Source organism: Meriones unguiculatus, chromosome 18 (genome assembly GCF_030254825.1).
Source record: "Meriones unguiculatus strain TT.TT164.6M chromosome 18, Bangor_MerUng_6.1, whole genome shotgun sequence".
Classification (NCBI taxonomy): domain Eukaryota; kingdom Metazoa; phylum Chordata; class Mammalia; order Rodentia; family Muridae; genus Meriones; species Meriones unguiculatus.
Genome location: NC_083365.1, coordinates 52,828,782 through 52,900,870, shown reverse-complemented (window position 1 = coordinate 52,900,870; position 72,089 = coordinate 52,828,782). Strand labels below are relative to the sequence as shown.

Sequence of the window (72,089 nt, the reverse complement as noted above, 5' to 3'; positions counted from 1 at the left end):
TCAATAATCTTACTATCTTTTGTTTCAATTATTTAACAATTTTATGGATATTATCTATTACCAACTTTATATTTAATCACATTTTCATTTAAAATAAAAATAAATAGCAGGAGAAGAGAGTAGGAAATAAATTAATTAAGCAATTCAGATACTGATTGTATTATTTACATCAAATTATTAAAATATTTTCATAATTAAAGCATATTATATGAGTTTAATTTCAGAAAACGTTTTGAAATAGTTTTAGTCATAATATCATTAAATAAAATGTCGTAAACTATTGTGAATTAAAGAATACTCATAAAAATAATTTGACATATATTTAATGAACAGAATGTGCATTCACATAAGAGAGAGATTGTATAGTCACAATGGTTTTAGAACAGTCTTTTTCTTAGGCTGATACTATGATTGTTTGACTGGAATATTTTGCCTAGTTTTAAGTTTTGGACAAGTTTCAGTATTATCTCTTGCAACCAATTTTATGGGTGCCAATGACATAATTAATGAGATTTTGAAAATACCCACTTCTGTCATTGGAAGGAATGACTAATAAATTCTTTTGTTTCTGATTGGCATGCTATTCAGTCCAAGGGGAAAAGGGAATAAAATAAAAATTTCATGTGTCTCAGTAAATTTATGTTAAAATGCTTTATTTAACTCTAGAATTTAGAAATTAATGGGCACTTTTCAAAGTTTCACGATACATCCTTTTTTTTTTTTTTTTTTGGTCTTGTTTTATTAGTTAATTCAATTTACATCTCTCTCATAGGCCCCTTCCTCTTCTCCTCTCAGTCCCACCCTTCTTTCAGCATTCCCTCCCCCAAAACCTAATAACAGGGGAGTACCCACTCCCAGACACCCCAGCTTATCTATTCACCTGAGCACTTAGATCTCTCCCCCACCCCCCACCCATGGCCTAGTAAAAGACCTCATCAGGAGAAAGTGACCAAAAAGCAGGCAACAGAGTCTGTGTCAGAGATAACCTCCACTCCTCTAACCAGTGGGCCAACATGAAGCCTAAGATGTCCATCAGACTTATCTTCTTGTGGTATGTGCATTGCAGTATGTCAATCCTGTACTATATGACTAAAATCCCCTTACAAGTGAATATATACCATGTGTCTTTCTGGTTCTGTATTACCTCATACAAGAGGACCTTTTCTAGTTCTAACCATTTCCTTACAAATTTCATGATTTCCTTGTTTTTAATGGCTGAGAAGTATTTCATTTTGTAAATATACCACAGTTTCTTTATCCATTCTTTGGTTGAGAGACATCTAGGTTGTTTCCAGTTTCTGGCGATTTAAATAAAGCTGCTATAAATCTGGTTGAGCAAATGTTCTTGTTGTATGGTCGAGCACCTTTGGGGTGTATGCCCCAAGAGTGGTATATATACGCTAGGTCTTGAGGTAGAGCTGTTCTTAGTTTTCTGAGAAAGCTACAGATTGATTTTCTTTTTTTTTTTTTTTTTGTCTCATTTTACTTTTAAGTATTTTTTTATTGTTTTTTTGTTTATTTTGATTTTCATTTTTGAGGTTTTGTTTCGGGGGAGGGATAATTGTGTGTGTTCCTTGTTTCTTGTTTTGTCCGTTTTTTTTTTACCTTTTATTTATTTGTTTATTTTTTATTTTTTTTATCAGTTACATTTTATTAACTCTGTATCCCAGCCATGTCCCGATCCCTCATTCCCTCCCAGTCCCTCCCTCCCTCCCTCATCTCCACCGTGCCCCTTTCCAAGTCCACTGATAGGGGGGACCTCCTCCCCATTCATCTGATCCTGTTTTATCAGGTATCTTCAGGACTGGCTGCAAAGTTATGGTGGGATCTAGAAAAGATCATTCTGAGTGAAATATCCCAGAAGGAGAAAGACAAACATGGGATATACTCACTTATATAGACCTATAAGATATGATAAACATAATGAAATCTATACACCTAAAAAAGATAATCAATTGAGCGGACATGGGGTAAGATGATCAATCCTCATTTAGAAAGACAGAGGGGATGTGCATTGAATGTATGACAGGAGTCTACTGAGCGCATCTGAAAGACTCTAACTAGCAGTGTTTTCAAAGCAAAGACTCATGACTAAACCTTTGGCAGAGTACAGGGAATCATAAGAAAGAAGGGGAGTTAGTCTGATGGGGAAAGGATAGGAGCTCCACAAGGACCAAATATATCTGGGCAGAGGGTCTTTTCTGAGACTGACATTCAACCAAGGACCATGTATGGATATAACCTAGAACCTCCACTCAGATGTAGCCTGTGGTAGCTCAGTAACCAATTGGTTTCCCAAAGTGAGGGGAACAGGGACTATTTCTAACAGGAACTCAATGACTGGCTCTTTGGTCTCCCCATCCCCGAAGGGAGGAACAGTCCTGTTAGGCCACAGATTGATTTTCAAATGGGGTTGTACAAGTTTGCACTCCCACCAGCAATGGAGGAGTATTCCTCTTTCTCAATATCATTTATCATGATTTGTTACTTGAGTGTGGGTCTTATTCATCGTGTCAGGTGAAATCTCAGGGTTGTCTTGATTTGCATTTCTTTGATGACTAAGGACACAGAGCTTTTCTTAGTGTTTCTCTGCCATTCTATATTTCTCTACAGAAAATTCTCTGTTTAGCTATGTACCCCCATTTTTAAATCACATTATTTGGTTTGTTGGTGTTCAACTTCTTGAGTTCTTTATATCTTCTGGATATTAGCCCTTTGTCAGATGTAGGATTGGTGAAGAACTTTTCCCACCCTGAAAACTGCTTTGCCTTACAGAAGCTTTTCAGTTTCAAGAGGTCCCATATATTAACTGATGATCTTAGTGCCTGAGCTGTTGGTGTTCTGTTCAGAACATCTTCTCCCAGGCCAATGAGTTCAAGGCTTTTACCCACTTTCTCCTCTAGTAGATTTAGCGGATCTGGTTTTATGTTGAGGTTTTTTATTCACTTAAAATTGAGTTTTGTGCAGTGTGATAAATATGAATCTATTTGCATTTTTTATGTATAGACATCCAGTTAGACCAGCACCATTTGTTGAAGATGCCTTCTTTTTTCCATTCTACAGTTTTGGCTTCCTTGTCAAAAATCAAGTGTACATAGGTATGTGTATTTATTTCTGGGTCTTTGATTAGATTCCATAGATCAACCAGCCTATTTTTATGCCAGTACCATGCAGTTTTTATTGTTATCTTCTTAATTTACAATTTAAATGATGAATTAGTTACTTCCAAACATACCAGGCATTACTAACTGGTGAAATTTAAACATTTTCAACATAGTTTAGAATATATTGGATTGTGCATATCTGAGCTTTTAAATTCTTCTATCTAACTGGAATTTTTGGTGATAAACTAGAACTCAAGTTATTATTATTTCTTATTTTTCTTTCAGAGACAGTGTGATAAATAATTTAGTAGCTATTAAGACATCATATAATTATTTTTTATTATTTTTATTAATTACACTTTACTTTGTATCCTCCTGTAGTTCCCTCCCCCCTCTTCTCCCAACCCCTCCCATCCTCCCCCTTCTCCACACATGCCCCTCCCCAAGTCTGCTGGTCGGGGAGGGCTTCTTTTCCTACCTTCTGATCCTATTCTGTCAGGTCTCATCAGGAGTGGCTGCATTGCCTTCCTCAGTGGCCTGGTAAGGCTATTTCTCCCTCAGGGGGAGGTGATCAAAGAGCAGGCCACTGAGTTCATGTCAGTGTTCATGTCCCTATTGCCATTACTAGGGGGCCAACTTGGACACTGAACTGCCATGGGCTATGTCTGTACAGGGGTTCTAGTTTATCTTCATGCATGCTACTTGGTTGGAGTATCAGTCTCAGGGAAGACCTTTGTGCTCAGATTTTTTGGTTCTGATACTCTCCTTGTGGGGTTCCTGTCCTCTTCAGATCTTACTATTTCCCACTTCTTTCATAAGATTCCCTGCATTCTGCCCAAAGTTTGGCCATAAGTCTCAGCATCTGCTTTGATAGTCTGCAGGAAGAGCCTTTCAGAGGCCCTCTGTGGCAGGCTCCTAACTTGTTCATTATTTCTTATTTTTCTTTCAGAGACAGTGTGATAAGTAATTTAGTAGCTCTTAAGACATCACATAATTCTTGACTTGGCTTAAATAGTTCTCCTTTCTAAGAGTCATTACTTTCTACTCTCAGCTGTAGTTCTATCTAAAATGAATTTCAAGGAATTAAATTCTTCCAAACCCTCATGTTATCATTTTCCCTTTGATCCTCCCTTCTACCCTGTCTCTGACTCCTAAACAAATCTATTAGATAACCTGAAAGGCAAAATCTATTTTATCCAACTCCCTTATATGACAGCTACTTTTGCCTGATGGGTCGATGACAATTCCAACTGATTGACGTCTGCAAACATTTTTGTTTTAAATACAAGAAAGTCGATAAAAGTAATGAACTAAAAATTATTCATCATTGATATAGTTTGCATGCTTCTTTGAACCTTTATATTACATGTTTTTATGAACTGGTATATGTCAGTGTATTTATGGGTTACATAGACAGGCAACTCAGAGAGCCACCACATGTCAAAACAGGGATTTTTTTTCTTTTCAGAAGTACAAAATTAACTAAGGTCATGTGCTCCCATACTCTGATCATAATAAGAATTAAACTTCTGAGGCAGAAGAAGATGGCGGCGACTAGTGCGCACCTTAGCTGAAGGGCAAAGGACCTGCAATGCCGAAATTGTCCCAGCTAGAGCTGCAGCTTCCAACAAAAGAATCCCGAGATCTAGGGCTGAGAAAAACCAATCCTTTCGGGCACTCTCTGGAGAACACCACCATAACCCTGTCCTGGTGCACAGCTGTGTCACAGCACCTGGACTCCAGTGCTCCCAGCTTCTCCTAGCAAACAAACTTCAGCTCGGGATCTGGGACTGTGGTCATTCAACACGTCCTGAAACTCTCCTGGGTCCAGTGCAATAAGGTCTAGAACCAAGTCCTAGCACCAGTGGCCCTCAGGCCCTGGCAGAGAAACCCCTGCTTAGGATCGGGGACTGAGAATTCCCAACCCCTCCTGGCACTCCTCTGAGAGCACAGCCATAAGTTTGCCATAGAGGAAGGGAAGGTCAGAGAGGTGGCCTACCACAGGCCACAACACCCCCTCTCCAGTGCACCCAGCAGCCTCTGGCAGAGAAACCCAAGTTCTGGATCTGAGGACACTCAACCCTACCTGGTACTCTTCTGGAACAACTGACATATGCTCTAGCACCAGGCTGCTTCTGGCAGAGAGATCTGGGCCCAGGATCTGGGACTGAGGGCACTCAAACCAACTTTTTCCAGTGCTTTCCCGGGACCAGCCACCATATAAGCCTTCCCTGGTGGAGGGGAAGGTCAAAGAGGCAGGACACAGTGCAGGTGGACACCGAGTCCTGCTGCTACAGTGCCACAGAGCTGACTGCTAGCCTACATCCACATTAGCCCCAGCAGGATCAAATAGGAGAGTAGAGAGCAAGGGGAACCCCTGTGCAATCCAAATAGTCCTGCAAGGGAGTGAGTGTGCCATCTAGGGAGTGTTTGCCCCAGACTCAGGGCCTCTCTGGCAAGCAACCAGACAAGAGATCCCTGTCACACACACCTTTAGTGTGGACACCATAGGGATTCTTGGGATAGCCACCCCAACGTTGAAGCCTCTGCCTGCGGGACTACCAGTGAAATCCAGGCAAATAATCCCTGGATCTCAGACAGAGCTGCATAATAGTGGCCTGCAGGCCACTGCAATAGTCAGGGAATCGGCAAATGCACACTGCGCCTACTAAAAGCACATGCAAATAGCGCCAGCGTCACATTCCTTACTTAGGTAAAACTGATACCACAACACACACTCCCAAACCAGTGAACCTCTCTCAGCTTCCTGCATAAACAGTCCGGAAAACAGAAAGAGACAGTCTTAGCCTGAACTACAAACTCCAGGAGCAAACAGTGAGGGTTATAGATAACCAGATGGCCAGAGGCAGACATAAGAACACACCCAACAAAAATCAGGGCATTATGGCTTCACCAGCAACCCCACAAATCACTGGACACTTCAGTTCACTAGATACACAAGAAAACGACTTTAGAACTATGTTTTTTCAAGCTATTAGAGGCCCATAAAGATGAAATGAACAAAGCCCTCAAAGAAATAGCCGCAGGAATAGACAAAAACAAAGAGGAAATAAATAAAACTCTCAGAGAAATGACCATGAAAATTAAGGCAAACAAAGAGGAGATGAACAAAGTTCTCAAAGAAATATCTACACAAATGAAGGCAAATAAAGAACAAATGAACAAAGCTCTGAATTTCTTATAGGCAAATACAGCCAAACAAGTAAAGACACAATTAGCAATTTATAGAGAGGAAACAGAAAAAAAAAAAAAGTCATCGTGGAAAGACAAGAATCCACATACACACAGATGAAGGAAATGGTGCAAGACATGAATTAGAATCAATACAGAAAACACAAATAGAGAAAAACCTGGAGCTGAAGAACATAGAGAAAAGATCAGGAACTACAAAAGTAAGCATCACCAACAGAATACAAGAGATGGAAGAGAGACTCTCAGGTGCCTAAGATACACTTGCAGAAATAGACACATCTCTCAAAGAAAAAATAAAATCAGAAAAGTTCTGAACACAAAACATCCAAGAAATCAAGGACATCATGAAAAAACAAAATCTAAGAATAATAGGAGTAGATGAAAAAGAAGACATCAGGTTCCAAGATTTGGAAAATATTTTCAAGAAATTTATAGAAGAAAGTTTTCCCAACTTGAAGAAAGAGATGTACATAAACATAAAAGAGGCCTACAGAACACCAAATAGACTAGACCAGAAAAGAAATTCTTCATGTCACATCATAGTCAAAACACTAAATCTGCAAAACAAAGAAAAAATTTTAAAAGCACGAAGGGAAAAAGGCCAAGTAACAAATGAAGGTAGACCTATCAGAATCACAGCAGCTTTCTCAACAGAAACTATGAAAGACAGAAGGGACTGGACAGAAATCATACAGTCCTTAAGGGACCACAGATGCCAACTCAGACTACTATACCCAGCAAAACTTTCAATCAACATAGACAGAGAAGTCAAAATATTCCATGACAAAACCAAATTTAAACAATACCTACACAGTAACCCATGTCTACAGAAGTTACTAGAAAGGAAATTCCAACCCAAAGAAAACAACTACATCTAAGGAAACAGAAGAAATAGATAACTACACAACAACAACAACAACAACAAAAACCCAAAAGAATGCAGGCAATGAAACTCAGAAACACCACCAACCCCACATCAAAAGAAAGTAACAATTGTTGTTCACTAGTATCAATGGATTCAACTACACAGGAAAAAGAAACAGACTAACAATGGTTGCAGAAACAAGATCCAACATTCTGTTGCATCCAAGAAACACACCTATGTAACAAAGATAAACACTACCTCAGAAAAGGGGTTAGAAAAAAAGTTTTCCAATCAAATGGTTCCAGAAAACAAGCTGGAGTAGCCATCCTAATACTTAATAAAATAAGCTTTCAATCAAAATTAATCAAAAAAGATAAGGAGGGCAACTATATTCTCATCAAAGGAAAAATCCACCAAGAGGACATCACAATCTTGAGTATCAATGTCCCAAATACAAGAGTGCCTACATTCTTAAATGAAACATTATTAAAGCTTAAATCACACATTGATCCTAATAACTTAATAGTGGGAAATTTCAACATGACACTCTCACCAAGGGACAGATCAACTAGACAGACACCAAATAGGAAAATAAAGGCACTTACAAAGTCCCTAAATCAAATGGACCTAATAGAGGTCTACAGATCTTTTCACCCAAACTCAAAAGAGTATAACTTCTTTTCAGCACCGCATGGAACCTTCTCCAAAATAGACCATATAGTTGGTCACAAAGCAAGCCTCAAGAGATACAAAAAGACTGAAATAATCCCTTGTATTCTATCTGACCACCATGGACTAAAGATGGACCTCAACAACAACGGAAATAACAAAAAGCCTACACGCACATGGAAACTGAACAACTTGCTACTCAATGACAGCTGGGTAAAGGAAGAAATAAAGAAAGAAATTAAAGACTTCCTAAAATTCAATGAAAAGGAAGGCACAACATACTCAAATTTATGGGACACATTGAAAGCAGTGCTCAGAGGAAAAATTATAGCTCTAAGTGCCTTCAAGAAGAAATTTGTAACATCACATACAGGCAACTTAATGGCCCAACTGAAAACCCTAGAAAAAAAAAGAAGCAGACACACCCAAGAGGAGCAGACAGATGAGAATAATCAAACTCAGGGATGAAAACAATCAAATAGAAACAAATAAAACTACTCAAAGAATCAATGAAACAAAAAGCTGGTTCTTTGAGAAAAATTAACATGATAGACAAACCCTTAGCCAAACTAACTAAAAAGCAGAGAGAATCTATCCAAATCAGCAAAATCAGAAATGAAAAGGGTGACATAACTACAGACACTGAGGAAATCCAAATATTCATTAGGTCATAGTACAAAAGTCTATATGCCGCAGAATTTGAAAATCTAAATGAAATGGACAATTTTCTTGATAGATTCCATTAACCAACATTAAGTCAAGATCAGGTAGAAAGACTGAATAGCCATATATCGCCCAAGGAAATTGAGGCAGTCATTAAGTCTCCCCTCCAAAAGCCCTGGGCCAGATGGTTTCAGTTCAGAATCCTACCAGACCTTCAAAGAAGTACTAATACCAATATTCCTCAAACTATTCCACAAAATAGAAACAGAAGGTACATTACCAAATCCATTCTATGAAGCCACAGTCACCTTGATACCTAAACCACACAAAGACACAACAAAAAATAGAACTTCAGACCTATCTCTCTTATGAACATTGATGCAAAAATACTCAAGAAAATACTTGCAAATGGAATCCAAGAACACATCAAAGATATCATCCACCATGACCAAGTAGGCTTCATCCCAGGCATACAAGGGTGGTTCAGTATACAGAAATCTATCAATGTGATCCACCATATAAACAAACTGAAGGAGAAAAACCACATGATCATCTCCTTGGATGCCGAAAATGCATTTGACAAAATCCAACACCCATTCACATTTAAAGTCTTGGAGAGATCAGGGATTCAAGGAAAGTACCTAAACATAGTAAAAGCAATATACAGCAAGCCTTTAGCCAACATCAAACTCATTGGAGAGAAACTCAAACCAATCCCACTGAAATCAGTGATAAGGCATGGCTGCCCACTCTCTCCATATCTCTTCAACATAGTACTTGAAGTTCTAGCTAGAGCAATAAGACAACTAAAGGAGATCAAGGGAATACAAATTGGAAGAGGTCAAAGTTTCACTATTTGCAGATGATCTCATAGTATACATGAGCGACCCCAAAAATTCAACCAGAGAACTCCTTCAGCTGATAAACATCTTCAGCAAAGTGGCTGGATGCAAAATTAACTAAAAAAAAAAAAAAAAAAAATCAGAAGCCCTCCTGTATACCCAAGACAAAAGGGCTGAGAAAGATATTAGGGAAACAAGGCCCTTCACAATAGCCACTAATAACATAAAGTACCTTGGATTGACTCTAACCAAGCAAATGAAAGACCTCTATGAGCAAAACTTCAAGTCTCTGAAGAAAGAAATTGAAGAAGATATCGATATCAGAAGATGGAAAGATCTCCGGTGCTCATGGATCAGTGGGATTAACATAGTGAAAATGGCTATTCTGCCAAAAGCAATCTACAGATTCAATGCTATTTCTATCAAAATACCAACACAATTCTTCATAGATCTTGAGAGAAAAATTATCAACTTCATATGGAGAAACAAAAAACCCAGAATTTCCAAATCTATCGTGTGCAACAACAGATCAATTGGAGGAATCTCCATCCCTAATCTCAAGCTGTACTACAACTACAGAGCAATAGTAATAAAAACGTCATGGTATTGGCATAGAAATAGAATAATGGATCAATGGAACCAAATAGAAGACCCAAAATTAAACCCACATACCTATGGATATTTGATTTTTGACAAAGAAGCCAAAACCATTCAGTGGGGGAAAAAAAAAAAAAAACAGCATCTTCAACAAATGGTGCTGGTCCTACTGGATGTTTACATGCAGAAAAATGAAAATAGATCCATATTTATCACTCTGCACGAAAGTCCAAGTGAATCAAAGATATCAACATAAAACCAGATACGCTAAATCGGTTAGAAGAAAAAGTGGGTAAGACAGTGAAACTCATTGGCAAAGGAGACAACACCAACAGCACAGGCTCTAAGAGCAACAATCAATAAATGGGACCTTATGTATCTGAAAAGCTTCAGTAAAGCAAAGGAAATAATCATCAAAACAAAACCACAGCATACAGACTGGGAAAGGATCTTCACCAACGCTGATATCCAGAATATATAAAGAACTAAAGAAGTTAAAAAGCAGCAAATCAAGCAATCCGATTAAAAAATGGGAACAGAGCTAAACAGAGAATTCTCTGTAGAGGAATACAGAATGGCAGAGAAACACTTAAAGAAATGCTCAACGTCCTTAGCCATCAGAGAGATGCAAATCAAAACGACCCTGAGATTTTACCTGACACCCACCGGAATGAATGACTAAGATCAAAAACTCAAGTGACAACACATGCTGGAGAAAGTGTGGAGAAAAGGGAACCCTCCTCCATTGCTGGTGGGAATGCAAACTTGTACAACCACTTTGGAATTCAATCTAGCAATTTCTCAGACGATTAGGAATAGTGCTTCCTCAAGATCCAGCTATACCACTCCTAGGCATATATCCAAAAGAGGCTCAAGCACACAACAAGGACATTTGCTCAACCATGTTTGTAGCAGCTTTATTCATAATAGCCAGAACCTGGAAACAACACAGATGTCCCTCAGTTGAAATGGATACAGAATTTGCGGTACTTTTACACAATGGAATACAACTCAGCAATTAGAAATGAGGAAATCATGAAATTTGCAGGCAAATGGTGGGACCTAGAAAAGATCATCCTGAGTGAGGTATCCCAAAAGCAGAAAGACACACATGGTATATACTCACTTATATAGTCCTATAAGATAGGATAAAAATACTAAAATCTTGGCTGCATCACACTGTTGTGAGACTCTAATCTTGCATATATACCACAGGCAAACCAAGGAGACCAACACCAGAAGGCCTGCTAACGCTCCCATGCCCGCCCATTCCTTCAGATGATTCATGGCTGCAGCAATCCATGATGATAATCCTGTGGCTAGTCCTGCGTCCACTCTGGTAGAATTTACCATGGCAATGGCCACTCTCAGCTGCTCCATCGTAGTATCGAATTCTCCAGTCCAATTACCTAAAATATAGCTCGACAATTGTTTTAGACAGATTTGCAGCACAGGAAAAATTCTCATGTTATATGCTAGTGACTCAAAGTCCACCATATTTTCATTGACAGCCAGGTTGAGCGATTTGCCATAGGGTATCAATTTGCTCCTGCAAGAGGTCAATCCTCTGATTGAACACCATCAAGCTTCCTTTTAGTTGAGCATTAATTCCTTTATGTACAACTAAGGCATGAGCTACATTGGCTAAATGATTATTCAGGGTCTGAGCAGTCTGCCCAGTATGACTCATGGCTACAGCCATGATCATTCAGGCCTTTACAGCCATTGAAGCAGGACATTCGCCCCAAGCATGGTTGGATACCATAAAAAGCTAAAATGTTACGCTCAGGATGCGAGGCTAAGCACTGCACTCAGGGTCAGCCGCTTTGGACCCAGAGAAGAGCATGTCTGATTGCATGCGGGTTGATATCCCAGGTCCCGCCTCTAAGAAAAAGGTATCGGACAGGTCTGATGCTCTTTGGGTGGATGACACCTAAATGAACATCGGTACAAAGTCCCAATTTATTTCTAATATCAGAGATCAGACCTCTACTCTTGCCTGATGCGTCTAAAACAAAAAGGGGGAACCGTAGAGAGCTGCGGAATGCTGTGCCTTAAAGATGGAGCTGGTTTCTGCCTTCCACCTTCCCGATGGTGAGTGCTCTCTGTCACGAACAATTCCACATTTGGCTAAGGCTGAGGATCTGGCTTGCTTCCATGTATGTGGACCTATCTGCATTGCCCACGTGGCATGCCTGGGTTGGCTAACCAAAGGCTATTTAAGCTGTGGGCTGGCTTTCCCCAGGGTCAGATGATGATTCAAGGTTCCTGAATAAACTGCATTGAAAAAAAAAAAATTAAAAACATAAAAATATATATATATATACTAAAATCTATCCACCTAAAGAAGATAAACAAGAAAGAGGACCCAGGTTAAGATAATCAGTCCTCACTTAGAAAAACAAATGAGATGGACATTGGATGTAGGAGCAAACAAGTAACAGGACAAGAGCCTACCACAGAAGGCATCAGAAAGACTCAACTAGCTGTGTATCAAAACAGATATAAAGAGTTATAACCAAACCTCTGGCAGAATGCAGGGAACCAAAAAAAAAAAAAGGGGGGGGGGGTGGGCGTGGGGGTGGAGTTAATATGACCTGGAGAGGACAGGATTTCCACAAGGACCAAATATATCTGGGCACAGGGGTCTTTTATGAGACTGTTTCTCCAAACAAGGACCACGTATGGATGCAACCTAGAGCCCCTGCTCAGATGTAGCCCTTGGTAGCTCAGTATCCAAGTGGGTACCCTAATAAGGGGAACAAGGACTATTTCTTACATGAACTTGATGGCGGGCTCTTTGACCCATCCCCCTCCTAGGAGAAGCAGAGAAGCAGCCTTGCTAGGCCACAGAGGAGGACTTTGCAGCCAGTCCTGAAGACACCCTATAAACCAGTATAAGATGGAAGCAGAGGAGGTTCTCCCATATCAGTGGACTTGGAAAGGGGCAGGGAAGAGATGAGGGTGGGAAGGTGGGATTGGGAGGGAAAGAGGGAGTGGGAAACAGCAGGGATACAAAGTTAACAAACTGTAACTAATATTAAAAAAAATAAAAATTTAAAAAAAGAAAAAAAAGAATTAAACTTCTGTTTCTGAAGACCTCTGACACTGGAAAAACTTTCCCACTCTGTGTATATTCTCATCTAATTAAGTTAAATCCATAGATTGTCACCATTTAACATTAAAATATTACTCACTGCTTCTCTCCACGCTTTAACAGCTACAACATTAGATATGTCTAGACCTCCTCCCAATGGTCTTTAATTCCAAGTGCTGCTTGATTCACAGAAGAAGACTTCCCACACTTAAACTTTCCCTATACAGGAAACCTATGAAAAAATGATAGAATAACTATACTGTGGATGAATCAAAATTAAAATATTGACTCCTGACTAATATTGATGTGGACACAGATCGTTTTTTTCTACGTCAACGTATAAAGAGAAAAAGTGCACAGTGACTCTATTCCCTGCACACCCAGGGCTATATGTTATCTAAACTCAGCAATCAGAAGCTCTTTATTTTCCCAGTAATGTCTTCTGAGGACATTGCTGATAATAAACAGACTCCACTTATCTTTGCTTATTAATTCTCCTCTTCCTATGGGAGCTGAACCACATGCTATCTATATTGCATAAGCAGTACATTATTTGCAAACCGCTCTGAGATTTTCACTTAATAAACCTTGGCATTTTTGCAGTTGGTGATATTAATAGCCACATAGGAGCTGCTTCTATGGGCTGTGCTTGAAAGAACATTGACTCCCACTGCAGGTTTGGTGACACCCTTGGGTGTCTCTAATCACCACACAGGTTCACACAAAATTCTAAAACGACTCTCAGAAGAAAATTAATTTTAATTAGCTTTAATTTTGAAAAATACATCTCATACAACAATTTTCATAGCCCAAATGTGACATTCAAATGCAGATTGCTGCGAGGTTGAAACCATAACTTTTTGATGTCATTTGATTTTGGAAGCATGGTTAAAACACCTATTCATGGTGAGGTCTTGAATCTGGCCCATGAGTTTCAAGGAATCAAGAGCAGTAGTCAGTGCTACTGAGAAATCAGGGTCTTATGGGGGAAAACATGAGCATATAAACATCTAAGGAAACCATTTGAAAATTAATTTGCTAAGTATGTTTTACCTTGGGAACTATGAGAAACAAATAACACTGAAGGAATGTAATCATGCTGTCTTGATATAGGGGTTAAATAGCATCAAGGTTCCTCTTATTAGGTTTGGTTTGAAGTCTATTTTGTCAGATATTAAAATGGCTACATCTCCTTGCTTTTTAATTCCAATTGCTTGGAATATCTTTCTCCATCTTTTCTCTTTCAAGTGGTACACACTCACATACACACACATTTGAGATGGATTTTTATGCAATTATGTCATGAACATAAAAGTATATTTCCCTTAATTGAGGATTTAATACAATTAATAGTAATATTAATTATTTCATAGTTGTATATACTTTCCTATCATTATTGTCCTACTGTGTCATTTTATACATGTTTTTATTCAATGTTCTAAATTATTTACTTTTTCTGAGAATAACTTGGTCATGTTTAATCTTCTCTTTAGTTTTAGTATTCCTTGCAGGATCCACTCTAGAACCATCATAGTATTAACACATTTCTTACAACTAATTTCATCATATACATTTTACCTTATTTCCTTTAGATAGGGCTGATATTGTTACCTAGTATAGTAGTGAGGGATGACATCTGTGGTTTCTTATAACTTGTAAACCATAACTCAGCTATAACAGCAGGACCATATATAGCCAAAGGACCCTATATCTTACTATAGAGATACTTGGTTATCCACATTCACTGCTGCCCAATTCAAAATAAACAAAAAATGTAAACAATCTAGATGTCTATTAATATCAGTGAATAATAAAATATGATATATTTATGCAATGGGATATTACATATGTATTAGAAAAAAATGAAATTATGAAACACAGGTAAATGAATATATTTGTTAACAATTATTTTGAGTGATATAGCACAGGTCCATAAAGGCAAACATCCCATGTTTTTTTTTTTTTAATTTATGGATGTTAGTTTTGAATTCTTAGAAAGATTTGTTCCATTTAGAATACCATCAGGAGTCAGGAAAATACTAAATACTTTCTGGAGATGAACCTTCAAAGAAGGGGCAATAGATTGAACTGATTTAAATGATTAATAGGGATATGTGGAACAGGATGGGATAAACTGATGTGGGGAAATGAATGGCAGGTTACAGGAGAGAATATGTAAAGAGATAAATATCCTTAATAGTCCTGGTTATCAGGACACTGCGGAGCACACTTGTAATCCCAGCACTCACATAGGCAGAGGCAAGTGGATCTCGTGAGTTTGAGATCAGCCTGCTCTACAATCAGAGTTCTAGGACAGTAAAGGCTACACAGAGAAACCCTATCGAAGAAGAAGAACAACAAGAAGGACAAGAACAAGAAGTCTGGTTGATCAGTAGAATCAAATCAAAGACACAGAAATAAATAGACATACTTATGGACATCTGATATTTGATAAAGAAGCCCAAAATATACAATAAAAAAGGAAAAGATCTTCAACAAGTGATGCTGGTATAGCTGATATTATGAATGTAGAAGAATGCAATAGCTCTGTCTCTTGTACCCTGCACAAAACTCACGAACTCTATATGTGACAAAGGGCTAATTTCCAAAATATATAAAGAGCTCAAGAAACTAGACATCAACAAATAAAACCATCAATTTTTAAATATGAGGTACAGATCTAAACAGAATTCTCAACAGAGGAATCTCAAATGGCAAAAAGGCACATAAAAACACTCAATATCTTTAGTCTTCAGTGAATTGCAAATCAAAAGGACTCTGAGATTCTATCTTACACCCGTCAGAATGGCTAAGATCAAAAGTACAAGTAACAACTCATGCTGGAAAGAATGTGGAACAAGGGGAACTTTCCTTCATTGCTGATGGGAATGCAAACTTGTACAACCACTTTAAAAATCATTACTGTAGTTTCACAGATAAGTGGAAATAGTTCTACCTCAATACACAGCTATATGACTCCTGGGCATATACCCAAAAGACATTTCTTCCAACCATATAAGCACTTGCTCAACTATGTTCACAGAACTTTTATTTGTAAGACCCAGAAACAGGAAATAACCTAGATGTCCCTCAACCAAAGAATGGATACAGAAAATGTGGTAATTTTACACAATGCAGTATTATTCAACTGTTTAAAAAAATCATGACATATGCAGGTAAATGGATGGAACTAGAGAAAAATCATCCTGAGTGAGGTAACCTGACCCAGAAAGACAATTGGGTTTATAATTACTTATGAATCGATATTAACTGTAAAAGAAAGACAACCGTGCCCAATAACCAAAGAGCCAGAGAGGCTACATAAAATGGAGGCCTCAAGTAGAGATGCATGAATCACTCTGTGAAGAGAAAACAGAACAGACATCACAGGTGGTTTGGGGACAGGTAGGATGTCACCAAAGAGAGGATGGAAGGAGAAAGTACTCGGAGAGATAACTAAACCTGTGTGTAATTACAAGGGTGAAGCAAAAACTAGTGAGATGAAAATTCCCAGGAATCTATTATGGCAACCTTAATATGAAGTCAGAAACGGCCATTTGTTGGAACCAAGCAAGACTTAAAGTGGCAGGATTAGGGCACCAACCTAGTCACAAAACCTTTGACCTACAATTTGTCCTGCTTACAAGATGTGCTATGGTAAAGATGGTACAGCAATTGTAGGAGGGGTTAACCAGGGACAGGTCAGCATGGGACCCCTGTGAAGAGAGGGAACCCACCCTTGACCCTGATTGGAAGGCCAGTATCCAAAGGCTGAATAACCCAGAGACCGTAGGTATAACCAAATAACCAAACCTGACACATCCACACCCCAAAAAAGCCAACAAATTGTTACAACAGCCTTCGGCTATACTCATATACAGGAACATAGCATAATCTTCATCAGAGAAGCTTCATCCAGCAACTGATGAAGCGAAGAACATAGAATTTTGAGGAAGGACAGTAAGGATTGTAGGAACCAAGGAGTCAAGGACACCACAAGAAAAAGACAAACAAACAAACAAAAAACAGGACCAAATAATTTGGTCACATGGGGGCTCATAGAAACAGAACTGATAAGCAGAGAGTCCTCATGGGTCTGACCTAGGCCCTCTGAATAGGTGTCCTGTTGTATAGCTTGTTCTACTTGTGGGAGGAAAAGATGGATGTCTCTGACACTTTTGCCTGATTTGGGGACTTTGGTTGATATCAATCAGAGGCCTGGCTTGTTTTTTTTTTTTTTTTTTTTTTTTTTTGAAGGAAAACTGCAGAGGAGTGGATTGGGAAGAAGGGAAGCGTTGGAAAGGGACTACGAGTGAAGAGGATGCAGGGTAACCTTTTATTTGAATGTAACATATATGAGAAATAGAGATTAATAATAAGAGTGCAGAGAATCTTATGAAAGAAGGGAGGATAGGAAGACATGGAGGGGTCAGGAGCTCCACAAGGAGAGCAACAGAACAAAAAATTTCTGGGCACAGGGGTCTTTCTGAGACTAGTACTCCAACCAAGGACCATGCATGGAGATAACCTAGAACCCCTAGAACCCCTGCACAGATGTAGCCCATGGCAGCTAAGTCTACAATTGGGTTCCCTAGTAATGGGAACAGGAAGTATCTCTGACATGAACTTAGTGGCTGGCTTTTTGATCACCTCCCCCTGATGGGAGAGTAGCCTTACCAGGCCACAGAGAAAAACAATACAACCAGTCCTGACTAACATAATCTATAATAAATATATAAAAGTAGTTTTAAGTAAAGAAAAAAAAAAGAACTCAACTTTGAATCTACACAATAAGACTTTAAATAAGTTACAATGAGCATTTAAAGATAAAAAACATGCTCTTTGATCACCTCCCCCTGCAGGGTGTAATCTTGCCGGGCCACAGAAGATGATGTAGCCAGCCTTGATGAGACCTTATAAGCTAGGGTCAGATGGAAGGGGAGGAGGTCCTCCCCTATAAGGGGACTAGGGAAAGGGCATAGGGGGAGAAGAGGAAGGATAGGTGGGACTGGGAGGATATTACAGAGGGGGCTGCAGAGGGGATACAAAGTGAATAAATTGTAATTAAGTAATTAATTAATTAAATTTAATTTAAAAATCTGAATTCTTTCTTCGGAGTCTTGAAGTTATTTTTCATACAAGTCTTTCACTTGCTTGGTTAGATTTATACCAAAAGACTTTATGTTATTTGTAGATATTATGAAAGGTGCTATTTCCCTAATGTCTTTCTGAGCCCTTTTGCCTTTTGTATATAAGAAGTCTAGCAATGTCTTTGAGTTAATTTTGTGTTCAGCAACCTTACTGATGGTCTTTACCAGCTGTAGGAGTTCCTTGGTAGAATTTTAGGGGTCACTTATGTATACTATCATATATTTCTGAACAGTGATACTTTGATGTCTTCCTTTCCAATTTGTATACCCCTTGATCTCTTTTAGTTTTCTTATTGCACTAGCTAGGACTTCAAGTACTATGTTGAAGAGATACGGAGAGAGTGGGCATCATTGCCTTGTCCCTGATTTCAGTGGGATTGTTTTAAGTTTTAGTTTTATTTTAGCTATCGGCTTGTTGTATATTGTCTTTACTATGTTTAGGTATGTGCCTTGTATTCCTGATCGCTCCAAGACTTTAAACATGAATGGGTGTTGGAGTTTGTTAAATGCTTTTTCGACATCAAAGGGAATAATTATGTTTTTTTTTCTCAGTTTATATGGTAAATTAAATTGTTGAATTTCCATAACTGAAACACCCCTGCATGAGTGGGATGAACCCTACTTGGTCATGGTGCACAATATCTTTAATGTGTTCTTGAATTCGGGTTGAGTATTTTTGCACAAGTGCATAGAAGGGAAATTAGTCTGAAATTATCTTTATTCCTTGTGTCTTTGTATGGTTTAGATATCAAGATAACTGGCATCAAGTCTCTGAAGAAAGAAATTGATGAAGATATCAGATGATAAAAAGATCTGCGGAGTTCATGGACCGGTACAATTAACATAGTGAAAATATCCATTCTACCAAAAGCAATCTACAGATTCAATGCAGTTCCCATCAAAGTACCAAAACAATTACTTACACACCTTGAAAGGAAAATTCTTAAATTCATATGAACAAAACAAAAAATAACTAAAACAATCCTCTACAAAAATAGAACATCTGGATCTATCACCATTCCTGATCTCTAGCTGTGCTATAGAGCAACAGTAATGGTAAATGCATGCATGGTACTGGCATACAACTGGTGGATCAATGGAATCCAACTGAAGACCCAGAAAGAAACCCGCTATCCAAAGAACAGTTGATTGTTGACAAAGAAGCCAAAACCATCCAATGAAAAAAAAAAGACAGCATCTTCAGCAAATGGTGCAGGTTAAATGGCTGTCCACATGTAGAAAAATGCAAATAGCTCCATATTAATCACCCTACACTAAACTAAAGTTCAAGTGGATCAAAGACCACTAAAAATAAGACACACTTATAATCTACTAGAAGAAAGTGTGGAAGGGCCTTGACCTCATTGGCACAGGAGACAACTTCCTGCATAAAACACCAACAGCAAAACCTCTAAGATCAACAATTAATAAATGGGACCTTATGAAACTGAACTTCTATAAAGCAAAGGACACCGTCAACAGAACAAAACAACAGCCTTTAAACTGGGAAAATGTCTTCACCAACTCTACATCCAACAGAGGGCTCATATCTAATATATATAAAGAATTCAAGAAATTAAACTCCAAGAAATCAAATAATTCAATTAAAAAATGAAGTTACAGAACTAAACAGAATCCTCAAAGAAGAATATCAAATGGTCAGGAAACATCTAAGGAAATACATGATATCCTTTGTCATTCAGGCAAATGCAAATTAAAATAACTCTGAGATTCCATCTTATACCCATCAGAATGGCTAAGATCGAAAACTCAAGTGACAGCACATGCTCTCAAGGAAGTGGGAAAAGGGGAACTCTCCTCGATGCTGGTGCTAGTACAAACTTTCCAATCATGTTGGAAATCAATCTGGCACCTTATTAGAAAATCTGGAATAGGTCTACCTCAGTATGAAGCTATACCACTCCTGGGCATAAACCTGAAAAATTTTACACCATACAACGACATTTGCTCAACTATATTCTTAGCAGCTTTATTTGTAATAGCCAGAATCTGGAAACAACCTAGATATCCCTCAGCTGAAGAATGGATACAGAAACTGTAACACATTTACACAGTGGAATACTACTCAGCTATTACAAAAGAAAAAAAAAATCATGAAATTTGCAGGCAAACGGATTAATTTGGAAAAGGTAATCATCCTGAGTGAGGCAACCCAGAACCATAAATACACATATGGCATATACTCATTTATAAGCGGACATTAGGCATATACTACAGGATAACCATACTGAAATCCACAGACCTAAAGAACCTGAATAACAAGGAGGACCCTAGGGAGAATGCTCAATTCTCATTCAAAAAACAATAGACACCTGAAGCATTTGAAGAGAGGGAGCAGGACAGGAGCTTATTAATTTTGTCCTATGAAAGACTCCAAGAATATCAAATGGTCGGGATACATTTAAGGAAATACTCAATATACTTTGTCATCAGGCAAATGCAAATTAAAACAACTCTGAGATTCCATTTATACCTATCAGAATGGCTAAGACTGAAGCAAATGCTGAGACTCACAGACCAACTTTGGGCAGAGCACAGGGAGTCTTATGGAAGAATAGAGGCAGGGGGTTGGTGTAAGGACATGGAGGGACAGGATCTCCACAAGGAGACCTACAAAACCAAAATTCTGGGCCCAGGGGTTCCTGCAGAGACTGAAGCACCAACCAAGGACCATGCATGGAGAAGACCTAGACCCCTTATGTGGAAGTAATCCATAGGCAACTCAGTCTCCCTGTGGGTTCCCTAGTAAGGGCAGCAGGGGTTATCTCTAACAAGTACTCAGATGCAGGCTCTTTGGTCACTTCCCAGGTGGGTGACCTTGCCAGAGGAAGAGGATGCAGGAAGTCCTGCTGAGACTTGATTGGCTGACTTCAGATTGTAGGGAAGGAGGGTTCCCCTTTTTTGAGAAATAGGGGAGGAGAATAGGGGGAAGAGAAAGAGAGGGTGGGACTGGGAGGAGACAAGAAAGGGAGCCACAGTTGGGATTCAAAGTGAATAAAATATAAAAAAAATTAAATTACAGAAAGAAAAACCAGAACTCTTATTAAAGACAGATTATTAATACAATTATGTGAAACACCACACAGACATGCATACACACACACACACACACACACACACACACACACACACTGAATTGTTCATATTTGGGTGCTTTGCTAACTCAGTCAGTATATTATCAAGCTAATAACGTTTAGCCTGAGTGGTGAAAGGGCTCATCCTACATGACTGTATCATCTGCTAAGAGAGGTATATTTGTAAATATGATCACCAAACATTTTTTAATTAATGTAATCATATTTAGTATTTAATTTTCTTATTTCACTAAGGTTAAACTTTTCTGAAGCAGAGGTTAATGGAATGTATTAATGGATAGTATACTTTCCTCTGTAGTTAGTAGGAATATTGCTTGCTTTGTATATCTAAAAAAAAAAAAAAAAAAAAAAACAAAAAACAAAAACCTGCTCTCACTCTATTGATACAAATATCCTATGACTATCACCTCTCCAGTACTCAACATTTGATTTCTGATATTGCTGTTAGGGAGTGATTACAAAATGTCAGAGTTCTTCTGCAATTTTATGCTAACCTGCTTTATTTCTTCATGTTTCATCTAACAAATTTTCTTATACAGCTTATGAAAAATAGTCAATTTAATAGATCATGATGTTTCTAGATAAAAAATTAACTTGAAAATTGAGAAGTATTGCTTCAATATGATTCTGTGCTCCCTCTCCCTATTATAAAGTGTTTGATGCACTGAACTTTCTCTGGCGTTTTATGTTGACCTTGGAGTACCATGTACAACTAGGTCAGTGTTCTAAGTATAGATACCTTTGAGGATTTAAAAGTAGGTCATGCAAGACATTCCACAGGGGAAGAAGATGTGCTCAGCCTTGATACAACTTGATGAGCTGGAGTGTATTGAAAGGGGCTCCACTTTTCTGAAGAATATTGGAGGCAGATAGGGGAGAGGGAAGGATAGCAAGACTGGGAGGTGAGGAAGGATTGGGTTATGACCTGGATGTAAAGTAAATTAATTAATTAATTAATTAAACATAGTAGGACAGTACATTGTTAGTGATACTTGAATTCTTTTCCACATAATAATGAGATGATAGAGCTCAGGACCCTTTCTTCTGCAAGTCATCTTTCTATAATGGGGAACCTACTCTATAAGAGGAGAGGAATCTCTTTTGACAATGGATGAGTGGAGGTTCCAGTCACAGATTCTAGACTGTAACTGGACTAGAGAGACACTAGCCTGATGAGGTTCAAATGAGATTCAAATTCGAGCAAGTTTTCTCTTGTCTCTGTACACTGGCTTGTGATATAGATGAGGAGAAATAATGAACCTGTGTGCTCATTCAGTGCTACACATTTAGAACTATTATTATCTTTGTTGCTATCGTTGTTCCTTGTCATGAGACTCTTACACAACACTGAATCTCTTGACTCTCAGGATTTCATTTCTAGCAAGTAGTCCACTGTCCACACTTTAATGTCATTTTGAATAATTAATTGTATATTGAATGTTGTCTTCTGGATGTAAATTATCAATCAACATGTGTAAATAAGCAATTCCATACTTCTGAAAATAACATATAAGAAGTGTTTAGAGAGAATTGTATGCGTCCTGATAAAGATAGAAAACCACATTACATGTTTTCATTCATTAGAAATAGAAGCATTACACTTCTTTATAAAATATTTTTCATTTTCTCTTCTTAATAACATCAAATGTGGCTCATTCATGCAAAAACTGAAAAGATTTGCTTTGTATTTTTCATGTAAGTAAGGGTCGAGGTAATTATATATATATGGTATTTTAAAAAATAACATTATTAATATGAAATTATTGTTTGTTTACTTGAAAATGGAAAGAAGCCCTAACATGTAAAACCTTTCTTAAGGGTTGGTAATAAATATTATAAATATTATTTGGTGATAAGAGATGTCCAGCTGGGGCTCTGTCTCTCCTCCATTATTTGGCATTTTCAATTAGATCATCTTCATATGTGTATAGATTTCAGGAGTCTATAGTGTTTGCTTCCCATACTACCCCCCAAACAGCCCTTAGTTTTAGCTGTTTGTCCATCTACTCCCTTCTATACCCTGTTCCCCCTCATCTCTTCTCCTTACCCTTTCTCTGTCAGTCCAGCCCCACCATCCATCCATATCTATCTATTGTATTTTCCTTTCCAAGGTAGATCCCTCACTCTATACCTAATCTCTGTACTTCTAGAGATTGTGACTTTCTTATTATTGACTTAATAGATAATATCCATATATGGGTGAATGCATACCACTCAGGATGGATATTTTTCTAGTTCCATCCATTTACCTGTGTATTTCATGACTTCATTTCTTTAACAGTTGAATAATGTTCCATTGTGTAAAGGTGTCACATGTACCTTATCTAGCCATTTGTTCTTGTGTGTCTAGGTTGATTCCAACTCTTGCCTATAGTGAAAAGAGCAAGAATGATCACGGTTTAGCAGGTGTCTTTTTTGGTATGATGAAACATCCTTTGGGTATATGTTCAAAAGTGGAATAACAAGATATTGAGGTAGATTTATTCCCATATTTCTGAGGAAGCCCTACATTGATTTCCATATGTCATGTAAAAATTAGAACTCCCACAGGCAACGGACAAGTGTTCTTCTAATTCCACAGTCTTACTAGAATGAGCTGTCACTTTTTTAGTGATCTTAACTTGGCTGAAGGCTGAGAAATGAAATTTCAAAGTAATTTTGATTTGTACTTCTCTGATGACTAGAAATAATTGTACATTTCTTTAAGTGTTTCTCAGCCATATGAGTTTCCTTTTGTGAGAATTTTACGTTTTAGATCAGAACCCCATTTTTGAAAGTTGCATTGTATTATTGATGTCTAGGTTTGTAAGTTATTCACATATTTAGATATTAACCCTCTCTTGGATATGCAGTTGATAAAAATTTTCTCACATTCAGTAGGCTGTTGAATTGTCCAAATGATGGTTTCCTCTGCTGTACAGAAGCTTCTGAATCTCATGTCTTATAGTTCTTATTGCCTGGGCTTTTGGAGTCTGTTCAGAAAGTCTGTTCTGTGTCAGTGAGTTGATCCTGTTCTCCATTGTCTTCTTCATCAGTTTCAGTGTATCTGCTTTTACCTTGAGGTCGTTCAGGTGAGAGTTGAGTTATTTGAAGGATGAGGACTACAGATCTACTTAAATTCTCTACATGGAGCCAGGCCGTTTGACCAGTGTCATTTGTTTAAAATGCTGTCTTTCCTGCTGGCTGTATTTTTTGAGTCTTCATCAAAAACGGTTACATATCTGTATGCGATTATTTCTGGCTCTTCAATTCTATGTCATTGATCAAGGTGTATATTTTAATTATTTCTGGCTCTTCCATTCTATTTCATGGATCAAGGTGTATATTTTTATGATAATATTGACAGTTTTTATTACATGGGTCTGAAGCACAAGTCAAGGTTGGGGATGGTGACTCTCCCAGCAGTTCTTTTCTTATTAAGGATTGTTTTAAGCTGGTCTGTGTGTGGGGGGGGGAGACTGGGAGTAGTGGGAAGAAGGGAAATTGCAATAAGTATATAATGTATGAAAGAATAACAACAAAAACTTGCATACCAAATGCTGGAATATTTTAAAGATATCCTCCACCAATATTTCCAATTTGGCTCTATTACAGAAATGTGGAGATGTAAAGTCAGTAATCTATAATACATGTGTTTATGTACAAAAACTCTGTTACCACCTTAATAGATTAAGAAAATGCCTTTAATGGAAAAAAATACATATATATATATCTCCATAAAAAGGCTATTTCTGATGAACATAAAACAAACATTATCTTAGAAAAAAAAAGATAATTCAAAGCAATATTGCAAATATGAGTAATTAAGCAAGATTATCCACTATACTCTCTATGAATTAATATAGTGGCTCAAAAATTTATGATAGAAATAAGACAAGAGAAGATATTAAAGAGATACAAAAATTGGAAAAATATCAACTTGTTCCTACTTGTAGATGATACGAGCTACATAACAGATCCCAAGAATTCCACCGGACAATTGTAGAAGTTATTAACTCATTAAAAGTTGCTGAATACAAAATTCACTTACAAAAATTCACCAACTTTGACACACATAAAAACAAACATTTTTCAAAAGACATTGCTGACACTTCTATTCACAATGGCCTAAAAATAACGGCATGATGTAGGAATAAAAACAGGCATATCTACAGGTTAAAGACCATCCTATCTTTGTGGCCCGATTTGTCAAAGGAGCTTCTATGCAGCACAAGGAATTTTTAATACCCACAGAGGTCAGAAAATGATTAAGGGGCTATATAGATAAGATTTAAAGGAGGAAGATAGAAAAAAAAGTGGTAAAAGAAGCAAAGGAGAAAAAAAAGATTAGGCTTTCCTCTTGTTTTGCAGGCACTACATCGAATTCAAGAGCTGGGGCTACTGGCAAGGTACACAAGCCTTTATTGCATTCTTAAGGTTGTCATGCCATGCTGGCCATTGTGGTGGTTCATAGCCATTTTACATGCGTAAAACTGTTGATTTTTCCTCTCATTTGGTTGCTTAGATGATTTCTTCTGGTATCATTAAAGCTGGTCCTTGAGAAGGAGTCATGTAGGTCATTGAAACCCAGCAGCCTCTGGGACCAGATTCTGAAATACACAGTGTTTGTAGCAATATCAGTTTAATTTCCACCTCTGGAAGATAAATAAAGATATTAGGGGAATCGATAGTCTTACAAAACAGCATAATTCTCTGATACATTCTTTTTTTTATTCTTTTTTTAATTACATTTTTAATTTTTTTACATTAATTATATTTTATTTTATTTTTTGTATCCCAGGTATAGACCCCTTCCTCATTCCCTCCTAATACTGCCCTCCCTCCCTCATCTCCTCTCATGCCCCTCTTTAGCTCCTCCCCCCCTTCCATCTGACCCTAGCTAAGCAGGTCTCCTTAGGACTGGCTGCAATGTCATCCTCTGTGGCCTGGCAAGTAGGCTTCTCCCTTGGGTGGTGGTGGAGGGAGTCAATAAATTCCTATGTTATAAATAAGTGTATCCCTTTCCCCTCACCAAGGAAATGTCTCTTTGCAACAAACAGCACTCATTAGAGAAAACAACTAACATGAAATGAAGAATGGTGGGGTCCTGTCTGAGTGGATACATCTACAAAACACCCCTGCACCCTAGGGAATATTGACAAAAAGGAGGCAGAAAGATTGAAAGAGCCTGAGTATCAAAGAATTTCCTATAAGGCAGTGTCAAATGATAATTTCAGAAAGTATATCTGCAAAGTCTAACATTTTAGGCATGAATACCTAAAAAAATGAAATAAACAAATCAACATGTATATCATAAAGTGGAGAGGGAAAAGACCATGAGAATGAAGCCTAAGCAAAAAAAGAAAAGAAAAATGACTGGCAGCTAAAAATTACTGAGAGTAGAAAAAATAGTTTCCACCTGAAAAGAGCACATCAATGGGTTATATAACACCAGATCGTCTCTGAAAACAAATAAGTACAAGAAACATTATATAAACTGATCAAGGTTCATTTATGTATTTAGGAAGACATGTATATACATGTAAGCACTTAACATTACCTCATTAAAAAATCCATGTTTTTGAAAATGAGTGAGGAGAGATGGGAGGCTTGGAGGGAGGAATGGGTAAGGGGTATAATAAGAATATATTATCATCTCAAAATATAAAAGCAGAAAAACTAAAAGAAGAAGAAAATTAGAGTTATAACAGAATTGGAAACACTACATGGGGTAGGGGATGGGAGAACAGATAGAGGAAAGAATTTGAGGAAGGGTAGCAATAAAGACTTTTGAAAAACATTCTATTGAAACCTCCAAATCTAGAAGCTTCTCACTTTCTTTTAAAATATATTATAAAGAGAAATAACGAAAGAGTTGAATTTTGAGATTCGCTAGACGCCAAGATGAAAAGAATATGTCCAGGATTTTGGTGGTAACTTACGTTAAGTACTTAACTGGAACCATGGGGCTTGTTTTTTGAGAGACAGTTCTGTATCTAGTGCTTTTGCAAATCCTTTTCTACTGACGGATCTTGACTCAGTCACTCACACCTGGTGCATACATTTTAAATGTTGGGAATCCATAATCTACTTCATTTTAATTCAGAGGAGACTGTATGAATATAAATTGAAAATGACAGACATAACAGACATGTTGACACACCTAATCTCAGCACTTGGGAGGCAGAGTTCTCTGTGAGTTCTCTGTTTGTGATGAGCCTGGTCTACAAAGTGTTCCAGGACAAAAAAGTTCCAGGACAGCCAGGGATGTTACACAGAGAAAACTTGTCTCAACACACACACACACACACACACACACACACACACACACAAATTAAACAAAAACAAAAACAGAAAGAAGGTATGAAGGAAGAGAGATTATAAGAAACATGAAGCCTGACCCAATAACTCTTGATTATATAGAACTGAATACAGAAAAAAATAATTAATTTTTTATTTTTTAATATTAGTTACAGTTTATTAACTTTGCATCCTAGCTGTATCCTGCTCCCTCATTCCCTCCCAATCCCAACCTCCCTCCCTCATCTCCTCCCTGCCCCTTTCCAAGTCTACTAATAGGGAAGGTCCTCCTCGCCTTCCATCTGACCTTAGGTTATCAGTTATCTTCAGGCCTGGCTGCAAAATCCTCCTTTGTGGCCTAGCAGGGCTGCTCCTCCCTCGGGTGAAGCAGGGAGTTGGAGGAAGGTCAAAGAGCCAGCCATTGAATTCATGTCAGAAACAGTCCCTGTTCCCCTTACTAAGGATACCCACTTGGATACTGAGCTACCATGGGCTACATCTGAACATTGGTTCTAGGTTATATCTATACATGGTCCTTGGTTTGAGGTACAGTCTCACAAAAGACCCTTGTGGCCAGATATTTTTAGTCCTTGTGGAGCTCCTGTCCTCTCCAGGTCATACTAACTCACCATTCTTTCTTATGATTCCCTGCACTCTGCCAAAGGTTTAGTTATGAGTCTCAGTATCTGCTTTGATATACTGCTAGGTAGAGGCTTTCAGAGGCCCTCAGTGGTAGGCTCCTTTCCTGTTACTTGTTTTCTCCTAAGTCCAATGTCCATCCCATTTGTCTTTCTAAGTGAGGGTTGATCATCTTACTCAGGGTCCTCCTTCTTATTTAGCTTCTTTAAGTGTACAGATTTCAGTATGTTTATTCTATCTTATAGGTCTAGTACCCACTTATAAGTGAGTATATACCGTGTGTGTCTTTCACCTTTCTTTGTAATGTTTTATGTTTTGTTAGAATAACTATTTTTGTTTTTGTTGTTTGTTTTTATATTTAAATCTTTTTATTTAAATTTATTTTTTAATAATTTATTCACTTTACATCTTTATTGTACCCCCTTCCTCCCCTCCTCCTGGTTCTACCCTCCTTCCCTCTTCTCATTTATCACCTCCTAGCAAGTCTCATTAGAACTGCCTGTATCCTCCTCCTCTATGGCCTGACAAGGCCCCACCACCAGGGAGAAGTGATCAAGGAGTAGGCAACAGAGTCCATATTATAGACTGCTCCTGCATCCTTTCCTAGGGAAAACACATGGAGACTGAGCTGTCTATGGACTACATCTGAGCAGGGATCTAGGTCTTCTCCATGCATGGTCCTTGATTGGTTCATCAGTAATTGCAAGGGCCCATTGGGCCAGATTTGTTGGCTCAGTTGGCTCCCCTCCTTCCCTCCCGATCCCACTCTCCCTACCCATTCCTCATGCATGCCCCTCCCCAAGTCCACTGATAGGGAAGGTCCTCTTCTCCTTCCTTCTGATCTTAGTCTAACAGATCACATCAGGAATGGCTGCATTATCATCTTCTGTGGCCTGGTAAGGCTGCTCCCCCCTCAGGGGGAGGTGATCAAAGAGCAGGCCAATCAGATTATGTCAGAGGCAGTCCCTCTTCCCATCACTATGTAGTCCACTTGGACACTGAACTATCATTTGCTACATCTGTGCAGGGATTATAGATTATCTTCATGAATAGTCCTTGGTTGGAGTATGAGTCTCTGTGAAGTTCCCTGTGTTCAAATGTTTTGGTTCTGTTGCTCTCCTAGCATTTCTGATGGGTATAAGATGGAATTTCAGAGTCATTTTAATATGCATGTACCTGATGACTAATGATTTTGAGCATTTCTCTAAATATTTATCCACCATTCAATATTCCTCAGTAAAGAATTCTTTGTTTAGTTCAGTACCACAAATTTTAAATGAGTTATTTGTTTGTTGGATTTTAATTTGAGTTCTTTATAAATTTTGGATATTAGCCCTCTGTCAAATGTAGGGTTAGTGAAGACTTTTTCCCAGTCTGTAGACTGTCATATTTATTCTGTCTACAGTGTTCTTTGCTTTACAGAAGCTTTTCAGTTTCATGAGGTCCCAAAAATTAATTGCTGATCTTAGAGGCTAGGTTGTTGGTGTTCTGTTCAGGAAGTTGTCTTCTGTGCCAATGAGTACAAGGGACTTCCTCACTTTTTCTTCTAGTCAATTTAGTATGTCTAGTTTTATGTTGAGGTCTTTGATACATTTAAATTTTTGTTTAATGCACTGTGATGAATGTGGATCTACTTATAATTTTCTACATATAGACACTCAGTTAGACCAACACCATTTGATGGAGATGCTGTTTTTTTTCCATTGTATGATTTTGGCTTCTTTGTAAAATATCAGGCATCCTTAGGTGTGTGGGTTCATTTCTGGGTCTTGGATTCAATTCCATTGATCCTCCAGTCTGTTTCTACTTCACTCGATGCAGTTTTTATTACTGTTACTCTGTGGTACAGCCTGAGATCAGAGATGGCGATACATTTCAGAAGATCTTTTATTGTACAGAATTGTTTAACTAGTCTGGTTTTGTTGTTGTTGTTTTCATATGAAGAGAATTGTTATTTCAGGTTCTGTAAAGAATTGTGTTGATATTTTAATGGTGAATTGCACTGAATCTATAGATTGCTTTTGGTTAGAATGGGCACTTTTACTATGTTGATCCTATGAGTCCATGAGCATGGAAGATTTTTCCATCTTCTGATATCGCCTTAAATTTCTTTCTTCAGAGACTTGAAGTTAGTCTTCTTTAGAGTTACACCAAAATATTTTTTTATTTGCGAGTTTGTGAAGAGTGTTGCTTGTTTCCCTAATTTCTTCCTCAGCTGGGTTGTCTTTTGTATACAGAAGGGACCCTGTTTTTTTTTTTTTTTATTAGTTAATTTTTTTATTCAAGAACTTTACTGAAGGTGTTTAACCGCTGCCAGAGTGTTATGGTAGAATTTTGGGGTTCACTTATGCATAGTAGCATATCACTTGAGAATAGTGATACCTTGACTTCTTACTTTCTAATTTGTACCTCTTTGATCTCCTTGAGTTGTCTTATCGCTCTGGCTAGGATTTCCAGTACTATATTTAAGAGATATAAAGAGAGTTGGCATCCTTGTCTTGTCTCCAATATCAGTGGTATTGATTTATGTTTCTTTCCATTTAGTTTGACGTTGGCAATAAACTTGATGTATGTTGCCTTTACTATGTTTAAGTATGTGCCTTGTATCCCTGCTCTCTCCAGGACTGTACACATGAATGAGTGTTGGTTATGTCAAATGCTTTTTGGGCATTTAAGGAGATGATCATGGCTTTTTTTTTTTCAGTTTGTTTGCATGATGTATTACATTGATGGGTTTCCATATATTGAACTATCCATGCATGCCTAGGGTGAAGCCTGCTTGGTTATGGTGGCTGACAACTTTGATGAGTTTTTGGATTCAATTTGTGAGTATTGGATATGTTTGCATCAATGTTCACAAGAGAGATCTGAAATTTTCTTTATTTGTTGGGCCTTTGTGTATCAGGGTGACTATGGCTTCAAAATGAGATTGGTAATGGTCCTTCTGTTTCTATTTTGTGGAATAGTTTGTAGAGTATTATTATTAGCTCTCCTTTGAAGGTCTGGCAGAATTCTGCACTGAAACCATCTGGCTTTGTGCTTTTATTTGTTGGGAAAATTTTGATGACTGCTTCTATTTCCTCAGGGCATATTAGACTATTTAACGTGTTTACCTGATCTTGATTCAACTTTGGTAAGTGGAATCTACAAAAAAAATATCCATTTCATTTAACTTTTTATATTTTGTCGCATATAGGATGTTGAAATAAAACTTAATGATTTTTTTTTATTTCCTCAGTGTTTGTTGTTGTTTGTTGTTATGTCTCACTTCTCATTTTTCATTTTATTGAATTTGTTAATGTCTCTCTGTCTTTTAGTTATTTTGGCTTAGGGTTTGTCTGTCTTATTGATTTTCTCAAAGAACCATCTCTTGGTTTCTTTGATTATTTGAATTGTTCTCTTTGTTTCTAATTCATTGATTTCAGCCATAAGTTTACTTACTTCCAATTTTCTACTCCTCTTGAGTGTATCTTCTTTTTTATTTTAGTGCTTTCAGGTGTGCCAATAAGCTGCTTGTATGGGATTTCTCTAATCGATTCATAAAGGCACTTATTACTGTTTATGTTCCCCTTAGCACTGCTCTCACTGTTTCCATAAATTTGTTTCATCATGCCTTTAATTTCATTGAAGTTCTTAATTTCTTTCTTTATTTCTTGCCTGGCCCAAGTGTCATTGAGTAGGGAGTTGCTCAGTGTCCGTGTGTGTGTGTGTGTGTGTGTGTCTGTGTGTCTGTGTGTCTGTGTGTAGGCTTTTAGTTATTTCTGTTGTTGTTGAGGTCCAGCTTTAGTCCATTGTGGTCTGCTAGAATAAATACAAGGTGTTATTTCAATCTTCTTGTATCTCTTGAGGCTTGCTTGTGACCTAATTTGTGGTCAATTTTGAAGAAGGTTACAAAAGGTGCTGAGAAGAAATTACATTATTTACTGTTTGGGTGAAAAGTTCTATAGATTTCTGTTAAGTCCATTTGATTTATAAATAACATCTTTTAGTGTCATTATTTGTCAGTGTAGCTTCTGTTTAATTGATTAGTGTTTTGGTGAGTGTAGGGTGTTGAAATCTCCAACTATTAGTATGTGGGGATCACTGTGTTATTTAAGCTTTATTAATGTTTCTTTTACAAATGCAGGTGCCATTTCATTTGGAACATAGATGTTTAGAAAAGAGATGCCGATGCCGTATTGGTGGAATTTCTCTCAGGTGAGTATGAAGTGTCCTTCCTCACATCTTTTGATTACTATTGGTTAAAAGTCTATTTTATTAGATATAAGAATGCCTACTCCAGCTTGATTCTTGTGTGCATTTGCTGGGAAAACCTGTTCTAGCCCTATATTCCCAGGTAATGTCTTTGTGGCTGAGATGTGTTTCTTTTATGCAGCAAAATGTTGGGTCCTGTTTACACATCCATTCTGTTAGTCAGTGTGTTATTATTGGAGAATTGAGCCCATTGATGTTGAGAAAGATTAATGACCATTGATTAGTTAGTTCCTTTTATTTTGATGTTGGTTGTTGTAGTGTTTTTGTGTGATTGTCTACTTTTAGTTTTGCTGTGGTGATTTATTTCCTTTTATTTCTTGGGTGTAGTTAGCCTTATTGGGATGGACTTTTCTTTTTAGTATCTTCTGTATGGCTGGATTTGTGGATATTACTGTGTAGTTTTGGTTCTCTTTTAGAATATCTTGTTTTCTCCATCTATGATGATTGAGAGTTTTTCTCAGTACAATAGTCTGAGATGACATTTGTGATCTCATAGAGTCTGCATGACATATATTGAAGTCTGTCTGGCTTTTATAGTCTTTGTTGAGAAATCAGGTGTGATTCTGATGGGTTTGCCATTATGCATTACTTAGCTTTTTTTTTTTTCTCTCTCTTGCAGGTTTTAATACATTTTGCTTGTTTTGCACATTTAGTGTTTTAGTTGGCAGGAGGATTTTCTTTTCTGGTCTAATCTATTGGGTGTTCTGTAGGCTTCTTTTATGCTTATAGGTATCTCTTTCATTAAATTGGGAAAAATTTCTTCTATGATTTTATTGAAAATATTGTCTGGGTCTTAGAAATGCATTTTTTTCCTCTGTTCCTATTATTCTTAGGTTTTGTCTTTTCATGGTGTTCTTGATTTCCTGGATGTTTTGTGCCAAGAATTTTTTAGATTTTACATTTTCTTTGATGGATGTATCAGTTTCTTCCATTGTGTCTTCTACGCCTGAGATTCTTTCCTCAATCTCTTTTATTAACTTGGAGATTCTTACCTCTGTAATTCTTGTTTTCCTCTCTAAGTTCTCCCTTTCCACGATTTCTTCAGTTTTTACTTTCTTCATTGTTTCCATTTCCATCTTCAGATCTTGGACCATTTTTTTATTTCTTTCACTTGATTCACTTGATTGTTTGCATATTTCTTCATTTCTTTGAGTTGTTTATTTATCTTTTCTCTACAAGGACTCTCTAATGGCCTCAATCTATTTGAGTGCATCTTCCTGTATTCCTTCATGGATTTTATTCTTTTCCCCCATTACCATCTTCATAAGCATGAATTTAAGGTCATTTTCTTGTGTTTCAGTTGTGTTAAGGTATCCAGCCCAGCTTGCCTTTGAATATCTGGGCTCTGGAGAGGCTATATTGATTTGGCTTTTGTTGATTGTGTTTTTACACTGGCCTTTGGCCATACGGTTTTCTCTTCTGTTTTCTGATAGTTTCTGGTGCATGTTGAATTCCTGAGGGGGCAGGGAGTGGTGCAGGGAGGGCCCTAAGCAGAAAGCTGTGCATTGTCTCAGGAGCCCTCCTCATACTGTGGGTATGGTCTCTGAGTAGCAGGTGGTTTTCTGGAAATTGCTGTGACTCTCCTGTGGTGTACGGTTCTGTGGAATAACTGGAGTATGCCGGCGCCCAGGGGCTCTCCTCTCACATGGATAAGTCCCTGAGACATGTACCTTGACACTGTACTCACACACTGTGCTCGGTGTACACAACCATCCTGGAGAATCGAAGTTTGGTCAGTGTCTCTAGGGAGAGGGGTTGAGTTTTGGAGTGGAGTCTGGGGCTGCTCCTGTAGTTCCCATGGGTCACAAGGTCTGAGGTTGGGGCTGTGAGCCCCTGTACCCAGAAAGTTTTCACTGGCTAGTGAGGTCAGCAGGCAGGCCTGCTGCTAGACACTGGAGACCCCATGTCTGTGGAAACTCAAGAACTTTTCTGGGCATTAGCTAGGTGACCTGAACTCTGAAAATTGTTTCCCTCATGGTGAGCTTTCCTCTGATCTGGGAAACACGGTTGCTGATGATTTGCAGCCCACAGCTGTGCCTGTTGCTCACCATGCAATCACTGCTCAGACATAGTGTGCAATCAATGCCACCATCTTGGATACCTCACTTATTTTGGGTTTTTACTAACTACAAAAAAATGAAGTTTAGACTTATTCTGTTTCTTCATCTAAAATGAGAACAGTTGTCTAGCCTCATATGATTAAATAGAGATTGTGAAAAATGCAAAGGAGACATACACTCAAGCAAATGGAATCTTATGCTATTCCCAGTAGCCACTAACCTCTACTCACAATGTCAAAATGGAATTTGCTTTTCATTTTCCAATTCTTAAGTGCATTTTTTTCTTCATCCCTACTCACCTGTTAATTGCTTTTAAGTCATATGTCACAAGGTTTTAGTTAGAATCAGTCTATGCCACTTTTACTTATGAGTTTCAAGTTATTGCGTTTCAATTTCAAAATATTCACTTTGTAGAGCAACTCACTGGGATTTCATGGTTACTCTTATTCAAGTAACAGGAAGCAGTAAGATTTAATAAAGAGCAAAATATTTTAGCCACAAGGAGAAAGTCAGATAGTCAAGTTGAGACTATGCTGTTGTGATAGGTTAAAGATGTCAAGTTCAATTTAAATAGGACTCATATGTTTTACACTCACACCATTTTATTTTATTTAAAAAATCCTCCCAGTAAATTCAGGGATTATAGTGTCTGTCTATTCAAGCTAAGTACATTATTAGAAAAGTGAGAAGCGTCTTATAATTTTCAAATGTGACACCAATGTATATGGAAGAAATATTAAATGATTCAGTGCAAAGAAGAAATTGTGCCACTTGTGTATTATGTCTTCACCACACTCACTATTACACTGTCATTTGTATTTTCACTTTTTAGTACTATGAAACAAATAAACTCAAACAGCAGTTGGAAATAGAATGCTTCCTTTGTGAAACTGTGCAACAAATAAAAACAGTTGGAAATAATATCTATTGGCTTGTAAATTGTAAATTCAGGGATTTGGGCATGATATATAGGATTTTTGCTAACAATTTCCCATAGCCAAGAATATTTTGGTCACTCCTTCCCTCACTCACATTGTGTTATTTTATTTTCTCTGGACCTTTGTAAAACCTTTTCAAATCATGATTACATCTTGGGGCATCTTTGTTTCTTTAGTCTCTTTTTTTAAAGCAAAAGAGTACCGATTTTTGTATAATTTAAAAAGATGTTCTTCCCAAAGTTTGGCTGTAAGTCTCAGCATCTGCTCTGCTACCCTACAGGGGAGAGCCTTTCAGAGGCCCTCTGTGGTAGGCTCCTGTCCTGTTCCCTGTTTTTTCCCTCTTCTGATGGCCATTTGCCTTTCTGAATGGGTATTGAGCAACTTAGCCAGAGTCCTCCTTCTTTCTTAGTTTATTTAGGTATACAGATTTTAATACGTTTATCCTATATTATATACCTAATATCTACTTATGAGTGAGTATATACCCTGTGTGTGTTTCTGCTTCTGTGATACCTCACTCAGGATGATCTTTTCTAGTTCCCACCATTTGCCTGCAAATTTAATGATTTCCTTGTTTTTTTATTGCTGAGTAATACTCCATTGTATAGATGTACCACAATTTCCTCAGCTGAGGGGCATCTGACTTGTTTCCAGCTTCTGGCTATTACAAATAATGCTGCTACAAACATGGTTGAACAAATGTCCTTGTTGTATACTTGAGCATCTTTTGGATATATGCTTAGGAGTACTATAGCTGCATCTTGAGGAAGTGCTATTCCTAGTTGTTGGAGAAATCTTTGGGCAGAGTTCAGGGAATCTTGTGAAAGAAGGGGGAGATAGTAGGAGCTCCACGAGGAGAGCAACAGATCCAAAAAGTCTGGGCACAGCAGTCTTTTCTGAGACTAATAATCCAACCAATGACCATGCATGGAGATAACCTAGAACCACTGCACAGATGTAGCCCATGGCAATTCAGTCTCCAAGTGGGTTCCCTAGTAATGGGAACAGGGACTCTCTCTGACATGAATTCAGTGGCTGGCTCTTTGATCACCTCCCCCAGAGGGGGGAGCAGCCTTACCAGGCAACAGAGAAAGACAATGCAGCCACCCCTGATGAGGCTAGGATCAGAAGGAAGGAGAGGAGGACTTCCCCTATCAATGGACTTGGGGAGGGGCATGGGTGGAGAAGAGGGAAGAAAGGTGTGATTGGGAAGGAGCTACAAGGGGATACAAAGTGAATAAACTATAATTAATGAGAAGAAGATATATATATATATATATATATATATATATATATTAAAAGCTATTCTTTTTATTCAGTTCATGTTTAGGCAGTCATGGTGATAAGACTTCATGGATTTATTGCTTTATATTACAAATTGACATAATTTGACAGCAAACATCCTGATCCTTTTTATTTTAAAAAAAATAATTTATTCATTTTACATCTCTATTGTGGCCCCTTCCCTCATCTCCTCCTGGTCCCACCTTAACACCCTTTTCCCCCTGTATTGCTCTCCTCTAGGCCTCAGAAAAGGAGAGACCTCCTCCCCTACCAACTGCCTCAAGTTTCTTCAAGATTTCCTGCATCCTCTTCCTCTGTGACCTCTCAAGGCTGCCATACCCAGGGAAGTAATCAGGGAACATGCACCAGGGTTTCTGTCAAAGATAGCCCCTGGTCTTATACAGTCATTCTTTTCCTTTTTCATCAATGATCATTGAGCCCTATTTGTAGGAGTTATTTTGTGGATGCATCCAATAAAACTTGGCTCCACAACTCTGCATTTAAAGTGGCTGTAGTCTTCTGTGATGATTACAAGAGAAGTTTTATTGATAGTCTACACTTATCTCTGGGTATGAAGACAGATGTGTAGAGTGTTTCTCTTAGTCAATATTCTATTGCTGTGAAAAGAAATTATGGCCATGACAACTCTTATAAAGAAAAACATTTAATTGGGGCTGGCATATAGTTTCAGAAGCTTAGTTCATTACTATCTGTAATGGAAGTTATAGTTTCTTTAAAAACTCAGTTATGTTATGTAAACATGTGAGTTTTTTCATTTTTATTATTATTATTACAATTTATTCACTTTGTATCCTGGCTGTAGTGCCCTCTGTCATCTCCTCCTGGTTCCATCCTCCCTCCGTCTTCCCCCACTATGTCCTTCCCCTAGTCCACTAATAGGTGAGGTCCTCCTCCCCTAGTATCTGACCCTAGCCTATCAGGTCTCATCGGGACTATCTGGATCCTCTTTCCCAGTGGCCTATGAAGGGGGGAGGTGATCAAAGAGCAGGCACCAAGTTCATGCCAGTGACTGCCCCTGCTCCCCTTACTAGGAACCACATGGATACTGAACTGCCCATGAGCTCCAACTAAGCAGGGGGCCTAGGTCCTCTCCATGAATAGCCCTTGGATGATTCAACAAACTTTGCAGCCCCAACCCCCCGACCCCAGGCCCAGAGTTTTTTGGCTCTGTTGGTCTTGTTGTGGAGCTCTCCTGGGCATATATCTGAAAGATGTTTTTGTTTTAATTCCAGGTAAGGGATTTTAGTTTGTCCTTGAGTTTGTCCACAGATGATAATTGGCTCATGCAGGAGCCTGATCATTGTCAGCTGGAGTTAGTTGAAGTCTGAGGACTCTGAGGGAGAATGCATGGTGGCTTAAAAGGAGGTGGGTGGAGGACTGCTTGCTGTGTTTGCTAGTTTGCTGATTACCTGGACTGCTGGATATCCTGACTACTGAGATTGTTATTGCTCCCAAAAGAACCCAATAACCTGTCCCAAACAGAAGAAGTAAAGAGGTCTACCTCCTCTTTCCTTCTAACCTTCTTTTTCTCCTACTTTGGTTTAGGGGATTAAAAGGGAAGTAGAGGCTTTAGGAACCCCAAATAAAGTAGAGTTAAAAAACAAACACACAGAAAACAAAACGAAAAACAACAACAACCAACCCATCAACCAACCAACCAAACAAACAAACAAACAAACAAAACTGTGTCTACAACTCTCAAGGCAAGAAGCATGGTGGCACTCAGGTAGACATGGTGTCAGTGGAGAGTTCTACATCTCTGTTTGCAGGGTGCAGGAAGAGAAAGATACTGGGTCTGGCTTGAGCATTTGAAACACTAAAGCACACCCCAGTGATACATTTTCACCAATAAGGCCACACCTGCCCCAAAAAGGACATAGCTCCTCAAAGTGAAACTCCTCAAAGTGATAAATAAGTATTCAAATATATAAGCATATGGGGCCCATTCTTATTCAAATTGCCAAGTGCTGTTAGTAATTAGGGTGGTTTAGTAGAGCAATACTTGTAGGTTTTCCTCCTAGATAATTTTAATAGTATAATGGATAGGGGAGAGCCCATGAGTCTTCAACCTTACACCAAAAACTAAGGAACTCTGAGGGTTTGAGAGATAGTCTAGCTCAGGGAAGAAAATACAAATTGATTATCCAACAACAAATAACCAGCACTGAAAAGATAGATGCAAATAACATTACACAGACTGAGCAGACTGGATTTATGCATGTAGGCATATTTGTGAATATATGAATGTGCACATTCATACATGCATATAACAGCAGTTAATGAAAAAAGTTGCAGTGAATTTGAAATAAAGCAATAAGGGGTATATAAGAGGACTTTGAGGGGAAAAAAGAAAAAAATATAAATGATATAACTACATTATCAAAAAATAAAACATACTTTAAGGAACAAATGTGAAAAAGATAATATGCTAAAAAAAAACCCTAATAACAAAAAATCTAGGTACAGGAAAACTTCTACTTTCTGTGATTATATTCAAACAACAGTGAAACTATTTACTATCCATACTCATTGCACTTCAAATGGATTTAAAATTAAACAATATTGTCATGAGTGATCTTCATCTCAAAATTGACACATATTTCAGAATATGTATTAATACGTGGTAGACATTTCACAAATATTTTGTATCATTTCAGAATAGTTAAAGTTTTAAAAACATTTTGTTTTCTATGGAATTATAGATGATTCTAAACAAAACTGAAAAACAAAGTGCAAAAAGCAGTTCTTGAACAGTTCTTTACTATTAACTGAAGATGGCATCTTACTCTGTATTCAATGAAGCACTTAATTTCTTTTCTTTTTTTACTTTCCAGCTAGTTCCTGAAATTTTTAGTCAGGTCAGTGTGTATGTTTTATTTTTTATTTTTATTTTTTATTAATTACACTTTATTCACTTTGTATCCCCCATAAGCCCCTCCCTCCTCCCCTCCTTAACCCACCCTCCCTCTCCCTTCTTCACGCATGCCCCTCCCCAAGTCCACTGATAGGGGACGTCCTCTTCTCCTTCCTTCTGATCTTAGTCTATCAGATCACATCAGGAGTGGCTGCATTGTCATCTTCTGTGGCCTGGTAACGCTGCTCCCCACTCAGGGGGAGGTGATCAAAGAGTAGGCCAATCAGATTTTTTCAGAAACAGTCCTTGTTCCCATTACTATGTAACCCACTTGGACACTAAACTGCCATGGGCTACATCTCTGTAGGGGTTCTAGGTTATCTCCATGCATGGTACTTGGTTGGAGTATGAGTCTCTGGGAAGACCCCTGTGTTCAAATTTTCTGGTTCTGTTGCTCTCCTTGTGGAGTTCCTGTCCTCTCAGGATCTTACTATTTCCCACTTCTTACATAAAATACCATGCACACTGCCCAACAGTTGGCCATGCTTAATTTTTAAAAATAATATTCTTTGTATTTAAAAGAACAAAAAATATTTCTCAATCTCTTTTGCTTCTATTTTGTTTTCTGTTTCATATAAATATTTGCAAGGTTATTATAGTAAAACATGTAATTGAAAGTTAAAGAGTTGAGAGCACGTAAAAAAAGTATTTTTAATGAAAAGCAAAATGAAACTGAACAAAGATCACCATCAAAGAAAAATGCCATGTGGATTGCTCATGAGTAGTTCTGTGCTCTGGGTAGATGTTTTCTGGAAACAGGTGGTTGGCTTAATAAGGGCTCTGGCACTAAGCAACAGGTTTCATCACTAGAATTGAACATTGTGCTCAGGTGCCAGATCGGGCTGCCCTGCAGTTGATGGAAATTTGATGAACCTGTGTATATGTGCAACAGCTAAGAATAAAGGGCAGATCTGGAAGCAGGCAAAAACACCAGAGTAGAAACAAATGGAAAACAGCATCAGAATATACTGGAACCTTAAAAGAAAAAAAAAAAAATTCAGCCAATCTGTGGTTGGGCTGTCAGCTGAGACATTCTTCCTTGGCCACTGACGATAAAATAATGGCAGGTCTTCCTGGATCCTGCAAAAATTAGGATAGACTTTCAGTGTTCCTCACATTGCCATATAAAGAACACATCGGAATGCTTAGGGTAATGTTTAATTCTGCTTTAGAAGGCAGTAATTCATTGCAACCTATCTTAAGAGTGACATATCTTCAATGGCAGTTCTTCCCTGACATGTATATGTCATCTAGAAAGAGAAAATAACATCAAGTTTCCTTTCATGAGATTTGAAATTGTGGCTAAGATTTGCACATCTAAAGAGCTGTCCATCAAACAATTAGAACACTTTCCACCTAAGGTCTGTATAACAGATAAATACTGGGTGTGTCTCACCAATATGCTTGCTCTAAAGGTATCATCTGCAGTTGTTCTTCTATGATAATGTTCACCTGATACACCCTGTGTTTTGAAGCATGAAGGATTCTCTTTATAATCAACATCCTGGTTTAAAAACCTTGAATGGAAGAAACTGCAGGGCATGCAAAGGAATTTTGATTGTTTTATCAGAGAAAGAAAAAAGTACAAATAATATCTGAGTTTTGCATATCTGTGTTCTTGTTATGTTACTTAGACAGGCTTTATGAGTAAACTATCATTTTCATTTACAGATGTGTGAGGTTTTAGTATTGTATGGAAACTGGAAACCCCAGTAAATAAGCAGCAGTGGAGTGAACTACTACTGTAAGCAGATGTTGACGAAAGTAAGCTACTAGAATTTAGCTGTACCGCTGCATCTGATGTATCATCTTCCCTGACTGATTAGATATCATGAAAAACCTAGAAGGCAGGCATCCAATCAACCAGAATCCCAGTGCTAGACAGCTTAGAAAACTCAGGGGTACCTGATTGATACAGTTTCCGTCTATTTTGGGTGACAGTATAAATCTTAATCATATTTATATTCATTTTTTCTTTTTTCTTTCTCTTTCTTACATTCTTTTTTCATTCTATAGTCTATTCATATCTGTATCTGTTTTTCTGGATATGGACATAGAACCAACGTTTGATCAGATCCTTTAGTTCTGTTGAAAGGCATCATTTGTTGGAGATGGTATCCTGGGAACAGCAGTAGAATAATATGCGAATATGTAGTTGATAGTGTTTCTTATAACACACTCAATCATTGCATTTTTAACAGAGTATGTGCTTTTTGATCTTTGGGGTCTGCAAGGCATAGGCTGAACAATGCTCCTCTCATCTAATCTCTAAAGTCAAAGAGGAAATTATTGTACAGCCAAACACTTGGCTTTTCTAGCACACTGAGGGTTTTGCATTTGCTTTAGTGAACAAGTAACACCAAAATTTGCCTAATAACTTCTAGTTTTCATGTGGTTTTCTGGTAGAGGTCTTGTATGGTAGAAGTACTGTCAGAGTACTTCTCTTGTCCAGAGTGCAAAGCTGTTTTTCTAGTCTAGATCATTGAGACTGACACAAAATCTCTCTATAACTGTTATCCTAAGGACCTCTTTGGTAGGACATCAACAGATTACAGTAAGAGTGACAATCCATTTTTATTCTGATTTTTTTAAATCCTTAGGGTTTGTGTCTAGATATTTTTACAGATAATATTTTATTACATCATAAATATTATCCAAATATGTTGATATAATTATAGATAAATAAAGAGAAACAAAATACATTATCATTGTGAAGAATCCATATGTGTGATGGTTTTAATTTGAGGCACACAGGCTGGTAGCCATCTAAGTTCCACAAATGGTAATTCATCTATTGTCTAACAATCATAGTTCAGGCATCTGAACTAGTATGTCTCTGGTTATGAGAATATTGTTTCATACTTTCATAAATTATAAAATTCATTTTAATATATTGTCAATGTTGTTATTTTTATAACATTACATTTTGTCAATAATTTTAACTCTTTTGACTTTAACATTAATCACAATACTTAATGTTTTAACTAAAATATTCTAATAAAAATAGATTAAGCAGAACAATGGATACAATATAGTGATAGATATAAAAGGACAATTATATATCTGTTATATCCAAGGTGCAGTTTGGGTAAAGGTGATGTAGATTACTAACTAATACAAGGATCATTTCTTGTTAAACATAGCAACTATTTTTCTTTCATCTCTACACCTGCTATTCCAAAATGTGTTATCACCCTTAATTTTCCATAATACATGAAGTAACACACTAATTTTGAAAAGTTAAATTACATGTCCATTCTTGAGCTATTTGGACTGACAATAAGTAACAATTTGGTACACCTGGGAAAAATTAGTCTAACCGTATCATATGAAACTTAATTTTTGCAGCAGTCTATAATGCTCAGTATGTTAATTGAAGACAACTGAAATTAATGTTGAAGAGGCAAAAAAGAAAACCCTCATTGTTACATAATATTGCATATGCAGATATGTAAATAAGGATTTATATGATTAATTTATTTTGAAGTATGTGTACACTTGTGTGTGTCAAGTAGGGTGTGTTCATGTGTGAGCACAGGTGCCTGCAGAGGCTGGAAGTAAGACTCAGATCCTGTGTACCTAGAGTTCTATGTAGGTGTAAGCCATCTGGCACACCTGCTGGGAACCAACATCTGGTCCTCTGTAAGGGCAGTACATGCTCTTAACTGCTCAGCCAGCACTCCAGACCCTACAATGCATTTATATTTAAATGAAAATTAAGAAGGGAGAGACAGGTGGAATCAGTATGGGGGTCATCTCTGGGAAGAGTTAGAAACACAGGGCAATGGAAACTCCCTGGAATCTATGAGGGTGACCGTACCATGGCCTCCTAGCAACAGGGAATGATGCTAAACTGGCCATCTTCTATAACCGGGCTAAAGTTCCAGTGGAGGGATTGGGACACCAACCAGCCACAAAACCTTAGACCTACAATTTGTCCTGCTTAAAAGATGTGCAGGGGTAAAGATGGGGCATAAATTGAGGGATTGGCCAACTAATAACTGGTCCAGCTTGAGACCTATACCATGAGAAGAAGCCCAACCCTGACACTGTTAATTATGTTCTGCTATAATGGCAAACAGGAACACAGCATAACTGTCATAGAAGCTTCACATAAAAACGGATTTTAGGTTTGATAAACAAAATGTGAACATACATCCACTCTATTTTTTTCAATTATTAATTTAAAAAGAGTTCCATATACTATATAGCTATCATATAATTTTCTTTCCTCCGGCTCCTTTCAGCTCTTACCCATCACTCTACCTACCCATATACATATTCTGTTTATCTACCTGTCTATCAAGCTATTTATCTTTCATCCATCTACCTACCTATCTAGCTATCTATGATCTATTTGTTGTCTATCTTTATCACTTTATCATAAAAAGTAAAAGAATAGTAAAAAAAAAAATGATAAAACAAACAGGAAAAACAAAACACAACAAAAACAGAAAGGGTGAGTCATTGTCCAAAAGCAATCAAACATCACAGAATAGTCCCAAAGCTGTTTGTTACTCTCCAGAACTTAAAAAATGAGGCCCTGTTTTTGAAGACACAACTTCCTGGTATCAGCAAATTCTGAGTTATTCTGATATTCTCTGGGTTGGCAAATTCAATTTATTTTGTAAAATATAGTATGTCATATAAATGCAGTTTCCACATAAATTTGCTTTTTCAATTAGATGCATTACATCTAATGAATAAAATCCTCAATGTCAAAAAGGTGTCACGGAGGTTTAAGGTCTGGTCTGCTAAGTTCTCATAGAGTCCCAAACATTAAAGCTAGTGACAGTACTATTCATTGCCTCCAGAAGTTCACAATAAGAATCTATTGTTGAAGACAACACATATTTAAGTCAGAGAACTTGGAGAAACCTATTCAGAGTTAACCCAGAAGCTTCAATCTTAATGGCTAATGTTTGTTACATGCAGGTTAATTAACTGTGCAAGTTATCAGAGGAAAAAAGACATTAATCACACCCAACTGTGAGCACACTGAGCAGCAATAATGTTTTGCTTAAAAAATTGTGCAACTGATGCAAAAGCACCACAAATATTCTGGATATAACCAGATACTCTGTTGCTGGAATTAAGGCCTACTGTGTGAGATAGAACTCATACCTGCCATATTTAAGGAGGCCAAGTACCTGAGGCTAGATATGTCATGTGCCCTCTAAGAAAATCTAGAACTATTATTCTGATAAAAGAGCACAGCAACATGATTCTTAGTGACATATTGATTGATATACTCATAAACCCATCATCGAACCATTATCATAAAAGCTTCACTTTGGTCTATGTGGCTGTTAACACAGAAAACACAACTGGCAAACATACAAAGAATGAAAAACTTTGGCTCTCTCATCCCTAAATGGGTCTCCATATTACACTCCTTTTCTGAAGGCTCAGGAATCCATTTGAAAGTTGCAGAAGGAGTATAACAGACAGAGGCGGGATACAACTTCACTGAAATGATGTTTACCTGATGCACTTACGAAATCACCAAGACTATGAGAAAATGCACAAGACATGCACAACTATAAGCCAGACAAAACAGCATCGTGGACACAGGGAAGGAGACAAAAAGTTCCACTTCTGACCAATGATATGTTGCTATGAATGGTAGGGCAGGATCTCTTAGCCCAGGCAACTGTTAGGTCCGCCAGTCTTGGAGACTGGGCAGCCACACGGGCAGGATCGGCAGCAGCAGTCACAGGGACGGGAGCACTGGCCTTCACGCCAGGCCTGGAACCGAGCAGCAAAGAAAAGAAAAAAGTGAATTGCAAGCCCAAGAGCCAGGCTGAGAAGGAAATCCCTTTCTGGCTCTGAAGGATTTATGAGGAGCCAACAAGAGATAAAAAAAAAAAAAAGCCACTAAGTAAGTAACAAGAAGAGAAAAAAAAAAAAACAAGGCTTCCATGGACATTGGAAAAGGAAGCAAAGGGAGAGGAGCCAGACATGGTTGTCACCAAGTTCAAGCAAAGGAAATGGGAATCTGATGTGGCCTACATCCAGCTCATGGAGCAGGAGTCCGAGTATTTGTTGTTTCTTAGCAAGAACCAAGCCTCTCAGCAGCCAGAGGTGCAGGCAGCTCTGAGCAGAAGGAAGCTTTCCAGAAGAGGGGATTTGCAAAGGCCCTGAAGAAGAGGGAGGCAAGAGCAGTGGAGAGGCTTGATCAGCAGTTGGTAAAAGATGCTGTGAAGTTTGGAGAAGTTGTGCTGCATCCCCCAGAGCTGACAGTCCAGCCAGAAGGAACAGAAGCAGAGGCTCCTGGCAAGAAATCACTAGTGCTAAAGACACTCTTGGGTTCTGGTGGTTCCTAGTGGAGTGTCCCGGACTACAAATACTTCATTGGCCCACCAGCAGACCCTTAGGTTGGAGCTGAAGCAGGCTGTGCAGACTTACAGAGCCCTGAAGAAGCTGCAGCAACAAGAAATGACACCTGTCCAGCCATGCGCTGCAGCTCTTCTTAGGGCAACAGCTAGGCTTGTCTGTGATGCAGATTTCCAGGGAATGACCCTGGAAACTGGCCTGGGAGCTGCTAGAGCCAGATAAAGGAGATGATTGCCCCTGGATAGGGGCCTGAGTGTAAGCTTTCAGTATGGAGGTGGGGTGCTTTGCTTTTTTCCCTTCTTCTAAGGTTTGTGTCTTTAAGAGTGACCACCATTGAACCCCATCTCTCACAGGGCAATTCTCCTAGCAATTGCCTGAGGTGCATTTGGGAGGGATGCTGTTTTCCCTGAGCTTAGCTTCGTTCTGAAACAAGTCTCAGCTGATACAAGCCAAGACCCCTGTAGAAAGGAATTAATCCCATAATCCATATGATCACAGAAGCTGCTGGTTTAGGTCAGCACATTGTCTTACAGCATTGTCTTCCAGGTCACAGTGGAAGACAATGCAGCCAGGACTGATAAGACCTGATAGGCTAGGGCTAGATGGAAGGGGAAGAGGATAACCCCCCATCAGTGGACTGGGGGAGGGGCACGAGAGGAAAAGAGGGAGGGTGATAGGATTGGGAGGGAATGAGAGAGGGGGAATACAGCTGGGATACAAAGTGAATAAATTGCAATAAATTAAAAAAAATTAAAAATAAAAGGCTCCAGTAGTCTCAGTGCAGGACAGTGACAAAGCAGATTTATCCAGGGCACAGTGGGCCTTGCAGTCAGCAATTTATTTACCTGCCAGGATCTGTACAAGTGGCCAAAACCCCAGGTTTGGTTTGGATTGAGACTGGGTGTCAGTACAGGCTGAATGCCTTGAGGTCTAAACATGAAAGCCAGGTTCCCGTGGTAGGCAAGGCAACATATTCATACCAAGAGGGTAGAGGCAGAAGAAATTGGGAGTTCAAAGGCACTCTTTGACTAACAGCAAGCATGAGGCCAGCACTGAACTACATGAGATAATGTCTCAAAAACCTTATCTAGATATCAAGAGCTAAGCTTGGACACTGCTGGGGAACCCCACAGTCCTCTAGCAGACCTGCAGAGCTTTGCTCCAGCAAAGCTGTTCCTGGAGTCCCAGTGGAGTCCTTTCAGCCCCCCCCTTTTTTCAGAGTGAAGTTTATTAGCAGTTTGCTCTCCTTGGAGTCTGGGCCATTGCACTCTGACACACTCATTTACAGCCATAGTCAGTGCATGAGTGTGAGTGGGCATGAGTGCTTACACAAACACCCAAAAGTAGCAAGGCCCAGAGGTGAGCAAGTTGGGTGCATTGTCCACTTGATTTCCCAGGAAACATCAGCACTACGGCCAGGGCCCAGAGCCACTGTTATCAAAGGTATAAGCTTTTGAGTTCTTTCCAGAAGCAATGTAACAACCATCTAGCTAAAGCACAACTGGCCAACTGTGCAGCCAACTGTGAACTGCATTGAAGAACTCTGTAACTATATATTAAAAAAAAAAAACAAAAACAAAAAAACAAAAACAAAACAAACAAACAAACTATTGGTATCTGTATTGGTGTTTGCGTTGGGAAGAGGGTAAGTTAGTTTTCTTCTAAAGAATGAAAAGGGCAGGCCAATCAGATAATGTCAGAGGCAGTCCCTCTTCCGATTACTATGTAACCCTGAGGGGGGAGCAGCCTTACCAGGCCACAGAAGATGACAGTGCAGCCACTTCTGATGAGAACTGATAGACTAAGATCAGAAAGAAGGAGAGGAGGACCTCCCCTATCAGTGGACTTGGAGAGGGGCATGCATGCAGAAAGGGGAGGGAGGGTGGAATCAGGAGGGGAGGAGGGAGGGGCTTATGGGGGGATACAAAATGAATAAAGTGTAATTAATAAAAGTTAAATAAACAATTAAAAAAAAGAATGAAAAGGGACCGGAATCTTTAAATCACCCAACTAACCCAAGCACAAGGCTCTTGGCTCTCACTGCTTCGGTGGTGGGAAATATGAGCCCAAGCTGCAGCTTGCAACAATTTGTATTAAAAACATCATGTGTTTTACAATGGAAAAAAGAAAGAAAGAAAACCAGTATGTTAGCCACACTTATGTTTTCATAGTAGTTTTAAAACACAAATTTTGTGAAGATTATATCCTAAATCTTACCATTTATTTTCAATAAGTTGTGTGAAAGATTAATTAATTAATTAATTAACCTGGAATTACAATACACACCTTCCTTTAGGATCTTCTTACAGATTATTATTATGGTTATGAAAAACATAAACATTTTATGTACAAGTGCTTGACCCAGCATTATTTATTAAATGACTGTATAAAAGACCTACATAACACAAATTAGAGAATACTCTCATAAATGAGACTAAAAAGAGTAGAGCCAAACTAGAAAGGGGCAGAAACCCCAAAATCTATATGTAGACAAATACAACCTTCTTATCAATACTTACACTTCACATCAGAGTCTTAATGTTTGTAATGCCTCCTGCTGGGCTTATGTGTTACATTGTTGGCCTCCAAACTGCTTCTTTAGGAAAAGATGGAGAATATAGACTTGTTAAGTTATTCATCCACGTTATTTTCCATTATGTAAAAAGTGAACTCAGTTGAGAAGTATATAGTACAAAGTAAAATTACATGAAATTTCTTTCAGTAATACACAGATCTTTCCTGGCATTGGTGAAAATTGCTAAGTTTTAACGTGTTTTATTCTTTTCTATACATCTAATTTCTATCAGAACAAATTAAATATATTCACAAATATGTTTAAAAAATTCTTCAAAGCTATCTAAGTATAATATTAGTTTGAAGTAGATAATAACATACTCAGAGATAAATAAACAGATACTTGGGAATTTAAAGGAGAGCAGAGTGATTCAGAACCTCAAAAATGACAACATACTTCTCTCCATTCCTTTCCTTATTTCCCTTTTAGCCCCTCCCTTTTTCTTTTTTTCTTTTTTTTTTTTTTTTTTTCAATGCAGTTTATTCAGGAACCTTGAACAATCATCTGACCCTGGGGAAAGCCAGCCCACAGCTTAAATAGCCTCTGGGTAGCCAACCCAGGCATGCCACGTGGGCAATGCAGATAGGTCCACATACATGGAAGCAAGCCAGATCCTCAGCCTTAGCCAAATGTGGAATTGTTCGTGACAGAGAGCACTCACCATCGGGAAGGTGGAAGGAAGAAACCAGCTCCATCTTTAAGGCACAGCATTCCGCAGCTCTCTACAGTTCCCCCTTTTTGTTTTAGACGCATCAGGCAAGAGTAGAGGTCTGATCTCTGATATTAGAAATAAATTGGGACTTTGTACTGATGTTCATTTAGGTGTCATTGTCACAGTAAATTCTACCAGAATGGACGCAGGACTAGCCACAGGATTATCAACATGGATTGCTGCAGCCATGAATCATCTGAAGGAATGGGCGGGCATGGGAGCGTTAGCAGGCCTTCTGCTGTTGGTCTCCTTGGTTTGCCTGTGGTATATATGCAAGATTAGAGTCTCACAACAGTGTGATGCAGCCATGATCATTCAGGCCTTTACAGCCATTGAAGCAGGACATTCTCCCCAAGCATGGTTGGATCCCATAAAAAGCTAAAATGATACGCTCAGGATGCGAGGCTAAGCACTGCACTCAGGGTCAGCAGCTTTCGACCCAGAGAAGAGCATGTCTGATTGCATGCGGGTTGATGCCCCAGGTCCCGCCTCTGAGAAAAAGGTATCGGACGGGTCTGATGCTCTTTGGGTGGATGGCCCCTCCCTTTTTCTTATCCTTTCTCTTTCCCCCTCCTTCATATAAGCTCTTTCTTCACTTTCCTGCCCCTCTCTTGCTTCCCCACTCTCATTCCTCCTCTTTGCAGTGAGTTTCCTTTCTTAGCTCTCTTGACCCAATAGAAAGGGAAAACAAAAACAGAAAGAACAACAACAAAAAAACAAAAAAACAAACAAAAATATGCAACTCCCAGTAACTATTGCCAAAATAGTACCTTCCTCACATTTATGGACTCAAAGAAACAATTCTTATCTGAAAGGGTGTAAGAGTTTTATTGTTGTTGTTGTTTGTTTGTTTTGCTTTGCTTTCTTTTTGAAGCCAAATATAAATAGCCATCTTTAGGGGAAAAATACTAGGCTTATTACAATCCAATAGTCTCATCTAACAGCTGTCTTAGGTTGTTTTTACAGTAAGAGAACAAGTCAAATAAATCAAACCAATTTTCTAGTACATTTTAAGAAAATCAGATACACTGATTACAGAAAAGCAAGCCTTTCTTTGTTGTAAGCTCCAGATGCTACCTGCAAACATTCTCAGTCTTTTGTTTGGAAGCTATGATCCATTAATCCATTCTAAGCTATTTATCCAATTTCCAAAAGGTCAATAGGTCATGCATAGAAATGGAAAATAGATGGCTATTAAGGAAGCTGAAGACAGTCCATGATAATTTGACATTGAACTTAAAATATTACATTTTCCAGTGACTGAAATGTAAGTAGTCATGCAGTGGCTCTATCTGCAGTTTCTGAGAAGTTTCATTCATATATCTCATGTATAAGAGGAGGCCTCTATTGTTTGTGTCTATTGAAAGAGTCCTGTCACACTACATGTGAAAGAAAAAAGTTTATCTAATCAACCAGCTTTGTTCTCTGATTTCCAGGTACTAATAACAACCTTTGATCCTTATATTGGTGTTATTGTTTCTATATCAGGGTCCACAGCAAAGGTGGAGAGAGAATGTCTGTTAGCATTAATCTTTAACCAATATCTACTACCAGAGATTGGACTCATTAAAGCATGGAAAATTTCAAAACCCATGAGTAATTTTGACAGGTCTAGATGCTTCTCTTATATCATCATATTCAACAACAATAACAAAAACCAAACAGTTTAAACCCAATGGCATCTACAGTAACTTATAGATTGAAGTCCTTGGAATAAACTTTCTATCACTTGTACTATTATATTTTAGTCTTATCATTTATATTTATACCCAAAAGCAGTTTTGAATCAAATTTCCATGCTAGTAAGATGAAACATGATGAAATTATCAGTATAGAAAGCACTTTGCAGTCACCAAGAATTGCTGAGAATTTCTTGTAGACAGTCCATATTCTATTATGATGGAATTTTGGACCTTAGACTATAAGATATAGGAAATAGATTAGGGGCTGGAGAGATGGTTCAGCAGTTAAGAGCACCAACTGTTCTTCCAGAGGACCCAAGTTTATATTCTGAGCAACCACTTTGCAGCTCATTGTACACTTTGACTTTTTTAAAATTTATTTTTATTTTTTGCATAATTTATTCATTACATATCCAGTCATTACATATCCCAACTGAAGCCCCTTCCCTCAACTCTTCCCAGTTCTACTCTGCCTCCTTCTTCCCATTCACCTAGTCCACTGAAAGGGGGAACTCTCCTTCTTTGCTATCTGCCCATAGCTTGTCAAGTTTCATCAGGACTGCCTGCATCCACTTCCTCAGTGGGTTGGTAAGGCCACATCACCAGGGTCCAATGATCAAAGAGCAGGCAACTGAGTTCATGACAGAGGCAGCCCTTGCTTCCCTTCCTCCAGCATCCACATGAGACTGAGCTGCCAATTGGCTACATCCGAAAAAGGGGGTCAGGTCCTCTCCATGCATGGTCCTTGGTTGGTGCATCAATCTCTGCAGGACCCCCCAGACTCAGATTCTTTAGCTTTGTTGGTCTCCATGTGGGGCTCCTGTCTCCTCCAAGTCCTTCTATGCCCTCTCCCCTCTTCTTCTATAAGATTCCCTTCACTCTGCCCAAAGTTTGGCTGTGAGTCTCAGCATCTGCTTAGATGCTCTGCTGGGTGGAGCCTTTCAGACAACCCTCTATAGTGGGCCCCCATCCTGTTTCCTCTCTTCCACCACTTCTAGTGTCTGTCCTGTTTGCCATTCTGAATGAGATTTAAGCATCTTGCCTAGGGTCCTCCTTAATGTTTAGCTTCTTAAGTCTGTAGATTTTAGTATGGCTATCCTATATCATACAGCTATACCCTCTTATAAGTGAATGTATACCATGCCTGTCTTTCTGTTTCTGGATTACTTTATTTGTAGTTCCTTAAGCCTCTCCCTCCTTTCTAGCCTAGCAACCCTCAGTAGGAGAGAAAGAAGGTTAGTAGGAATAGAGGATGTTGACCTCTTAGATGTAGTTCCTTGGGGTGATTCCACTCTTCATCTGCAGGATATCCAGTAGTCCAATAAACTAGCAATCCACTTAACCAGCAAACCAACAATCCAGTCATTCATCAATCCAGCAAACTAGCAATAGCAAACGCAGCAACAAGGACCAACAAGAGTAGCAATAGCAACCTCCTTGAAGCATTCTCTAATAGCACCCCTCCTCTTTCTTTCTTTCTCTCTCTCTCTCTCTCTCTCTCTCTCTCTCTCTCTCTCTCTCTGCTCCTATTTATACTGACTCAGTCCTAAAAGAATGTTTTTCAGCTGGCAAAAACCATGCCCCCTGAACAAGGCAGTTTCTAGCTGACAAAGAACATTTGCCATCTCTTAAGAGTGTCATCAGCTATGGACAAACTAAAAACATTATTTCATCAAACACATGGGATTACAACTAAAATATATTTACATAAAATAACCAAAACTTCCTCTACAGCTCACAACTGGTAAGTCAAGTTTCAGGAAATCTGGTATCCACACACACATACATGCAGCCAAAGCGTCAATGCATATAAAATAAAAATAAATAAATTATAAGAAGAAAAATATGGATTAGGAGTATGTAGTGTACTAGAGCAGGAAAAAAAAAACACATATTCACATTTTCCTAAGTTACTGAAATTCTGAGAAATTTGATTTTTTATTAAATTTACAATGTCATGTCTTGGTGATATTTGAAGCAAGATGAGCACTGTTTGCTCAACAGAAGCATCAAGAAAATTTTAAAAGAACTTTGGACAGCAACAGCAAAATGTTGCTTTGCAGGCATTGAGAATGGAGAATCACATCTTACGCCATCTGTTGACAAAATAGATCCCTGCAGCCTAAAGGCTCCTGAATAAACCTCAAGTGTGTTAGTGCTGGTAGCTAATTTAGTGCAGAGAAAAACATCAGCTACAAGGCAGCAGCAACAAAAAGCCATGGGGCGTCCTCATAAAAAAGCAAACAAAGAAAGATCAAAAAGTGAGAATAGGGAGCTTATAGTCTTCTTTATTTGCACACATCTGCTTACTGAACACATTCCAATTTAATTCTATAGCCAAATTACCATCCCTTACAGAACTATTGTCATGGTTTTCAGATCCATCTAAGTGTCAATTTCAGTGTAACTCCCTGTATATTCCAAAACGACGCCTAGAAATCGTTCTCTTTTTGCAGTTATGTTACATCTGAGAGTATAGACATTTTTTACTTTTATCTAATCAAATTTTTCATGTTAGTTCCCTGAAGAATAACTGTCTTTCTATTTATATGTATGCATGTACGCCTACATGTGTATGTGTATGTGCATATATATTGCCTGTGTGTACATATGTATACATATATGTGTATGTATGTATATATCTTGTTATGTGTTCGTATTGCTGTGTGTGTGTGTGTATAGGCCCAGTACATTCAAATTTGTATTTTAAATACATATAAAGGAAACACATGATTTTAATGGAAGTATTAGAAATGTAGAATTTTGGGGCCATTTATTTTAATAATCCCAACTAAAATTTCTGGTTACAAAATCTATGCCAAGAATTTTTAAAATAAATATAATCTACTAAATGGTTGAAATAAATTCTTAGAAGCATTATAGGTTTTCTTCCCCCCTCCCATTGCTGTTTTACTTGAAAAACTATCAATAGCACAATTCTTAGACTCAAAGTTGGGGTCTGAGAAGAGTAAGCAAGACAATTATTATTGACCTTCACTCCAGCCTTTGTTTTTGTTTGGTTTTGCTTTTTAGAAACAAAGTGTTTCAGAAACAAGATTATAAAGCTTTGTTTTTATAGCTTGGTGGTCATCAATAATATGTAATTTAGCTTGGGACATTCTCCCCAGGAGGAAAATTGTGCCTATTACTGGAACCTTAGCTAACTACATGGAGGTAGTGTGCGCATAGCTTAGAGGAGACCTAATCACCACTACTCCACTGGACTATCATAATTCTTAACTACATCCTAAAACTTATTTTTCACCCACCAATAAGTTGTTTTAGTTTTATTGTTTTAGAAATATGCTTGGTTACCTACCAGATGTTGAAGCTGACACCACACATCAGACACGATCTTCAGAAGATCTAAGATGGATCTGAGTAGAAATCCTTCTCCCTGAGGTCTAACTTCTGAGGTATTAGAAAACATAAGTATGAAGAAAATATCCGTAATCCCAACCGTAATACCTCAACTCAATGGTTGTCTCAACAAGACCTGGACAAGACATGCTAAGGAGGAAATCATATCCCTTCATAGAAGACACTTCTGTTTGCAGCAAACAGACACCATTACAGAAAACCATAACTGGTCAAATGATGAGATTAACTGAACATGGAAGCCTTGTCACAAAAGATGTATCTACAATAGGGAACATTGCAAAAAATAAGGTGGAAAGATTGTAATATCTTTCCGGGACTAGGAAGTCGGATCTGTGACTGTGGCTCCTTGAAATGAAAGGAAAATTTGCCCATTATACCTCAATTGAATAGTTGAGTAAAGAAGACCTGGACAACACCTGCTAAGGGAAAAGAGGAATAAAATCTCACAGGATCCATCTTTAGACAATGAACCTCAGACAAGACAGAGAGAATTAGTATTTCTAAGTAATGATTATCCATTGGATAATTGTTTATCCATTATTAAGTGTTCAGCCCTGAAATCAATCATATCCATACAACTAACAATGTACCTACTCAGTAATATGTACATATGTGTGTTTGTAAATATGTGTATGTATGTATGTGTGTGTGTGTGTGTGTGTAAAATGATAATAATCAAAAGAAAAAAAGATGTGCAATTTAGAGAGGGTGGGGCCAAAGAAATATGTTGGAGCGAGGAGAGAAAATTGGGAAAAATATGACAATTAAAATGTTAAAAATTAACAAATTACTTTTAAATACATTTATAATAAACACTACCTTTATCAAAGGGAGTTCACTCAATGGCAGGCTATCTCATTATGCACTGTGGCAGTTATTCCTTTAAAAAGATATTGGCTTCTATAACAGATGTAATGACAAAACTTGGTAGGCCAAAATAAGCTCTCCCTCCTTAGGTTGTTTTATATTAGGTACTTAGTCACAATGATAAGAAAAGTACCTTACACTGAAAATGTGTGTGGAGAAGCTGTTGTTAAAATTAGACTGATAATGTAGTTCATGATCCTTTGGAACTGGTTTGTAGAAGAAATGTGGAAGAAGTTAGGTTTATAGGCTAGAAAGTCCCTCGATCACTGTAATGTGAACTTAATTGGATGTTCTGATAAATGTACAGAAGATTTGAATGTCAGCAGAAAGGCAGATAGTTAAGATTGTACTCATGAGATTTCAGAGTTGTGTAAGAACTATGGTAGGAAATTGACCAGAGGCCTTTTATGATACATTTAGTCAAAATTATGATTATCTTTTCTATGTACTGATAATTTTGGTATGGCTTAATTCAAAATAATGACCTATGCTATTTGATGGCAGAAATTTTAAGAAAGAATAAAATTTAAATGAAGGTAAGGTTGTGAGTGTAATGTATTTATAATAAGAAGTCAAAGTGCAAAGGTACAAAGAAGTACATTACTGAGAGGAGAAGACTATGAACTTGGTTGCAGTTGGTAGCAGGGCTAATAATGACAAAAACCAACAAATGATAGAGGAAACACTTAGGGATCCAGGATGGCAGCATGGATCACAAAAGGTATCTGAACAGCAGGTCAATAGTGAGAGCAATTTGACCAACAGGCCATGCTCTGAATCCCAAAACTACAGAGTCTATTTACCATGTGAGAGAAGAACCCACAGTTCCCACCTCAAGTGACCAGGCTAATCCTGGGAATAGTTCCCAGGCTCCTGCCTCAGCCTCAGGCCACCCCCCACTCCCACCTCATTTAGATACTGGATGCCAGCGGTACAGCTTCAACCTCAGGCCTCGTGATACTTGGGATCCGCCGAAACAACACCAGCCTCTGTTCCAAAGATCAACTCATCTCCCTATGGAGATTGGCAAAAACTCTAAGCTCACAGGTTCTCCAAAATGGCGACAGTCAGCAAGCACAGTTTCTGAGCACATTTTCAGGGCAGCTGGAGCTTTCGAACTTTGGAACAAGAAAGCCAGTAGCAGGGTAGCTGGCTCCAGAACTTCCCCTGGCAAGAGGAGGGCCCCTGGGGCTCCTGAGGAGTCCAGTTGTCCCCAAGGATCATACATCTGAAGAGAGGCCCCAGGCACATCCCTGAAAACTAACCTTCAATCCACAATCATTCCCACCAATTTGAGGAGGGCTTCTGCAGAAACATCAAGCTTCCTGCCCAGGACACTGCCCACCCCAATCCCTGACCCCAGAGAACTCTGTCAGGCAACAAGATCTACCAACAAATGTCAGATACAACCAGATGGCTGAAGGCCAGCATAAAGCACAATCCACAAAAGCCAGAGAAATATTGCATTTTCAGAACCCAGATATCCCAGGGCAAGCAACCTTTGATACCCTAAAATAGCTGAAACACAAGAAAAATACATTAAATCTATGCTTATGAAAATGATAATGGAAGAAACTAATAAAATCCTTAAAGAAATATAAGAAGATATAGTCAAACAGACTGATGCCTTTAGAGAGGGAAATGAATAAATCACTCAAAGAATTACAGAAAATACAAATAAACAGGTGAATAAATTGAACAAATCATTTTAAAAATGTAGGTAAATACAAACAATCAAGTGAATAAAATCAATAAAATGGTCCAAGATCTGAAGATGGAAATTAAAAATAATAATAATAATAATAATAAAATAAGCACAAACTGAGGAAATCCTAAGAAAGAAGTACTTAGGGAAAAAAAACAGAAATTACAGAGGTAAGCATCACTAATAGAATACAAGAGATGGAGAAAAAAAATCTCAGGTGTAAAAAACACAATGGTAAAAATGGGTGCATCCCTCAAATAAAATGCTGATCCCCCCCCCCCAAATTCCTGAGACAAAACATCCAAGAAGGTAAGGACACCATGAAGACTAAATCTAAGAATAATAGAAATAGAAGAAAGAAGATTCCTTTCTCCAAGGTCCAGAAAATATTTTGAACAAAATCATAGTAGAAAATTTCCCCAATCTAAAGAAACAGTTATCTTTAAACATACAAGAGGCCTGTAGAACACCAAATAGATTAGACCAGAAAAGAAAATTCTTTCACCACATAACAATCAAAACACTAAATGTGCAGAACAAAGGAAGAAATATTAAGAGCTGCAAGGGGAAAAGGCCAATTAAAATATAATGGCAAGCCTATCAGAATCACACCTGACTTCTCAGCAGAGACCATAAAAGCCAGAAGATCCTGAGCAGACATCTTTCAAACACTGAGAGACCACACACTACTACACCCAGTAAAAATTTCAATAACTGTAGATGGGAAAAAAAAAAAAAGCTATTCTATGACAGAAACAAAATTAAAGATATCTACACACAAACCGAGTTTATAGGAGATCGTAGAAGAAAAACTCCCACCCTAGAAAGTTAATTACACCCCCCTCAAAAAATAGGATAAAATATCTTCACAGTAGTAAAACCAAGAGTAGATAAGTACACAAACTCACTACAGCAACCAAAATCAAAATAAAAGCAACTAAGAATCACTGGTGATTTCTATTTCTCAGTATCAATGGCCTGAACTCTCAAATAAAAAGAAAAGACACAGACGAACAGAATGGATGCATAAATAGGACTCATCATTCTGCTCCCTGACATGAAACACATGTCAGCCACAATTATCGACATTACCCAAGAGCGAAAGGCTAGAGAAAGACTCCCTAAGCAGACACTCAAGAAGCAAGCTGGAGTAGCCATAAAAGAAGCTTTCAACCAAAATTAATCAAGAGATGAGGAGGGACACTTCATACTCATCCAAGGAAAATTTCACCAAGATGACATCTCAGTTCTAAACATCAAGTACAAAGGTAAGTACATTTGTAAAAGAAGCATTGATAAAGGTTTAACCATGTGTTGATGCACACATTAATATTGGCAGACTTCATTACCCCACTCTCATCAAATGTAAGGTCAACAAAACAGAAACAAAACAGTGAGATAATAATACTAACAGATGCCATGAATACAATGTACCTAACAGACATCTACAGAACTTTTCACCCACACAGAAATAATATACCTTCTCAGCACCTCATGGAATCTCTCCAAAACAGATCATACATACACTTGCTCACAAAGCAAGCCTCAACAGAAACATGAAGATTGACATAATCCCTTGTATCTTAACAGATCACCATGGACTAAAACTGGACCTCAACAACAACAGAAATAACAAAAAGACTACAAATATATGAAAATGAACAAAAGTCTGCTAAATACTACATCAGGGAAGAAATAAAGAAATAAACAAAGCTTCCTAGAATTCATTGAAAATAGACACAATGTACACAAAGGTATGGAACACAATGAATGCTAAGAGGAAAGTTCATATCATAGGGGCTTTCATAAAGAAATTGGAGACATCTCATACAAGCAACTTAAGGGCACAACTGAAAGTCCTAGAAAATAAACAGGCAAACACACCCAAGAGGAGTACACAGCTGGAAATAATCAAACTATGGGCTTAAATCAATAAACAAAAACCAGAGAGAATAATTCAAAGAATCAACAAAACCAAGAGCTGGTTCTTCGTGAAAAATCAACAAGATAGATGAATATTTAGTCAAACTAAGAGGCCGACAGAACTATTCAAATAAAAGAAAAATCAGAAATGAAAAGAGGCTGCATAAAAATAGAGATCAAGAAAATCCAAATAATCATTACTTCAACAACCTGTGTGTCAAAAATTTAAGAACCTAAATGAAAAGGACAATTTTCTCTTTTTTGCATATTCATTGAAATTTTTATTATTTTGATTTTATTAATTACACATTATTCATTGTATCCCCCCTGTAGCTCCCTACCTCCTCCCCTCCCAATCCTACCCATACTCCCTCTTCACCCATGCCCTTCTCCAAGTCCACTGATAGGGGTCTTCCTCTCCTTCCTTCTGATACTAGTCTATCAGGTCTCATCAGGAGTGGTTGCATTGTCTTCTTCTGTGGCCTGATAAGGCTGCTCCTCCCTCGGGTGGGGGTGGGGAGGTCAAAGAGCCAGCCACTGAGTTGATGCCAGAGACAGTACCTGTTCCAATTACTAGGGAACCCACTTGGACACTGAACTGCTGTGGGCTACATCTGTGCAGGGGTTCTAGGTTATCCCCATGCATAGTCCTTTGTTGGAGTATCAGTCTCAGAAGAAATGCCTGTGCCCAGATTTTTTTGGTTCTGTTGCTCTCCTTGTGGAGTTCCTGTCCTCTCCAGGTTTTACTGTTTCCAATTTCTTTCCTAAGATTCCCTGCACTCTGCCCAAAGGTAGGCCATAAGTCTCAGCATCTGCTTTGATAGTCTGCAAGGCACAGAATTTCAGAGGCCCTCCTGTCCTGTTCCCTGTTTTCTCCATCTTCTGATGTCCATCCTTTCGCCTTTCTGAATTTGGATTGAGCATTTTAGTCCTTCTTGATTATTTTCTTTAGGTGTACAGATTTTAGTAGGTTTATACTATAACCACTTATGAGTGAGTATATACCCTATGTGTCTTTCTGCTTCTGGTATACATAACTCAGGATGATCTTTTCCAGTTCCCACCATTTACCTACAAATTTCATTATTTCCTTGTTTTTAATTGCTGAGTAATATTCCATTGTATAGATGTGCCACAATTTCTGTATCCATTCCTCAGTTGAGGGGCATCTGGGCTGTTTCCAGCTTCTGGCTATTACAAATAACACTGCTACAAACATGGTTGAGCAAATGCCCTTGTTGTGTACTTGAGCATCTTTTGGATATATGCCCAGGAGTGATATAGCTGGATCTTGAGGAAACACTATTCCTAATTGTCTGAGAAAGCTGCAGATTGATTTTCCAGAGTGGTTATACAAGTTTACATTTCCACTAGCAGTTGGTTCCCCTTTCTCTACAACCTCTCCAGTATGTGTTGTCACTTGAGTTTTTGATCTTAGCCATTCTGATGTGTGTAAGTTGAAATCTCAGGGACAATTTTCTTGATACATACCAATTACCAAAGTTGAGTCAAGATCAGATAAAAAAGTTAAATAGTCCTATATCCCCTAAGGAAATAGAAGCAGTCATCACAACTCTCCCAACTAAAACATACCCGGGCCAGATGGCTTCAGCGCAAAATTCTACCAGATCTTCTAAGAAGAGCTAATACCAATATTCTTCAGACTATTCCACAAAATAGGGACAGAAGGAACACTGCCAAACTCATTCTATGAGGCTACAGTCATCTTGATACCAAAACTACACGAAAAGACCCAGCAAAGAAAGAGAATTTCAGACCAATTTCCCTTTTGAACATTGATGCAAAAATACTCAGTAAAATACCAGCAAAACAAATCCAACAAAACATCAGAAATATGATCCACAACAAACAAGTAGACTTCATCCCAGGCATGCAAGGGAGGTGTCATACACAGAAGTGCAACAATGTAATTCACTGTGTAAACAAACTGAAAGAAACAAACACACATTTGACAAAATCCAACACCCATTCATGATAAAGGTCTTGAAGAGAACAGGGATACAAGAACTTACCTAAACGTAGTAAAAGTCAAATACAGCAAGCCTATTGCCAACATCAAACTAAATGGAGAGAAACTTAAATCAATTCTGCTGAAATCAGGGACAAGCCCAGGCTGCCTACTCTCTCCATATCTCTTCAATATAGTACTTAAAGTCTTAGCTAGAACAATAAGACACCCAAAGGAGATCAGGGGCATAGAAATTGGAAAGGAAAATGTCAAAGTATCACTATTCTCAGAGGATTTGATAGTATATGTAAGTGACCCCAAAAACTTCTACCAGTGAACAAAGCTAATCAAATCTTCAGCAAAGTGGCTGAAGGTGTTGATTACAAAATTAAGTCAAAAAATCAGTAGCCTTGTGTATACAAAATTCAAACAGTCTCAGAATAAATTAGGGAAACAACTCCCTTCACATTAGCTACAAAACCCATAAAACATCCTGGTGTAACTCTAACCAAGCAAGTGAAAGACCTGTATGATAAGAACTTCAAGCCTCTGAAGAGAGAAATTGAATACAGTATCAGAAGTTGGAAAGACCACCCATGCTCACGGTGCAGTAGGATCAACACAGTAAGAATGGCCATTTTACCAAAAATAGTCTACAGATTTTATGCAATCCCCATTAAAATGCCAACAAAATTGTTTACACACATTGAAAGAACAGTTCTCAACTTCCTATGGAAAAACAAAAAACTCAGAATAGCTAAAACAATCCAATACAAGATCTTCTAGACTGGCTCTGTAGTGCTGTAGAGCTGTAGTCCATTTACACAATGGAATTCTACTCAGCTACTGAAAACAAGGAAATCATGAAAACTGCAGACAGATGGAAGGAACTAGAAAAGGTCTTCTTGAGTGAAGTAACCCAGACCCAGAAAGATATGCATGATATATACTCACATATAAGCAGATATAAACCATAAAATACAGGATAAATATATTACAATCCACAAACCTAAAGTAGCTAAGTAACAAGGCGATCCATGGGGAGAAATCTTAATTCTCATTCAGAAGGGGAAATAGAATAGATACCAGAAGTGGCTGAGGAGAGGGAACAGTACAGGAGCTTACCATACAGGGGATCTAAGTAAATGCTGAGACCCATAGCCAAATTTTGGAAAGAGTGCAGGGTGTCATATAAAAGAGTGGGGACATAAATTTTGACAGGAGCTCCACAAGAAGACCAACAGAGCCAAAACATCTGGGCCCAGGGTGGCCTGTGGAAACTGATGCACCAACCACAGACCACACATTGAAAGGTCCTAGACCTCCTGCTCAGATGTAGCCTATAGGCAACTCAGTCTTCATGTGGGTCCCCTTGTGAGGAGAGCTGGGGCTGTCTCTGACATTGACTCTGTTACCTGCTCTTTTGGTCAGTTTTACCTGTAGGGGCGACCTTGCCAGGCCACAGAGGAAGAGGATGAGCCAAGTCTTGATGAGACTTGATAGACTGGAGTCAGTTGGTAAGGAAGGAGAACTCCCACTTTCCAAGGACTAGGAGAGGGTGATAGAGGGGAAGAGGGAGGAAACATGGGATTGGTAAGAGATGAGGGAAGAGGCTGTTATCAGGATGCCAAATGAATAATTTTTTAAAAAATTTAAATAAAAATACGTGATTTCCAAATTGTACTATAATAGTCAGAATTTGAGACTTTATTAGTAGGTAAGAGTAGATACAGGCTGTCCAAAAATGTGTGATTTTTGAAGTTGCTGGACTCTTTCACTGTGTTTACTTATAAACATGTTTTTATACATACAACAAAGTGAAAGAAATAACAATTTTTAAAAGTCTTATAAAGGCAGAATGTCTGAACTGTATTGGAACAAGGCACAGTTATTACAAAGACTACCTGATACTCTGAAGTGTTGGGCAAAACAGCCAGTGAATCCAAGCAATATCCCATTCATTTGGCAAATAATTGGTTTCTTCAGTATAGACAGCTGCTCTCCTACCCATCTGGCTGAAACCTCCTGGGAAAAAAAATCCCTGCTCTTGAAAACAATGACTAAATGTTGGTGATACATTGGATATCACACAAAATAAGGCTCTAAAGCCAAGAGCAAGGCATTTTGAAACAAGCTGTTTAGGAAATTAGGCCCAGATCTTTTGTTTCTGTTTTTCGTTTTTGTTTTTAACTGAAATGTCAGTTTCTTTTTCCTCCAGATGCATTTTTTTTTAAAACTTTAAGGTCCATTTTTAGAAAGCGTTTAATACGAGGTACTTTTCAATAATTCAGAATAATAAAATGGGTTTTTCTTTCACTGATTCAATCATGGAAAACTGTTTCAAAAACAGCAAGTACTTTGGAAGATCTAAAGCATTATATTGATCAGGATTCAGTTCCCCTTTAATGAATTTGCATAATAAACAGCCTTCTTATATCTTCTCAGAATACTTCACTATAGAAAATGTTAGTGACGTGAAAGAACGTTTGAGAGCAAAATGAGGTCTACAGTTCATTTTGCAGTTAAGTATGTGGTATTATTCTGCTAACATTTTGAAAAAATACTTATGTAGATGCACAATAACCAGGAAACATAGGAATTACCTACTGTCTTAGTTGAGTTTCTACTGTGATAAAACACTATGACCAAGATTAAGTTGAGGTGCAAAGGGTTTATTTCATCTTATTACTCTCAGGTTACTCTCCAATACTTAGTTAAGTCTGAGTAGAAACTGAAGTAGAAGATGGAAGCCACCAAAAAGAATGCTGCTTGCCTTCCTCTGTATACTAGTAAGGTTGCACCCCCCTGTGGGGGAGGTGATCAAAGAGCAGGCCAATCAGTTTATGTCAGAGACAGCTCCTGTTCCCATTACTAAGGAACTCACTTGGAGACTGAACTGCCATAGACTTCTTCTGTGCAGGGGTTCTAGGTTAACTCCATGCATGGTCCTTGGTGAGACCCAATAGACTAGGATCAGATGGAAAGGGAGAAGGACCTCCCCTATCAATGGACTGGGGGAGGGGCATGGGTAGAGAAAAGGGAGCAAGGGTGGGATTGGGAGGGGAAGAAGGAGGGAGATACAGGGGAATACAAAGGGAATAAACTGTAATTAATATAAATAACTAAATTATATATATGTATATATATGAATTCTCAATGTCTTGTTCAGTTTCCCTCTTCAAACACAACTCCAGGACCTGGGGTGGCACTGTCCATACTGTGCTGGGCCCTCCCACATCAATCAAGAAAATGTTCCTTAGATTTGCCAACAGGACACTCTGGTTGGGCAATTTTCTCTAACGAGACTGTCTCTTCCCAAATGACTCTAGCTTTTATTAACTTGACATAAAACAAGCCTGCAAATGACAGTATTATGTAAACAGCAAAAAAATAAAAATAAACAAAGAAAACCAAACATGCGTTTTCATTCTTAGTAGTGTTAAACAGGGATTCAGTCACATGTGAAAATGTCTTCATGCTGTGCACTCAGAACTGAGACCCGTTATACCAATATGCTTTGGAACTTTCTGTGAGAAACTAGAGAACCTACTGATTATCCCACTGCTCTGCTGTCATAAGCATGTAGCCATTGGCATAACTACTTTTATTAATAAAATATAAACTAACATGACCATTTCTGGTGAAAGTAAATATCTTTTTTTTTTTTTTTTTTTTTTTTGTCTTACAGAGTCTCAATTTCACCTTGGACATTATGACAGCATATTTGCATTAGATTCCTGAGGTCATGGGTGATGATGAAGGTAAGTAATGTAAGCTCACTCAATTATAGAAACATTATTGCCATGATGACTACAATCCCATCAACTTGGAAATGACCATAAAATTGAGACTCTAAATTATTTGGTACTGTAAACCCTTACTTTCAGAAGTCAGTCTTTATCTTTGTAAGCTAGTATATATGGCATTTGCTAAAGAAATAAGTATCAGATTTTACAGTCATGAATTGCAGAGGTATATACAACTTTCCAGAAATCACTATTAACATATATTAAAAATATTTTAGTCTATCTAATAACTCAGCTTATCATAAGAAACTCTGAGCTGCCCAATTGAGCACTGCATAGTTAAATACTTATAATTTATTGATAAGTTAAACAAAATGCATCCTCAATTAAGTCCCATAACCTTATTCTTCAAATCCTTTAACATAGCATTTTCTTGTTTTTGATGAATTAATTTTGATCTCACAGTAACTATAGGGATTTTGGGAGAACTCATATTAATGTTGAGAGTAACTTAATGAGGAAAAAGCTGTGACTCTCCCTGAAATCCGAGCTCTTATTTATTATTTCAATAAATGTTGGTACTAACTTCACTGTCTTGAAAACAGTATTTTTTTGCAGGATCATGTAAGTAAATTTACCACATGGTTTAACTTTGTGTCTGTGCATCGGGATGATTAAACTCTTCTTCCCAGAGAAGCTCTCTTACCATAAGGAGGGCCCTGTGTTATGCACTTGAACGTTTAATTAGCCCTGGCTGGTGGTATTCTAGGAGCTTGTAGAAAATTTGAAAGGTGGGGTATTATTCTCTTAGCACTATGAATAATATTGTCTTCCTGTCTGTATGAATACAAATTATATCTTTTTCTCTGTCACAAACAACTCCACATTTGGCTAAGGCCGAGGATCTGGCTTGCTTACATGTATGTGGACCTATCTGCATTGCCCACATGGCACGCCTGGGTTGGCTACCCAGAGGCTATTTAAGCTGTGGGCTGGCTTTCCCCAGGGTCAGATGATTGTTCAAGGTTCCTGAATAAACTGCATTGAAAAAATAATAATAATTATTATTCATTCTTATTCACTTTACATCCTAGCTTTAGCCCCTTCCCTTCTCTCCTCCCTCTCTCTCTTCCTCCTATCCACCCCTCCTTTACTTCTCAAAAAAAGGGAGCTCACCCTGCCATCCCAACTCAGCACATGCAGTTGCATCAGGAATGAGCGCTTCTTCTTTCTCGGTATCTGTATGTGGCAGTTTCACCAGGGGGAACTTATCTAAAAACATGCAACCTTGTACAACCACTTTGAAAAACCAATCTTGTGCTTTCTCCGAAAACTTGGAATACATCTACCTCAAGACCCAGCTTTACTAGTTCTGGGCATATACCTGAAGGATGCTCTACCATACAACAAAGACAGTTGCTCAGCTATGTTCATAGCAACTTTATTAGAAATAGCCAGAAACAGGAAACAACACAGATGCCCCTCAACTGAATACTGTATAAAGAAATTGTGGTCCATTTACACATTGGAATACTACTCAGCTGTTAAAAAACAAGGAAATCTACCACAGAGGGCCTCTGAAAACCTCTGCCCTACAGACTATCAATGCAGATGCTGAGCCTGATGGGCAACTGTTGGGCAGGAGAACGGAATTTTAGGTAAGAACTGGGAAATAGTAAGAGCTGGAGAGGACAGGGTCTCCACAAGGAGAGCAACAGAACAAGAAAATTTGAACATAGGGAACTTCCCAGAGACTCATACTCCAACCAAGGACTATTCATGGAGATAACCTAGAACCCCTGCACAGATGTAGCCCAGGGCAGTTCAGAGTCCAATTGGGTTACATAGTAATGTGAAGAGGGACTGCCTCTGACATAATCTGATTGGCCTGCTCTTTGATCACCTCCCTCTGCGGGGGGGAGCAGCCTTACCAGGCCACAGTATAGGACAATACAGCCACTTTTGATGTGAACTGACAGACTAAGATCAAAAAGGAGAGGAGAACCTCCCCTATTAGTGGACTTGGGGAGTGGCATGCAAGCAGAGGGAGGAGGGAGGGTGGGATTGGGAGGAGAGGAGGGAGGGGCTTATGGGGGGATGCAGAATGAATAAAGTGTAATTGATGAAAAATTTAAGAAAAAAAGGGAAAAAATAATTTAAGAACCTTAAATGACTTTCAAAATTGGAGGAAAACATGGAGTTAGTCAATTGGCATGGAGCACGTCTCGCCCCGGGGGGCAATGGTCTCCTGAACCTACTCAGACCTCGGACACCACCACTGCTAGTTCTAGAACTGACGCAGGATGTTCCAACGGGGGGTTAAGGCTTCTCATAATATTTCCTATAAGCCCACACCTGTTTGTCTATATCCCCCATTTTTATTCATTATTAGCCAGATAGAGCCAAGTAATTGTGGTAATGATACTTGCTTTTTTGCCCAATGCTGGAATGCTAGTAAATTTAGGTATGCCCTGGTTACTCGCATGCCTCACTGGGTGCCTGTGCCCATTGATGCCCCTCACGCTATGACTCTTTTCAGACAGAAAAGGGATCTTGGAACTACAGCCACCATTGTTACTACCATCTCATTGACGGCTGTTGGAGCTACCACCAAGGCATTAGCCATGAGTCATACTGGGCAGACTGCTCAGACCCTGAATAATCATTTAGCCAATGTAGCTCATGCCTTAGTTGTACATAAAGGAATTAATGCTCAACTAAAAGGAAGCTTGATGGTGTTCAATCAGAGGATTGACCTCTTGCAGGAGCAAATTGATACCCTATGGCAAATCGCTCAACCTGGCTGTCAATGAAAGTATGCTGGACTTTGTGTCACTAGCATACAACATGAGAATTTTTCCTGTGCTGCAAATCTGTCTAAACAATTCTCAAGCTATATTTTAGGTAACTGGACTGGAGAATTCGATACTACGATGGAGCAGCTGAGAGTGGCCATTGTCACAGTAAATTCTACCGGAGTGGACGCAGGACTAGCCACAGGATTATCAACATGGATTGCTGCAGCCATGAATCATCTGAAGGAATGGGCGGGCATGGGAGTGTTAGCAGGCCTTCTGGTGTTGGTCTCCTTGGTTTGCCTGTGGTATATATGCAAGATTAGAGTCTCACAACAGTGTGATGCAGCCATGATCACTCAGGCCTTTACAGCCATTGAAACAGGACATTCTCCCCAAGCATGGTTGGATACCATAAAAAGCTAAAATGATACGCTCAGGATGCGAGGCTAAGCACTGCACTCAGGGTCAGCCGCTTTGGACCCAGAGAAGAGCATGTCTGATTGCATGCGGGTTGATGCCCCAGGTCCCGCCTCTGAGAAAAAGGTATCGGACCGGTCTGATGCTCTTTGGGTGGATGACACCTAAATGAACATCTGTACAAAGTCCCAATTTATTTCTAATATCAGAGATCAGACCTCTACTCTTGCCTGATGCGTCTAAAACAAAAAGGGGGAACTGTAGAGAGCTGCGGAATGCTATGCCTTAAAGATGGAGCTGGTTTCCGCCTTCCACCTTCCCGATGGTGAGTGCTCTCTGTCACGAACAACTCCACATTTGGCTAAGGCCGAGGATCTGGCTTGCTTCCATGTATGTGGACCTATCTGCATTGCCCCCATGGCACGCCTGGGTTGGCTACCCAGAGGCTATTTAAGCTGTGGGCTGGCTTTCCCCGGGGTCCGAGGATTGTTCAATGTTCCTGAATAAACTGCATTGAAAAAAAAAAAAAAAAAAAAAAAACAAAAAAAAAACAAGGAAATCATGCTGAGCCTGATGGCCAACTGTCGGGCAGAGTGAATGGAATTTTATGTAAGAAGTGGGAAATAGCAAGAGCTGGAGAGGACAGGAACTCCACAAAGAGAGCAACAGAACAAGAAAATTTGAACACAGGGAACTTCCCAGAGACTCATACTCCAACCAAGGACTATTCATGGAGATAACCTAGAACCCCTGCACAGATGTAGCCCATGGCAGTTCAGAGTCCAAGTGGGTTACACAGTAATGGGAAGAGGGACTGCCTCTGACATAATCTGATTGGCCTGCTCTTTGATCACCTCCCCCTGAGGGGGAGCAGCCTTACCAGGCCACAGAAGATGACAATGTAGCCACTTCTGATGAGAACTGATAGTCTAAGATCAGAAAGAAGGAGAGGAAGACCTCCCCTATCAGTGGACTTGGGGAGGGACATGCATGCAGAAAGGGGAGGAAGGGGGAGATGGGGAGGGGAGGAGGGAGGGGCTTACGGGGGAATACAAAATGTAATAAAGTGTAATTAATAATAATAATAATAATGATAATAATAATAATAAAACAAGGAAATCATGAAATTTGCAGGCAAATAGATGGGAAGTAGAAAAGATCATCCTGAGTGAAGTAAACCAGACCCCAAAACGCATGCATGATATATACTCACTTATAAGCAGATATTAGCCATAGAGTAGGACAACCATATTATACACAGACCTAAAATAGTTAAATAACAAGGAAGATGCTTAATTCTCATTCGTAATGGCAAACAGAATAGACACCAGAAGTGTCTATTGAAGAGAGGGAACACTGAGCAAATATATCTTAATAATTTGAAATGTCTTCAGTATTAGCTTCAATAAATGGGGCAGGGCAGGCCTGGATATAGATAGCCCAGCTTATTTCTGTTCCATTCTTTGTTTCCTATTTGTGGAAAAGATAGTTAGTGAAAAAGAGAAATGTCTCCGCAGATGCATTCTGTTACAACACCGTGAAGATCCCTGAAGCCATGCCCTCTTGAATGGGTTTAGATGTACCTCCTAAAATTAGGATTCATAACAAATGTTTCCTCTTCAAAATATCATTGTTAGAATTAAGTCACAGCAGAAAAAAAGGAAATAATAAATGTTGAAACCTTAAATTTCTCTGTAACTTTTATTAATTTGATAAAATTTATCATGCTTTAAAATAATTAAGTTAAATGTATGACAAAACAATTATTTTAGTGGTGTTATAAAGCCCATATAACACAAAACAACACAGCACAAAATAAAAAACAATGAGCCTCACTGAAGTTAGAGACACATGACGAGACCATGATAAACTGCACCTAAAACACTTATCAATACTTCAATAAGTCTTTTCCTGTGTTGAGACTTAAGTTACTCATCTCTGAAAGCACTAAAGCCTTCACTCAAACTAGCACTTTAAGGTTGCTGCTTTTTCATAAGCTTGGTAGCGGACTGATTGATGAAGTGACATTTAATTTACATTCCACAAATTTCATATATATGAGTATATATATGAAATGACAGCTTACCAATCAGCGATTCCATTAATCACACAATGTTATAATATGTCAATCACTATGGCATTTTTGTTTGCATAAGAGTTAATGAAGTTATTTGATTAGTGGTCAGGAAGAGAAGTACAAATTTCAAAGTAAATTCTTTGATAGAACTAAAACAATGGAATATTATGGTTTCTTTTCTTTTTCTTAACTTAAAAATGGCATATAAGTCACAAATAAATGCAATAAAGGGATTATTTTAAAAATGCAAATCTTAGAGATTTCTTTGTATTATTTACTTTTCAGAAATTTGAGTATTTGACTTTCACGTAAGAAGCTAGCTTCTAAAAAAAAAAAAAAAAACAAAACTAGCCTCACTTTACACAGTATACGGATAAGAAACAGAAACTATTTTTTTATTGAATAAACTGAAAAATAAAATGAAAATTGAAAATAGATTGTGTTCATTTATTACTTGACTCCTATTAAATTCTTTGTTTTTAATTTTTATTTTTTATATTAATCACACATTATTCACTTTGTATCTCAGTTGTAGCCCCCTCCCTCATTCCCTCCCATTCCCACCCTCCCTTCTTCCCTCCCTCATCTCCTCTCTGCCTCTTTCCAAGTCTACTGATAGGGGAGGTCCTCCTCCCCTTCCATCTGAACCTAGCTTACCAGGTATCTTCAGGACTGGCTGTCATGTCCTCCTCTGTGGCCTACCAAGACTGTTCCTCCCCAGGGGGGGCGGGGGGAGGAGGGAAAGGACACAGTCATTGGGTTCATGTCAGAAATAGTTCCTGTTCCCCTTACTATGGAAACCCACTTGGATACTAAGCTACCATAGGCTACATCTGAGCAAGGTTTCTAGGTTATGTCTATATATGGTCCTCCGTTGGAGAAACAGTCACATAGAGGGCCCCTGTGCCCTGATATATTTTGTTCTGGTGGAGCTCCCATTTTCTCTAGGTCATACTAAATCCTCCTTCTTTCATATGATTCTCTGCACTCTGCCGAAGGTTTGGTTATGAGTCTCAGCATCTGCTTTGATATGCTGCTAGGTAGAGTCTTTCAGAGGCCCTCTGCAGTAGGCTCCTGTCCTGTTACTTGGTTTCTCCTACTTCCCATGTCCATCCCATTTGTTTTTCTAAGTGAGGATTGATCATCTTACCCCGGGTCCTCTTTCTTGTTTATCTTCTTTAGGTGTACAGATGTTAGTATGTTTATCCAATCTTATAGGTCTATATAAAGTGAGTATATACCATGTGTGTCTTTCTGCTCCTGGGATACCTCACGCAGGATGATCTTTTCTAGATCCCACCATTTGCCTGAAATTTTCATGATTTCCTTGTTTTTAATTGCTGAGTAGTATTCCATGGTGTAAAAGTTCCACAGTTTCTGTATCCATTCCTCCATTGATGGACAATTGGGTTGTTTCCAGGTTCTGGCTATTACAAATAAAGCTGCTACAAACACACTTGAGCAAATGTCCTTATTGTGTACTTGAGCCTCTTTTGGATATATGCCTAGGAATGGTATAGCTGGATCTTGAGGAAGTACTATTCCTAATTGTCTGAGAAGATGCTAGATTGATTTTCAAAGTGGTTGTACAAGTGTGTATTCCCACCGGCAATGGAGGGGGGTTCCCTATTCTGCACAACCTCTCCAGCATGTGTTGTCACTTGAGGTTTTAACCTTTGCTATTCTGATGGGTGTAAGGTGAAATCTCAGGGTCTTTTTGATTTGTGTCTCTCTGATGGCTAAGGACACTGAGCATCTTTTTAGGTGTTTCTCTGCCATTCTATATTCTTCTTCTTCTTCTGATATCCATCCTCTTTGCCATTCGGGATGGGGATTGAGTGTTTTAGTAAGGGTCCTCCCTCTTAATTAGTTTCTTTAGATGTACAGATTTTAGTAGGTTTATCCTATGTTATCTGTCTATATGAGTGAGTATATACCATGTGTGTCTTTTTGCTTCTGAGACAGCTCACTCAGGATGATCCTTTCCAGTTCCTACCAATTACCTGCAAATTGCATGATTTCCTTATTTTTCATTGCTGAGTCATACTACATTGTGTAGATGTACCACAATTTCTGCATCCATTCTTCAGTTGAGGGGCATCTGGGCTGTTTCCAGCTTCTGGCTATTACAGATAAAGTTGCTATAAACATGGTTGTGCAAAAGTCCTTATTGTATACTTGAGCCTCTTTTGGATA

The 72,089-nt window shown here is 38.4% G+C and overlaps 1 pseudogene; it reads left to right on the top strand.

Annotated features, from left to right (window-relative positions):
• Positions 1 to 16,395: 16,395 nt before the first annotated feature.
• LOC110541374 (coiled-coil domain-containing protein 137-like) lies at positions 16,396 to 46,263 on the top strand (annotated as a pseudogene).
• The last annotated feature ends 25,826 nt before the right edge of the window (positions 46,264 to 72,089 follow it).